General features: G+C 44.9%; 2 protein-coding genes across 2 annotated transcripts; both read left to right on the top strand.

The window, feature by feature from the left end:
* Positions 1-2,605: 2,605 nt before the first annotated feature.
* Positions 2,606-5,565, top strand: FGFBP2 (fibroblast growth factor binding protein 2). The gene is made up of 2 exons (XM_005554516.5): positions 2,606-3,341; positions 5,130-5,565. The coding sequence occupies exon 1, from the start codon at positions 2,650-2,652 to the stop codon at positions 3,319-3,321; it is 672 nt and encodes a 223-aa protein (XP_005554573.3). The 5' UTR covers positions 2,606-2,649; the 3' UTR covers positions 3,322-3,341; positions 5,130-5,565.
* Positions 5,566-27,891: 22,326 nt separating this feature from the next.
* On the top strand, positions 27,892-30,686 carry FGFBP1 (fibroblast growth factor binding protein 1). The gene is made up of 2 exons (XM_005554515.4): positions 27,892-28,008; positions 29,611-30,686. Exon 2 carries the CDS (start codon positions 29,631-29,633, stop codon positions 30,333-30,335), a length of 705 nt encoding a protein of 234 aa, XP_005554572.3. The 5' UTR covers positions 27,892-28,008; positions 29,611-29,630; the 3' UTR covers positions 30,336-30,686.
* The last annotated feature ends 31,579 nt before the right edge of the window (positions 30,687-62,265 follow it).

Below are 62,265 nucleotides of genomic sequence, written 5' to 3'. Positions count from 1 at the left end.
ACTCCAACCTGGGTGACAGAGCAAAACTCCATCTCAAAAAAAAAAAAAAAAAAAAGAGAGAAATCACTGCCTTCAAGAGTATTAAAGCAGGATGAAGTGATAGAGGAACAGAAGAGCTCATTTACATTGTATAGCGAGGGAAGGCCTCTGTGAAGGTGGCAGGGAGAAGTTAGGCATGCAATGTTCGGGAAAAGATATTCAGGCAGTGAGCACGACTAGTGCAAAGGTCTTGAGGCTTGGTTTGTCCCAAAAGCAGAAGGAGGAAGAGCGTGATTAGAGCTCTTATGATAAGTTCCCATTGAAGGGTAAACTCAGCCTCACTAGGGCATTGAAAAGGGCTGGCCATAACCTCAGGGCGGCTGGATGGGTCTAGCAAGCTGTTGCCTGCAACACTGTGGTGGGTGGGAGAAAGGAGGTTGGAGCTGAACACCTGCCTTCCTCTGGCCATGACATGGAGCCTGGCTTGGAGTGCTGTTTACTCCAGGGGCTCCTGAATCGGAAGCACACGAAGGGCAAGGCTCTGTCTCAGAACTGGCCCTGTGGATTGGTACAGGGGCTGTGGACCCCACCCTGAGTCACTTCTCCAGCCTGATTCTCACCACTGCCTCCTTGCCCTTCACATTTCAGCAGTCCATAAACCTGCACTCCAGGAGCACTCCTTTACAGGAAGCATTGCCCTGCCTTAAGAACCTGCCCTTGGCCAGGCACAGTGGCTCGTACCTCTAATCTCAGTACTTGGAGGCTGAAGTGGGCCAATCACTTGAAGTCAGGAGTTCGAGACCAGACTTGCCAACATGGCAAAACCTCATCTCTACTAAAAACACAAAAATTAGCCTGGCATGGTGGTGGGCACCTGTAATCCCAACTACTCAGGTGGCTGAGGCAGGAGAATTGCTTGAACCTGGGAGGTGGAGGTTGAAGTGAGCCAAGATTGCACTACTGCACTCCAGCCTGGGTGACAAAGTAAGACTGTCTCAAAAAAAAAGAAAAAGAACCTACCTTTAGCTGGTTGTGGTGGTTCACATCTCTAATTCCAGTGACTCCAGAGGACAAAGAAACAGAAGGATTGCTTGAGGCTAGGAGTTGGAGATCGGCCTGGACAACAGAGTAAGACCCCATCCCTAAAAATTAAAAATTAAAAATTTAGCTGGGTGTGGCAGCCCAAGCCTGTAGTCCCAGTTACTTGGGAGGCTGAGGCAGGAGGAGTGATTGAGCCCAGGAGTTGGAGGCTACAATGAGCCAGTCAGCTATGATCACACCACTGCAATCCGGTCTAGGTGACAGAATGAGGCTCCGTCTCTTAAAAAAACAACAACTGCCCTTTACCCTTTCTCAACCTGGCAAGTTGACTGACTTGTCTTGAAGGTTTGGCACCACTTGGAAGCTTCCTCTGCTCCCCACCTGGGGTGACGCCCTCTTCTGGCAGGCTCTCACAGCTACATACACAGTGGCTGCCAAAGCTCAGTCGACTTTAGTTCCAGCGCTACTAGGTCTTCTCAGGACTCAGGTTATCCAGGCGGAAGGAAGGCCGTGCCAGGTACCAACTACCCCACGTGGGATCGCCAAGATAAATCCTTCACATTCAAACTAGTCCCGCAACGTCCGTCAACCCTATCCCTAACAGCAAATTGTCACCTTTAGTCCACTCCACAGTGCCCTCTGGAAAGTCATCAAAAGACAGTTATGACCATACCAAAATATGATTCTTGACACAGAACCAAAAGTTATTTTCAATTTATTTTGGGTTTTTTTCTATTTTTAGAACAATAATAATAATGTTTAAAATCATATTTTTCTGGGACATAATAAAAACTGTGTTATTTCAATTGAATTTGAAATAGAATTCATGGTCTAAAATAGACTGAATCCCAGTGTGAACATATATTTGCATGCCTTCCTGGTCATTCAGTTGGTGCAATTGTCAGGCGTGCAATAAGAAGAGAAGTGAGCATTGCAGCGCTGTGGCCTGTGGCCACGGTGATGGTGGGACAGCCCCACAGAGGCCACACCAGGTGACTCTCAGCTCGGTGGGTGGGAGGGGGAGTGTCTCTGTGTCCCTCTAGCACACACATCCTCACACGGCCTCACATAGTCTTTTTTGCATTTGCTAGGCCATCTCAACACCTCGACTCACAAAATTCTGGCATCCTTTGGATTATCTAAACCCATGGTCCCCCAAGATGGGGATTCCAAGGAGCAGGGGGGAGCCTCAAGGCAGCCCAGACTCCCAGCTACAAACCTCTCTTTCCAGAATTCCACTGCCACACCTTGGCATATACCAAATGTTGACAAAGAAGGCTGTTCCCGTACAAGGGCCAATTTTAGAGCAAGCTCCCTGTGGTTGGAAAACTGTAAAACCCTCAACCCCAAAGCTGTGTGTAGTGCTTTATGTGTGACAGGGCCGGGGCAGATCTCTCTGATGCACTCAGGAAAACCATTCCCTTTGCTTGTGGTAGGTGGCCCCTGGTGGCTGCTCTGCCCTTGCCAAGTGTCTAAGGTCTGTGGGCATGTTTCTCATTTGCTGTGAAACACCTTCCCCACCCTTGCAGAGAAAGAGTCTTTTGTGCAGCCCCCTTTAAAGGGTGACTCGTCCCAATTGGGTTCTGTCTCCTGGTGCAGGGTTGCAGGCAAGTTGATTAGAGCATAGCCATGAAGTTCATCCCCTGCCTCCTGCTGGTGACCTTGTCCTGCCTGGGGACTTTGGGTCAGACCCCGAGGCAAAAGCAAGGAAGCACTGGGGAGGAATTCCATTTCCAGACTGGAGGGAGAGATTCCTGCACTATGCACCCCAGCAGCTTGGGGCCAGATGCTGGAGAAGTCTGGCTTCGCGTCGACTGCCACAACACAGACCAGACATACTGGTGTGAGTACAGGGGGCAGCCCAGTATGTGCCAGGCTTTTGTTGCTGACCCCAAACCTTACTGGAACCAAGCCCTGCAGGAGCTGAGGCGCCTTCACCATGCATGCCAGGGGGCCCCGGTGCTGAGGCCATCCGTGTGCAGGAAGGCTGGGCCCCAGGCCCACATGCAGCAGGTGACTTCCAGCCTCAACGGCAACCCAGTGCCCAACCAGCAGCCTGAGGCTGGGACGCCATCTCTGAGGCCCAAGGCCACAGTGAAACTCACAGAAGCAACACAGCTGGGAAAGGACTCGATGGAAGAGCTGGGAAAAGCCAAACCCACCACCCTACCCACAGCCAAAGCTACCGAGCCTGGACCCAGGCCTGGAGGGAATGAGGAAGCAAAGAAGGCGGCCTGGGAACACTGTTGGAAACCCTTCCAGGCCCTGTGTGCCTTTCTCATCAGCTTCTTCCAAGGGTGACAAGTGAAAGACGCCTACAGGTAACACCCTTTCCTTTACTCACATACAGAGACTACGTGAGCGGCACTTAGCACTTTCACAGCTACTGCGACCACATCAGAGTCTCAGCATGTGTTTGGGGGTGGGTTTGAGGCTGTCTGTTGCAGAGCAGAGTAGATGAGGTGGTTCATCAGGGGTGGCACTTACCCTGGGGATGCACAAGAATCACCTACAAGAAGCTCTAAAAATGCTGGTGCCCAGGCCCCTCGCCAGACGGTTCCATCTATGTCTCCAGCATAGCAGAGCAGGAATGGATACTTTTAAAACGCTCCCCCAAGTGATTTGAATGTGCAGCCAAGGTTGAGAATCTCCTTGTGATGGGGCAACCCCACTGTTAAACTTAGGCCTTTGGAATTCTGCCGGGTGATGTTTCCCACTGAACCAAGCCTTTGCTGCGGCTATTTGTGGCCGAGGTGCTATGTCACGGTGGAGGTGTCGCCACACCCCGTCTTGTTTCCTCTCCTGCAGTTGAGTTAGGGTAGGGGGTGGTGTGCACCGAGGAAAGTTTGAGTCAAATAATCTTCAAAGTCTTTCTCACAGCTCTCAAAGCCTTTAACTGTTTTTTGTTCATCACAGAAGAGAAAATCGAATTAATAATAACAGATTTAATCAACTCCAAGTATTGCTTTTAAAAGACCAAACTTTTTCTTGTGGAAATAAAGCTTAGTACTGATCTTTCTCCTTAAATGCAGCAGCTTTCATTAGTTTTATACATCAGCAAGGAGTTCATTGACATGGGATTCTAGTCTTGTTTGTGCACTTTGAGTTTAAAAGGAGAGTTTCTGAGGGTTTTCATATTATCCATGTCAGAAAAATAGGAAGAAAGCAGATTTCCTGATAAGCAGCACTTTGATAACTAATACCACAAAACAAATAAGGCTTGTTCTAGTAGCGCCCGGGCAGCAAGAAATGTCGGGTCGCGCCAAAGTTGTTCTGGTGTCCGCTGCTGTGGGCTGGAGATTTCCTGCTTGTTTAATGTCTCAGATCGGTCCCAGAGGAGAAAATGGACCCCTTAAGCCAAAACAAAAAAATTACTATTGAGGGGAGGTGCTTGTTTTTTTTTTCTTTTAAAAGTTGATTTTTTTGGTCTTTCCACAAATAAGACACACATCATTTGAAAAATTCAAACACAACAGAAAAACACAAAGAATTTTAAAACTTCATCCATAGTCTCACCACACAGAGATAAACAATGTTAACCATTAGAAGAGTACCCATTTAGACATCCATCTATGCATATTTATACAGACAGATGTGCAGCTTACATACAGATGCATACAGGTGCTAAAGCTTGAAACAATATCTTGATCCTGCAGATGAGCCGCATAGGACTACTGTATTAGCTTGCTAGGGCTGCCATAGCAAAATGCCACAGACTGGGTGGTTTAAACAGCAGAAACATATTTTCTCACAATTCTGGAGACTGCAAGTCCGAGATCAAGTGTCAGTAGGATTGGTGTCTTCTGAGGACTCTCCTTGAGTCATAGATGGCAGCCTTCTCACTGTCATTCCTCTGTGTGGATCTGTGTCCTCATCTCTTGTTAGGACACCATTCATACTGGATGAAGTCCCACCCTAACAACCCCCTTTAACCTTAACCACCTCCTTAATGGCCCCTATCTTTAAGTACAAACACTCCCTGGGGTACTGGAAGTTAGGACTTAAGTCTACGGTTTTTAGGTTTGGGGAGGGACACAGTTCACACAATTCAGCCCATAACAACTAATAAAGAATTTTTCATCCTTTCCTTTTTTTTTTTTTTCTTCCAGAGCTGACCTCTCCCTGACAGAGAACCATCTCTTTTTGTATTATGCCGCTTTCAGTCCAACGTTCTCACACAGGAAGAAGGGAGTTTCTAACCGGATGCAACTGGCCAAATTCTTGATCTGCAGCTTCTCTGAAGTTTGGAAAAGAAAGCTTCCTTTCTGGAGTTCACAGAGTTCAGCAATATGATAGGGAACAGGTGCCGATGGGCCCAAGAGTGACAAGCTTACACATCTACTTTTTTCTGTAGAAGTTTTGGTTTGTTGATCTGAGCCTGCTATGAAAGTTTAAATCTGTAAGCATTCATGAATTTCCAGTTTAGCCTTCTGAGCAAGACATGAATTTGTCACATTTCATTGCATGGCAACATGGACTTGGAGTTAGAGGAAGTTCAGTAAATAGCAGCCATGTGTGTGCAAAATAAAGGAATGATTTCAGAAATACGATTTTAATCTTCTTAATGAACGTGATACCTAGATGCTATAGAGATCATGGCTACCCATTAAGTCATGGTGTTTTATTCAGGCTGCCATGATGCATTACACAGACTAGGTGGCTTAAAGCAACAGAAATGTGTTCTCTCACAGCGATGGCGGCAAGAAGTGCCTCAAGATGTCACCAAAGTTAGTTTCTCCTGGAGGGTCTGAGGGAAAATCTGTTCAATGCCTCTCTCTCTGTTTCTTAAAGTTGCAGGAATCCTTGACATTCCTTGGCTTATAGACATATCACTGTAATCCCTGACTCTGTCTTCACATGGAATTTTCCCTTGCGTGTGTGTTCACATTTCCCTCTCCTGATAAGGGCACCAGCCATTGGATTAGGGCCCATCCTAATCAAGAATGACCTTGTCTTAACTCCATTGTGTCTGCAAACACCCTATTCCCAAATAAGATCATATTCACAGATTCCAGATGGACATACATTTTTGGCGGGCACTAGTCAATCCAGCACAGCCACCCTGCAGCAATAGCAGCTAGCCAAAAAGGTAGAGAAGTGAACCTGAAACAGAACAACCCTGTACACTCAGCAATTGAATTAATCAACAGAGTTGGAAAGGAAGGAAGTTGGATTTTACTAGACATACGCAAAAAGTGACTCATTCTGTTCTTAATTTCATATTTGTTTTACTTAAGAACACATTAATAGTCCACTCTGTCTTTTTTTTTTAACGGCTATTTATTTATGTGTTTATTTTTTTTGAGATAGTCTCACTCTGTCACCCAGGCTGGAGTGCAGTGGCGCGATGTAGGCTCACTGCAACCTCTGCCTCCTGGGTTCAAGCGATTCTCCTGCCTCAGCCTCCCAAGTAGCTGGGACTACAGGCATGCACTACCATACATGGCTTATTTTTGTATTTTTAGTAGAGACAAGATTTCACCATACTGGTCAGGCAGGTCTCGAACTCCTGACCTCAGATGATCCACCCGCGTTGGCCTCCCAAAGTGCTGGGATTGCAGTTGTGTGCCACCACGCCCAGCTAATTTTTGTATTTTTAGTAGAGACAAGGCTTCACCATATTGGTCAGGTTGGTCTTGAACTCCTGACCTCAGGAGATCTGCCCACCTCGGCCTCCCAAAGTGCTGGGATTACAGGCGTGAGCCACTGTACCTGGCCCAATAGTCCACTCTTGATGTACTTAAATTATTTCCCCATCTAGCCCAGCAGTGCCTAACCCTAGCTACATAATGGAGTCACCTGGGGCAACTTTTCAAAAACACTGGTGCTTGGATATCAGCCCCAGAGGTTACGGTGTAACTGGCCAGGGATAGGGCCGAGCATGTGCAATTTTACATTTCCCCTGGTGACCCTAATATGCAGCCAAGGTTGAGAAACACTGCCCTTGATTCATTGAATTAGAATCTCTGGGGTGTATCCTAGGTCATCTCCAGGCAATTCTATATGTAACCTGAGTTGAAGACTACTAATATTGCCTCTATACGTAGTTCACACAATTAACAAATATTTATTCATCATCAACTAGGTCCTAGGCACTGTGCAAGACATTGGATAGGGGAGAGATGAACTAATTGACTAGGTTTCACATCTTAGAAGTGCAGTGAAGTAATGGAAACCAAGACAACACATTGACGAGTGTAGGAGATAACACAGAAGGCTGTGGGTGGGGGGCAGTCAGGGTACGTTTGCTGGGGTTGAGTTTCTAAAATATATATACATCAAACATCTACTGTGACATACCAAGTCTATTTCTTATAAGGGCTCTGAGCCTTTTACTTGCCCCCTCATATAACTCTCACCACATCCCTAAGAGGTAAATAGTTTTATTCCCAATTATAAATCAAGGGACTTGAAAGCCTGGAGAGGTGAGTTACACACAGCTTGTAAGAGTCAGGACAGCAGAGAAATCCAGGTCCACCTAATTCTAACGCTCATGGCGTTCAATTTATAAACATCACAGGGTAGGCTGGGATTTGTCACAGACCATTTTTCACCAACATTTTAAACTAAGGTCACCACATAGCTGACCAGTGATTTTAATGACGAAACACAATTCAAATCTGTGCTACCCAAAGGGTGACAGGTGGGCCAGAGGCATCTGCTTCTGCTGGGGACTTTAGAAATGCTCATTCTCAGCCAGGGGTGGTGGCTCATGCCTGTAATCCCAGCACTTTGGGAGGCCGGAGGCAGGCAGATGACCTTAGGCCAAGAGTTTGAGACAAGCCTGGCCAACATGGCGAAACCCTATCTCTACTAAAAAATACAGAAAATACCTGGGTGTGGTGGCAGGCGCCTGTAATCCCAGCTACTCAGGAGGCTGAGGCAGGAGAATCACTTGAACCAGGGAGGCGGAGGTTGCAGTGAGCCAAGATCGCGCCACTGCACTCCAGTCTGGACGACAGAGCAGAACTCCATCTCAAAAAAAAAAAAAAAAAAAAAAAAACCTAATTCTCAGGCCCCACATCAGACAAACTGAACCAGAGTAACTGGGGTGAGGCCCAGAAATGTGTATTTTAACATGTCCATGTGTTCTGTGAACAGTAACATTGGCCAAGCAATATTTCAGTCATCCTAAAAGGAAAGGCTTTATTAAACCTTAAAGCAGATAATTCTGACATATGCTGCAACATGGATGAACCATGAGTACATCATGCTAGATAAAATAAGCCAGTCACAAAAGACAAATACTGCATGATTCCACTGATACGGGGTACCTAGACCGGCCAAAAATCATAGATATACTCAAAGTAGAATGTTGGCTGCCAGAGACTATGGTGAGGTGAGAATGGGAAGTTGGTTTAATGTTTATAGAGTTTTAGTTTCAAAGATTAAAAGAGTTCTTGAAGTGGATAGCAGTGATGGTTGCATAACAAATGTAATTAATGCTACTGAACTGTACACTTAAAATGGCTAAGATGGCATATTTAATGATATATGTATTTTATTTGAATTTTTAAAAAAATTTTAAAAAAGAAAAGGAAATTATTTTCACCAAAAGATACTGAAATAACAGCATATCTGTAAGAAAAATGTGAATACTATTACTTGATACAAAAAATAAACTGAAATTGGTTTATATACCGAAAGGTAAAAGGTGGTTTCTCCCTAGTACCGGGAGTGCTCCTTTCCTTCAACAGTGACATAATCTGTTTGCTCTAATTCAGTAACTGCTATATCCATCTTTATTAATGAAGTACTCACCCACACCCAGGCCTTTCTCATCGATGAGCCACCAGTCATGAGGGCTGGGCACAGTAGTAGAACTGGGCCACTGAAAGAGTTCATTAGGGCCCACAAATTCTAGCAATTAATCATATGATCTTCCATATTCAAGAACCCAAACCAGGTGGTGATAGAAGCAACAGATTGGAGTCACCCTTTTTGTGTTGTCACTGATGGTGTCGCCTAATGATTAAACTAGTGAGGCATCCAAGGCAGTAGGGTCAATTATGTTTTTTAAAAAAGAAAAAGAGCATCGGTTGAGAGATTTCATGGTGAAATCATGGACATAGAGAACCGATCTCCCTGAATCCTGCCTCTTCTGTCCTGATTTTCTCCAAACATCTCCTCCGAAGGGGAAAGCTTCCTCTGAGGAGCACCTGCATGTAATGCTCACACTGTCTGCTAAAGACGTGTAGGACACAGTGGAGATAACATCATCTGTCTAGCAATTTTCTCAGTCACATCTTCCAAAGTCTATCTTACCACTTAAAAATGCCACCAACCTGAGACCAAGGACATGAAATGTGCGTTGAATGTTTTGTCCATTAGCCCACTACTGGGGGCCCCATTGCTGTGAACAGGTGGCATTGTCTAACTACAAGTGAACCAGATACTAAGCAAGGCAGAGAATAGTCTGCAGTGCCACTATGGTGTGGCCAGAATCTGCCAGCTTCACAGAAAGGCAACTCCATGAGGACAGTTGTCAATTACCCCTGCATACCACTGATGGCCACCAGGTGACAGCAGAGGACCAATGTATTGTATTTGCCAGACAAGGGCAGGTCCCACCCCCAGAGCTAAGGATCCCTGTCACCTTTAGACAGAGAGATCAACTGCGGAGAGGGATCACAGTCCCCATAGGCCATTTTACTCTCTGTGGCACTCAGAGGAGGCTTAACTTTTGAGCCTATTGTGTTAGTGGCAGTATTACCATCTCCAGTCCAATAATGAACTGAGACAATGATGCTGGCCACCGGGGCTGGAGGGCCCAGTCACCCACTTTGTTTCATGTTGTCTCACCTCATATGCGTCCTTTCCATGGCATCCACAAGGGTTACAAAAATGTCTCAGGAGGCTGCAGTAGCGGCTATCCATAGCCCCATAGAGGAGTGTCCTTAATATACCAGTTGGTTGTCACCAACCAGGCAGCTTGCTGGCTGTACCCAAGAGTAGGTGAAAAAGGCGTGTCTGGTTCTTCCGAGCACTGAATAAGGCAAAGGCGATGGCTTTCCATGTAGCTCATTGGGCTATGGGCTCTTCCTGCAGTAGCTCTTCCAGAGTTGTCTCTGGGGTTAGATGACGGCTGCCACCAGGTGGACACCAGCACTTTTAGTCTTCAGTAAACCAAGCCCCAGCATCCTCACAGACTTCCTGGGAGTGGTCTCCAGGTAGTCAAAAGCTGCCCCTGTGAGTAATCAAGAGAGGGACAAGAAGACCCTGAAGGTGAGGTCTCAACTTACTTGGGTAAAGAGAATTATCTGTGAGACCAGACTTGCCCTATGAAGTGTTCCGCTTCCATTTAATATGAGAAATCTGTGCATTTCGATTCTGTCCTTAGTACTTGAGGGGAACCAGTGCAGCATGGAAATATCTGGTGCAATGGTAACTAGGAGTCCTCTCTAAGGCCCAGGTGCAGGACAGCAGCTGTGTCTCAAGCAGAAGGTTGCAGGGAGCCATGCCCTTGAAATCAGTGCCCCAAGGGGTGCGATCTGGGCAGAGGCTGCATCCCTTTGCTGCAGGCTCCACACAGTGTGGATAAAGGTAAGATATACCTGTAGTTCCCAAAGGGTCTTGGGGGTTACAGGCCCCAAAGTTAGGGGATGCCAACATGCCTATTAAACTATTTCCATTGCACCTGCTGTGCAAGTCACTCCCCTTCAGCACCCAGCCCCCCAAATATATTTGGTTGATTTGACAGATTTTCTTTGTCAATTTGTACACAGAGCTGACCAAAGTACGTGGGTGATGTACATTTTCATCTGCAAACCCCAAACATTTCCATTAAGTGCTAGGCCTCCTTTCAGAGTAGTGAGGTCTGTAGAGTGGGTACATTTTCCTTTACTGTCTTGGGAGTAGGTCTTTGAGCTTCTGTCCACAGAGCTTCACAGACTTGACGTGGATGTCTTGTCTCTGTATCCTCTTAGGACCAATGAGCCACTCCTGGGCTTTCCTATAAAGCAGAGTCTACTCCAAAGTGGTTGCCAACTGTTCTTTATTGGAGCTTATCAGCAGGACCTCACCAACACAGTGGAACTACATCAGGTTCTGCAAGGAGAAAGGCTCATTCTGCATTTTGGTCCATCTGTTGGTGGCAAATAACAGGATAATTCAGTGCCCCTGTGGCGGGACAAAAAACAGGTTTGGGAGGTTCCGGTCATATTCGAGGGAAACTGATCCTTGATGCTTGGTGCCAAAAAGATTGATAAAAAGCACTAGCTGTGTCCCAGACAGTGTACTGTCAGTTGGACATTTGATTTAACTACAGACACAAAGTTTGCAAGAGCCAGGGCTATAGTGCCAACAACAGATTCAACTGGCAATGATCCACCGTGGATAGAAACATCCACGTCAGACTTCTGTTGAGGCAGAAATAATCTTCTTGTGTGTTAGGTCCCTGACAGGTGGAGCTTTAGTTTTTACAAATAAGGCAAGTATTTGTCCAGTTAATCAAATGGATGGATTTAAACTGTTGGCATTGACCTACATGATCTCCACTATACATTCCTGCACTTACATTCAGCAATTCAAAGGTTGTTTGATTTTGGGGGCATTTTGGACACTAGGACAATTACTGACATTTTTAACAATTATCATTATCAATCACACCTTCTGCAGAAAGAATTTAAGTAATTCCAGATGATGCATAAGTTATAGCATCTAACTATTTTGAATAAAATGGCTAAGAAAAATACGAGCATAAAAAATCCTTTGCTAGGTGATACAGTTTGGCCCTATTCTCATCCAAATCTCAACTTTACTATTATCTTCCAGAATTCTCCTGTGTTGCGGGAGGGACCCAGTGGGAGGTAATTGAATCATGGGGCCCAGTCTTTCCCATGCTATTCTCATGATATTTAATAAGTCTCATGAGATCTGGTGGATTTGTCAGGAGTTTCTGCTTTTGCTTCTTCCTCATTTTCTCTTGCCACCACCATGTAAGAAGTGCCTTTCACCTCCCACCATGATTCTAAGGCCTCCCCAGCCATGTGGAACTGTAAGTTCAATTAAACCTCTTTTTCTTCCCAGTCTCAAGTATGTCTTTATCAGCACTGTGAAAATAGACTAATACAGTAAATTGGTACCAGTAGAGTGGGGCATTGCTGAAAAGATACCCAAAAATGTGGAAGTGACTTTGGAACTGGGTAACAGGAAGAGGTTGGAACAGTTTGGAGGACTCAGAAGACAGGAAAATGTGGGAAAGTTTGTCACTTCCTAGAGACTTGTTGAATGGCTTTGTTCAAAATGCTGATAGCAATATGGAAAATAAATCCAGGCCGAGGTGGTCTCAGATGGAAATGAGAAACTTTTTGGGAACTGGAGCAAAGGTGAGACTTGTTATGTTTTAGCAAAGACACTGGTGACATTTTTCCCCTGCCCTAGAGATTTGTGGAACTTTAAACTTGAGAAAGATGTTTTAGGGAATCAGGTGGAAGAAATTTCTAAGCAGCAAAGCATTCAAGAGGTGACTTGGGTACTGTTAAAGGCATTCAGTTTTAAAAGAGAAGCAGAGCATGAAAGTTTGGAAAGTTTGCAGCCTGACTATATGATAGAAAAGAAAAACCTATTTGCTGGGGAGAAATTCAAGCCAGCTACAGAAATTTGCATAAGTAGCAAGGAGCCTAACGTTAATTCCCAAGGCCATGGGGAACATATCTCCAGGCCATGTCAGAGACCCTCAGGGCAGCCCCTCCCATCACAGGCCCAGAGGTCCAGGAGGAAAAAGGGGTTTAGGGGACCAGGCCCAGGGTCCCCATGCTGTGTGCAGCCTTGGGACTTACTTGGTGACCTGTGTTCCAGCTGCTCCAGCGATGGCTGAAAGGGGCCAATGTAAAGCTCAGGCTGTGGCTTCAGAGGGTGGAAGCATCAAGCCTTGGCAGCTTTGAGCCTCACACGGGGCACCAGCTGCTGGGTCCATCCCACAGACGCTGGCCCAGCAACAGATGAAAGGAGCACTCAGACACAGGCATGCAGTGTAACAGCAGCTAGGGGGCTGCTGGCACTAGGGGCCAAAGAAAAGAGCAGCCTTGATAAGCAGGAGCTGCTTGCTTTTATTTAGTACAGGCATAAAGCCAAAAGCCTGGAGCAAACATAGCCTGTGGGTAATTAACATTTATTGTTCTCCTTTTAGGGAGTGGGTCACATGTGCAGATGATCAAAAGTCGGTTTCTGGTCAAACTGAGTAAACAAGCCTATTTAGATCAATTCCCCTACACTCCCTTGTACCTACTTCTCGCCTTCTGCCTCAGGGTAAGAGAACAGCTGCCTTTATCTTATTCTCCCCGAAGCTTTGCAGAGCCTTCTGACCTTTCAGAAGGTTTGGGCCCTTTCCCTATAATTTCTCCCACCACTTCAACTGATCTCCTACAGTGTTGAGCCTGCAGGTGCACAGAAGTCAAGAACTGAGGTTTGGGAACCTCCACCTAGATTTCCGAAGATGTATGGAAATGCCTGGATGCCCAGGCAAAAGTTTGCTATAAGGGTGGGACCCTCTTGGAGAACTTCTGCTGGAGCAGTGCCGAAGGGAAATGTGGGATTGGAGCCCCCACACATAGTCCCTACTAGGGCACTGCCTAGTGGAGCTGTGAGAAGAGGTCCACTGTCCTACAGACCCCAGAATGGTAGATCCACCAACAGCTTGCACTGTTGTGTGCCTGGAAAAGCTGCAGACACTCAGCGTCAGCCCATGAAAGCAGCCAGGAGGGAGGCTGTACCCTACAAAGCCACATGGATGGAGCTGCCCAAGACCATGGGAACCCACCTCTTGCATCAGTGTGACCTGGATGTGAGACCTGGAGTCAAAGGAGATCATTTTGGAGTTTTAAAATTTGACTGCCCGGCTGCATTTTGGACTTGCATGGGCCCTGTAACCCCTTTCTTTTGGTCAGTTTCTCCCATTGGAACAACTGTATTTACCAAATACCTGTACCTCCATTGTATCTAGTAAGTAACTAACTTGCTTTTGATTTTATAGGCTCGTAGGCAAAAGGGACTTGCCTTGTCTCAGACGATACTTTGTACTGTGGACTTTTGGATTAATGCTGAAATGAATTAAGACTTTGGGGGACTGTTTGGAAGGCATGATTTGTTTTGAAATTCAAGGACGTGAGATTTGGAGGTGGCAGGGGTGGAATAATAAGATTTGGCTGTGTCCCCACTGAAATCTCAACTTTAATTGTATCTCCCAGAATTTCCATGTGTTGTGGGAGGGAGCAAAGGGAAGGTAATTGAATCATGGGGGATGGCCTTTTCCATGCTACTTTCACGGTAGTTAATAAGTCTCACGAGATGTGATGGATTTATCAGGGATTTCAGCTTTTGCTTCTTCCCCATTATCTCTTACTGCCACCATGTAAGAAGTGCCTTTTTCCTCCTGCCATGATTCTGAGGCCTCCCCAGTCATGTGGAACAGTAAGTCCAATTAAACCTCTTTTTCTTCCCAGTCTCAGGTATTTCTTTATTGGCAGCATGAAAACAAACTAATACACCAGGCATAAGAATGACATAATGGACTTTGGGGACTCAGGGGGAAAGGGTGGGAAGGGGGTGAGGGATAAAAGAGTACAAAAGGGTTCAGTGTATACTGCTTGCAAGATGAGTACACCAAAATCTCACAAATCACCACTAAAAAACTTATGTAACCAAATACCACTGGTTTTCCAAAAACCTATGGAAATAAAAAAAACTTAAAAAATCCTTTGTTGTGTTTCTAATTTCTAATATGTAACATAGTTTTGTGCCCCGCAATGATTACAGTTAATAATCAGCACAGAGAAACTCTTAAAGGACATATTTTGCCTCTAGATCAAGCCTAATGCCATTCTGTAGGCAACTGGGAGTTTTTGTATCTGTTCCTTAAACAACATATTTCTTACCTTCCCGTGAAGTCATTATATAGCTATTGACACCCTAGAAATTGGAGCTGGGAAAGTCTTAGAGCTATTAAATGAGAGTGACCTGCTTTATATGAGCACATATTCACCATCCCTCTCTAGCCTTTGAATAACTCACCCTTTGTCTCACACCTCCCTGTAAGTGTCTATTCCCTTTCTTTCTCTCCTTTTCTGTGGTCCTCTCTGCTTCTCGAAGCTAAACCTGATCAGGCTGTGAACTGAAGAGGTACCAAGATTTCCCCTGTGCAGCTTTCTACTGGACTCTTCCTAGAAGTGTGCATCAGTTACTGCCATATTTAGTAACTGAAGTAAATGAAACACTTCAACAAACTTGAGGGAAGTCACTAAGAAGTCAGTTTCCTCATCTTTATTTCAGGTGATAACAATGGCTACTCCTTATGGAGGACTATCAAGATCTGATGGGGCTGGGAGCAGTGGCTCATGCCTGTAATCCCAGGACTTTTGGAGGCCAACACAGGAGGATTGCTTGAGTCCAGGAGTTCAGGACCAGCCTGAGCAAAATAGCAAGATGCTGTCTCTGCAAAAATAAATAAATAAAATGATGTTTTAAAGATCTAATATAGTAATAACACACAGTGAAGGGCTTTGACAATGATATTGTGCTATGCAGATTCTTAGTGTGGTTATAAATCAGGTAGACAGAGACAAAGTTGATGAAACAGGAAGGAAAAACTCTTCATACGTCAGACTGGTCTTCCTGGATAAGGTAGCCACACGCTATCTCAGTGGAGTCACAGGTGCTTCTGAAAACTGGAAACAGGAGTCTTGCAACCAAATCTGGGAAAGACATGAGCCGAAATCAGCCCGATCACTGCTAAATATGAAAATTTACCACAATATTTTGTTAGTGTAAGTTCTAAGCCTAAGACAAATTAAGTTGTTGAATTTATTGAGATAATTGTTTTAAAGGCAGAGTGAAACAGGTTTCTGGCCCCTTTTTTGTTTTCAGATCATTTAAATTGAAAGAAGGGGGACCACATTACTAAATCAAACCTGGCCCGTGGGCTGGCGTCTAATTCTCTGTCCCTCCCTTTGTCACACTCAGATGACACCGTCCCTCTGTAGGGTTTGTCTCTGACATGTTTGAAATGGTGTCCAAGTTCTCAGGATGTGCTGGTTATGGGATGCCTATACTGTTTTTCCTTTCCCAGTCCCACTGTGGAATTTCTTCCACTTGACCATTTGGGAGTGGCAGCCTGTGTTATCTCAGAGTTTTCCAAGTGGTGACCCCAAAGGACTCCAGAGCAGGGGCGGGCTTGGGGTAGGGAGAATAGACGACACTGGTCTAGAAAGGGGAGATGTTGCAGGGATTCATGAGGCCATTAAATTAGCAACACATTGCCAGGCACAGTGGCTATAATCTCAGTGCTTTGGGAGGCCAAAGCGGGAGGATCACCTGAGTCCAGGAGTTCGAGACAAATCTGGACAACAAAACGAGACCCTGTCTCTACAGAAAAAAAAAAAAAAAACAACTTAAAACTTAGCTGGGTGAGGTGGAATGTGCCTGCAGTCCTAACTACTTGGGTGGCTGAGGTGGGAGAATCACTGGAGCCCAGGAATTCAAGACTGCAGTGAGCTATAATTGTACCACTGCATGCTGGCCTAGGTGACAGAGTGAGACCCTGTCTCTAAAAAATATTTTATGTATGTATTTATTGATTTAGAGATGGAGTCTTTCCAGGCTGGAGTGCAGCAGTGCGATCTCAGCTGATGGCAATCTCTGCCTCCCAGGTTTAAGTGATTCTCATGACTCAGCCTCCCGAGTGGGTGGGTCACAGGGGCTCACCACCACCACCAGCAAATTTTTGTATTTTTATTAAAGAGAAGGTTTTGCCATGTTGGCCAGGCCGGTCTCAAACTCCTGGCCTCCAGTGATCTCCCCGCCTCAGCCTCCCAAAGTGCAGGGATTACAGACACGAGCCACCGTACCAGGCCTAAAAATTATTTTAAAAGAAAAAATGGCAATTAGTAACATTTATTGTAAGCAAATGTACAATTCATTTTCAAATGACCGTAGATAGTATTGTGGTAAATAAAATGCAATTGTATTTAAAGGCATTACCAAGTTCCTATGTGCTATTGTGGTATTTTTTTAAAGTTTATTTTTACTTTTTAGATAGAGTCTCCCTTTGCTGCCCAGGCTGGAGTGCAGTGGCACCATCTCAGCTCACTGCAACCTCTGTCTCCTGGGTTCAAGCGATTCTCCTGCCTCAGCCTCCCAAGTAGCTGGGAATACAGGTGCCTGCCACCAGGCCAGGCTAATTTTTGTAGTTTTAGTAGAGACGGGGTTTCACCATGTTCACCAGACTGGTTTCTAACTCCTGACTTCAGGTGATCCACCTGCCTCGGCTTCCCAAAGTGTCGGGATTACAGGCATGAGCCACCGCGCCCAGCCGTGTGGCACTTTTTGATAACATAGGTTATGTTTTGATAACATAACATAGGTTAGGTGAATACATTTTTTTGAATCAATGATCTGTTTTGGAGTCTGGCCCACCAGTCACTAGCTGTCTGGCCTTGAGTGATCTTTTATTTTCTCCTCTCCATAATGTGAATAACAACAGTACCTGTCTCCTAAGCATGATTCAAGGATTATATGAGATTATCCACGCAAATGGCAAGGAGTAATAGCTCAAGTGGTAGCTGCTGTCACTCTCACCATCACATTGTTTCTCAGTCACAGTTTGTGACTGAGTGCTGCGACGAGCAGGTCTGCACAGACTGTAGATGTTGTAAAAGGATCCTCATCCTTGGAAAGATTGGCAGCCCCTGGTCTGGATGAAGCCTAAGGTGAAACCTTGAATGCTCCCCCGCAAAACCTCTTTGTTGACCTTATCCGTAGCTTTCTTCCAGCCCAGGCATTTACATGATAGATTCTCTCCCTTCTGGGAACAGCGCTCTGTTTCTGTGAGAATAGTTACTCCTCCTCTAAACCCAACTGCATGTTTCAGAGGCCTGGGCGGTTCATCATAGAATCCTGCTCTTTGGCCATGGTTGGCAAGTCCAATGGCAGAAATGGAACTCAAGACCAACCCATCATATCTCTCCCTGGGATTGTTCGCACTTCTGTTTGGCTTGGAACTGGAGACACCCGTGTTTCCCACGAAGTAGAGAAAATCAGCCTGAGAAAACAAAGCACAAATGCAAAGAAAAGCTGAGGTGATACAAAACCAAGCATGACGGTGACATTCAGGTTCCTTAATCTATGAGACTGGGTGGTTGTATTAATCACATGCTTTAATTTTTTCAACTCATGCTGTTTTGATACCTTTGGGAGCCTTATAAATTCAGGGAGAGACAGACCCTCCCTGGATTAGCTAATGCCTAAAGATAATACAGCATACTTGGGATCACAATTGCCACATGTAAGCCAACCATTCCCTTTATCTAACCCTCACACACCAAGCCAGTGTTTACCCTTACCCTAAATTTACCCAGAGACAGGACCAGACAGCCAGACCATGTGCCCCAGAGCCTGCTAGAATTATTCAAACCAGCACATCCTAGACCGTGTTCTCCATCCAGCCTCGACTTTCCCTTGGAAATGATGATAAAGGCTCTGGCCTAAGTGTTCCCTTGCTCCCGCTTTCACCACCTGACCCAAACCTCGTGTTTCCCCTGCTGAAGCCCTGTGTGCTGTGGCATGCCCCTTCTCTTTGGAAAGATGAGTACAGTCATGCCTGGGCATTTAAGGAGAATTAGTTCCAGGACCCCCATGGATACTAAAATTTGCAGATGCTCAAGTCCCCTCTATAAAATGGCATAGTATTTGCATATAACCTATGCACATCTTCCTGTATACTTTAAGTCATCTCTAGATGACTTACAATACGTAATACAATATAAGTGCTATGTAAGTCATTGTTACAGTGTATTATTTATTTGTATTATTTTTCATTGTTGTATTTTTTATTTTTATTTTTTAAATAGTTTTGATCTGCAGTTGATTGAATCCACAAATGTGAAACCTGCAGAAAAGGGAGTGGGGGGAGGAGGTAACTGTAATAAATTATTTTTCCAATGGCACCAGCACTGTGTCATCATTCAGTCACCTTCATGAGTTAAAATCCAACAGGTACATTTTGGGACAGTTGAGCAGGCGGCAAGGTGACTCAGTGTTCCATAAGGACCGTGCGTCCCGCTGCTCTTGGCTCGTTAACTGACTATGCCAACCAGCAAGCTCTACCTGGGAGGGCACCGCCCACTGGTAGGGTGCCTGTGCTTTGGCTGCCACTGCTTTGTGCTACCTCTGCTGTGCCCTTTCACGGTTTTCTAGTCTAAATTGTGGCAAGGGAAGGACCACAGATCTTGCTTTGCACAGGTAGTACCATTGGGAGTGAGAGAAGTCCCCAGTGCACACCTTATTGGACCAAGTGACCAGGCAGATGTGAGGTTAAGCAGGCAATTTAGGCTAATTATCACAGCAAAGTCTTCCTGGAGCGAGGAGGAGCAGGGAGTGGCTGCCCCTAGGATGCTTTGAGGGCACCGAGACTGATGCCCTGCCTGCCAAGACCGTAGACAGGGCTCACTGCAGAGCGTGCAGGAGCTGGGCATTCAGGCCCAGGCACAACTCCCTTCTTGTAACAAATCTTCTCTTACTCTAGTGGACAAAGTCCTGGACAAGTGAGGTCCTTCTTGAACAGTCCAATATGGGTTGACATTGACTGTTGGACCCCTGAGCATTGGGACCCTGTAAAGATACTGACCCATTTAATCCCAAATTTGGATGGGCCCATCTCTAATGTTTGGTGGCGAGGTGCAGGGTATCTCCCCATGGAAAACCATGACTCCCAAAAACTTTAAATATTGCTATACGGGCAAATCTCTTTGTTGTTTCTGGCCTTGCTGCTATTGTGATTTGTCCCTCAACCTGGTGGGGTGCAATGGATCACATCCCTGGACACAGAAGGTCAAATTCTTCATGAAAGAGGAAAAGAGGAGAAATAATTCCCATCCTGCTCTCCCTGAGATGCCTGGAGATGTTCTTCAGCCTATGAAAGGTTGCCAACCTCCAGGCCAACGTGCCTGGGCACTCCTGACACCATGATTTCTCAATAGAAGAGCCTCTTCTTAAAACTCAATTGCCCCAAAATGAGAACTCTGCCATTATTGCCCTCCTGAGTGTAGCTCCCATCCTCTCTGAGGTTACTTGGGACACTCTAGAAAGGGAGACCTTTGCCCACAGCAGAGGCCATCAGGACCACCAGGAGCTTGTCAGGTAAGCACTCTTTGTCAAAACAGAAACAAAAACTGGTACTGAAAGGAGACCAAAAAAAAACAAGAAAGAAAGAAAGAAAGAAAGAAAGAAAGAAAGAAAGAAAGAAAGAAAGAAAGAAAGAAAGAAAGAAAGAAAGAAAGAAAGAAAGAGAAAGAAAGAAGGAAAGAAAGAAAGAAAGAGAAAGAGAGAGAGAGAAAGAAAGAAAGAAAGAAAGAAAGAAAGAAAGAAAGAAAGAAAGAAAGAAAGAAAGAAAGAAAGAAAGAAAGAAAGAGAGAAAGAAAGAAAAGAGTTTAGCCATCTAGAAATACAATCTATTATAAAGATTTAGTTTAAAAGGAAGGAAAAGAAGTGGGAAAGGTACTGATTATGCTTTGCATGGGGGCTGTCACAGGGACCCTGGGTCCTTCCCCTCCTGCTCCCCAACTTTTCTCAAAATTACTCATTCTATCCAATCAACAACTGACAAGTATTTCACTCTTACTAATGTGACTAATGTTCTACTTGATGCCTCTTTCAACAGCCTGTCATGTGTAGTTTGCCCCCGACTACAAACAGACGCATAGACCTTCCAGGTTATCCATGGGGTACCTCAACAGAATCATTGCAAGACAAGATCTTAGCGGCTGCCACCTTTCTCCAGGAGCACAAGTGTGACATTACCTTGATGACAACCTCCTCCAAAGGGATTCACTGATGCTCATTAGGGACATAAAAATCCACGTTTTAGTGCCTTTGTTTGTTGTTTGTTTTGATGGTAACATATTTTTCATTTACACATTTTACTTCCAAAGTTAAATCAAAAGTCACTACCATTAGTGCCTTCAGAGAATCTTTCACTGTAGAGGGTTTGCCAACCTCTTCTCTTGCCTCCTGGTGCCCCTGGACCACTTACGATGGCCATAAGTTGGCCATGGTCTTCTGATGCAAGATATTGCTCCTCTCTGTTTCATGCTGTGCATTATTAAATAACAAAGAGCTGGATGCCTGCTGAACACTCCTGAAAATAGGAGCCTTCACAGACCTGAGCCCATGACCCTCTATACTTATTATGTTTTGGGTCATAGGTACAGTACCCACAAGCTCACACAGCTACTGAGGGCATCTTAGACAGGATGGAGCCAATACTGGGTCCTTGGGCATATTCTATCTGTATAGGGGTGTGACTTTGTTCATTCTCCATCCCCTGGCAGGTGTCATTATGTTTCAGGAGATCATAGGTCCCCGAAAACTGGTGTAGTTGAGATACATAATGGCCTCCTCAAACAGGGTCTTTTCAGAGGTGCTTTTCTGGTTTGGTTTTTCTAAATATTGTCACCTCTTCATGTGAAGAAAGGAATGTGGTCATAAGCCAATGTGCCTCATGACTGTCAGCCTTAACACCAAGAAAAGGCAGCTTACCTTCTCCCTTTTTCAGCTTTCCAAGGGAGCAACTGGTGATCTTTGCAGCACACATGGGCTAGAGGCAGAAAATCCAAAAGGGAGACTCTCTAGGTCCTTCTTTTTCTCCAAGATAGGAAGCGAGGTGGCATATGGAAATGTGCACTTGTGTGGGGTTATGTGATATGTGTGCATGTGTGTGGGAATGCATGTGTATATGTGAGTGCTTTCTTAAGTGCACGTATGTGGGGGTACCTTGAAAAATTTTATCCAAAAGACACAGACCTCCTTAAAGGGTGTTTGACTGTTTAAGAATGATTTACGGAAGACCCAAAAAGCAAAGAAGTGATCAAAAACCTTGATTTGTAGGGACAATTGATTATAGAAGAGCTAAAAAAAAAATTACAAAAAGAAAACACTGTATAAGGCTTTGAAACAGCCCTATTACTTGAGGAAAAATACCTGTTATTAAGTGGCTTCATTCAAATGGCTATTTTAGCACTCTTGACTTACTACAAATAGTAGTTTCATATGATTTAATCTAACATAAAAATTGAGTTAGGTTTCAAATGCATTGAGAATCAGAACCAACAATTAAACATCGTTTCTAAAAACATGTTAATATGATTCCACTACTGGGGATATACCCAAATGAAAGTAAATCATTCTAAAAAACAAGCAAACAAACAAACAAACAAACCCCACACACACTCATATGTTCATTGTGGTACTAGTCACAATAGCAAAAACATGGAATCAACCTGGATGCCCATCAATGGTGAATTGAAAAAAGAAAATGTGGTACATATACATCATGGGATACTATCTATGCAGTCCTGAAAAATAATGAATCGTGTCCTTTGCAGTAACATGGATGCAGCTGGAGGCTATTACCCTAAGCAAATTAACACAGGAATAGAAAACCAAATACCACATGTTCTCACTTATAAGAGAAGGAGCTAGGCCAGGCACGGTGGCTCACGACTATAATCCCAGCACTTTGGGAGGCCGAGGCGGGTGGATCATGAGGTCCGGCGTTCGAGAGCAGCCTGGCCACCATGGTGAAATCCCGTCTCTACTAAAAATAAAAAAATTAGCCGGGCATGGTGGCAGGCGCCTGTAATCCCAGCTGCTCGGAATACTGAGGCAGGAAAATTGCTTGAACCCCGGAGGCGGAGGTTGCAGTGAGCCAAGATTGTGCCACTGCACTCTAGCCTGGGTGACAGAGCAAGACTCCGTCTCGGGGGAAAAAAAAAAAAAAGAGAGAAGGAGCCAAATATTAGGTAAGCGTGGACATAAAATTGGCAATAATATGGCTGGAGACTACTAGAGTGGGGAGAAAGGGAGGGTAGCAAGGTTTGAAAAATTACCTATTGGGTACTATGCTCACTACCTGAGTGACAAGATCATTTGTACAGCAAACCTCAGCGACATGCAATTTACCCATGTAACAAATCTACACATGCACCCTCTGAACCTAAAATAAAAGTTAAGGAATGTGTTAATATTATGTGGTTAATAACAACATTCTTTCTAAGGTAAATAAACTTAATAGGTTTTCGCCTTGCAATCATACCCAATACTAGAGAATCCACACTTTGCTGTCTCTTCGTTTTCTAAAGAAATAAAACTTTCGTTGTCCTAAACAGGAATCCTGAAATCTCATGATGAATGAGGACTTAAAATTTGGAATGCAAATATTCTTGAGTAGGTCTAAGATTAATGCCTTTTGCCCAGTGAATTATATTTTACTGATGTTTGTTTAGCCCAATGTCCTTATTTTCTGATAATACATATATTTTAATGCACATTAGTTGCCCAACAAATTAATATTGCTTTAGTGCAGCAGCTCAGCATTTGCCATGTCTGTTTATAAAGTAACCTTTGAAGGAAGGGTTGATTTTTGACAACGTTGGCCTGGCGATAAGTTTGGCATAGTTAAGACTCACCTCAGAACAAAACTGCACCCATTCATATAATCTCTGGTGACTGCATAAACAGGGCCAGGTCTCTAGGTCCAGAAGCTACGTGGTAGGAACAGGCATGAGAGTAAAATCAGCTTTTGAATTTCAAATCCCCAGCTGGTGACCAGACACGCATTCAATTCCCAGCCTTAACCAGTGTGCTTTTAACAACTGTGCTCAGACTTCCTTTCACACTCCCAAAGAAAGCATTCATCATTTAAGTTTTGTGTGATCATGAGAAGAATAACATGATCCCAATCTAACCAGAACATGCCAGGCAATGTCCAAATTAGGGACATTCTCATAACACCTAACCAATTCTTCTGCAAACCGCCAGTCATCAAAAAACACGCAACATCTGAGAACCAGCCATAGCCAAAAAGAACCCAGAAAGTCACGATCACTAAATGCAACACGGTGTCGTGCTGGGTTCCGGGACAGAAAAAGAACAATAGGAGCTGAAAATGTAAGTCTACACCAAACCTGCACATGCATGTTTATAGCAGCTCTATTCATCGTTGTCAAAATTTAGAGGCATCCAAAATGTCCTAGATGAATGAATAAATGAACTTGGGTACATCCAATCCATGGAATTTTAGTAGTAGGTGAATGAATAAAGGGACTTAGATATATCCAATCATTGGAATTTTATCAGCACTTAAAAGAAATGTGCTATCAAGTTATAAAAAACACAGCGAAACCTTAAGTGCATATTACTAAGTAAAAAGTCAATATAAAAAGGTTACATACTGTATGATTCCAACTATATGACATTCTTAAAAAGACAAAACTGTGGAGACAGTAAAACGATCAGCAGTTGTCAGGGGTTGTAGGGGATGGAGTGGTAAGTAGGCAGAACACAGAGAATTTTTAGGGCAGCTAAACTATTCTGTATGATACCATAGTGGTAGGTATTGTCATTATACCTTTCTTAGTTAATTGATATTATGCATGTCATTATACATTTCTCAGAACTCAAAGAATGTACAGCACTTGGAGTGAACCTAATGGAAATGATGGACATTGGGTGATAATGACATGTTAACACAGTTTTATTACTTACAGTAAATGTACTACCCTGGTTCATGATGTTGAGGGTGGGGGAGACTGCCTGCATGTGGCGAGGGGTACATGGAACTTTTGATACTTTCCACTCAATTGTGCTATGAACATAAAACTACTCTAAAAAATAAAGTCTGTCAATAATAACACTAATAAAAAACTAGAACAATAGGTAAATTCTAAGCAAGTCTGAAGAAAATATGGACTTCAATTGACAACAATGTATCAATATTTGTTAATTAGTTGTGACAAATGTACCATAGTAATTAACAGGTAAATAGGGAACCCACGTGAGAAGTGGAATGATAACTATCTTTGCAATTCTCTGTAAACCTAAAATTACTCTAAAACTTTAAAAAAAATTTTAAAGGGGCAGAGAGAGGAGAGTTCCACAATTTATCAATGTATGGGTACATTGCCTCATTTGCGGTGGCCTCCAGATAATTCTTCTCTAATTGTGTTTCAGACACTGTGCTTGGTCCGCCTAAGCCTTGGCTCCACATCCATCCCATGAGGACCTGGGCCAACTTTCCTCCTGGGGTTCTCGTGAAATGGGCCTTTATGTACTCATCCCCAGGAGTTACAGAGCACCTCCGTGCTGGGAGCATGGGGGAGGCGGAAGGGCCTGAAGCTACTGGAAACTGCTATGCACCGCATGGCCAGGGCTCCGTGTCCTCTGCTGTCTCCCCAGAGCCATTGTAAAAGGACATCGTTTCCTAAGTTCATGGAGATGTGAGGAAAGCTTGGGGAAACAGCCTTAGCGCAGTGCCCAGCACACTGTAAGCTCATTGGAGGAAGCGTGTATTTCTTCCTGTGGACGTCCATGAAGGCGTGGAGTAGCATGCAGAGCGTCAGGAGCCTATGACACCAACAGAGAGGGGCTCGCACTGGAGCCTGGCCTTGAAGGATGAGGTGGTATGTGCCAGGCAGAGTGGGTCGGGAAGGGGATCCCAAGTGCAGGGAACAGCAGAGGCAAAGGCAGTCAGTGGGCGTATGCATGGAGTATCTGCAAATGATGGGACAGGGTTTCAGTGTGGCCAGATTGCAGTGTGTGTGTGCGTGTGTGCGTGTGTCTGTCCCTGTGTCCCTGTGTGTCAGTGTCTCTGTGTGTGATTCTGTGTGTGTGTGCCTATGAGCATGTGTGTGCATGTATCTATGTGTCAGTGTGTGTGTCTCTGTGTGTCTACAAGTGTGTGGTGTCTTTGTGTTTGTGTGTGTTTGAGTGTGTCAGTGTGTGTTTGTGTGTGTCTTTGTATGTGTATCAGTGTGTATGTGTATTTATGTGTCTGGGTGTGAGTACCTGGAAAGGAGGTTGGAATGGCAGCATGAGCCAAGGAGGTGACTGCCACCCAGCCTGCTCTGATGCTGTGCCGCTGAGTCTAAAATGGAAAGAGCAAAGCAGACGCTGGGATGAGAGTCACAGGAAGGGGAAGGGCCCCAAGGAGCCAGTGGGGAGTGTGCAGTGTCACCTGGCAAAGCTCGGAGAAGCACTTCCCAGAAAGACCCCGGAGCCCGCATGTTTCCTTGTAAATATGTTTTGTGTTCCAACTGCAATCTGCCTCCAAAGAATCTGCCTGCCTCCCAAGGATCAAGTAGAATTTTCCATTTGGTAGGAGACTCCCATTGTTGAGCAAAGCAGCTTTGCCTTGCCTATGTCCAAATAATCCTCCAAAATACTGCATGAGAGAGCCTGTTCGTGGAGGTCAGGGCCTGAGTGGGGTGTTTGTGAGGATAGTGAGGATGGACACTTGGGTGAGGCAATTTTAGGAGAGAGGCACACAGCTTCAGAAAGGGCTGCTTCTGACACATTCATGCAGAGACTGAGCCTCTGAGTGAATCAGTCAACGTCTATAGCTATGACCATGGAATTCTCAAACAGGTGGATCGTTCATAAAATCCAAACACAGTTACAAGTTTTGGCCTGCATATCGTTGAGCTACAACTTTATTTTTAGAAAATTTTAATTAGGTGTCAACCAATTTCATATAAACACATCTGGATTTCGGGACGTCACTTTAAAAATCAGAAAGTGTGACAATACTGAACCTAATCCCTGCATTTTTTCAGTCAATTGGCGATGAGTGTTGACCTCTACAGAGGCAGAGACTCTCTAGTTTGTCGCAGTCCCCATCACTCCCTATTGCCTTATCTCAAACCCAAAAGTCAGTTGCCAGTTAATATCACACTTAAACAATAGTTTTCTTACGGCTGAATTAAGGAAAGGTGAACAATTTCTTGTTCTGAAACATCTATGAAAGGTGAGGTGATAACATATAATGAGGGCCACATCTTCCCTGTAGAAGTGAGTTTCTTTTTAAATGCTTCATATGTAAATAATAAATGTCTGTTTTCAAAGAATACAACTGAAGACCTTATTCTGAGGCAAAACGATTCTGCTCCACTTTATGTTAACAGCTTAGCCCAGTAAAAATTTAGTACACAGCTCTAAAGGAGATGTTGTTATTGTCAGCACACTGCAAATGGATGATGGCAGAGGCTCAGTGGTTAGGGCATAGCACTCAGCTAAACACATGCTGTGGCCAGGATTCTACCGGGGTCATTCCGGTGTGAGACTGTGCCTGTAGCAGGCAGGGCAGCCTAAGCTCTCCAAATGAGACCTGAAGGTAAATCTTTTCAACAGTAATCTTATATTAAAAATTCCCTCTTTACCAGCCTCTTGGAGCCTCATAGAATCAGGGAATTTCCCTACTTCTAGAATCAGGGAATCCTCTGCTTATGTGGTAACTTCAGATGGAAAAAGGAACTCAGACACTAAGAAAGCTTCGGTAACTTCAGTCACCCATTCAACAAATATTTATTGAGAGTGGCAGGCAGGAAGAGATCAGACCATGGATGTAGAGAATCTCACATTTAATTTTGAGATCTTCCTTTTCCTGCCTCTGTGAACTTGGACAAGCTATTGCATATCTCCAGAACCAATTCCTGGTTTTGTAAAAGAGGAAGAATCATTGCATTCCCTACTAGAGCGGATGTGATGAGGGAAAAGGAGAAATCAGGTAAAATGGGCTCAGTAGTTTGGCAGCTCAGATCATGTCATTATTGTTATTTTACTTCTCCATAGACATCACTGCTGGGGTCCTCTCCCCATCAAGGAGGGTCATTGCAAGGCTGAGTTGTCCTCCTATCCTGGCCACAGGGTGGACAGGGAAGGGCCTAGAGGAAGCGTTTAATGGCATGCAGGTAACCCCCCCTTTTCACTGGATTACATCCAGCACTTTCCCTGCAGGAACTGGCTCCCTTGGAGGGGCGTGACTGGGAGGAGCTGTGAGTAAGGTGCCATAGTGTTATAAAAACCCAGTGAGTGTTGTAAAAACCCAGTCAGCCTGCCTCCTGTTGAATAGTCCACCCTCCTTGCACTCTACCTGAGACAGCTGCAGCCTGCAATTCACTCCCACCTCCTGGGATTGCACTGGATCGGTGTGCTCAGAACAAGGTAAAAGCCTTGCTCCTTTAACAGCTTTATTACCTGCCACCACTTATCACTCCACCAAGGGCCTGGAGTTCCTTGGGCCTGCATTCCATCATGGGCAGGTGGGGGCTGAGCCCCACGTCCATGAGAAATGACTGGGTGTTTTTCTGGCATATCTCATCTCCTCTTCACCATTTATTGCTGTTCTCTGCCCTTTTGTGATTGTCTTTCTCCTCCTTAACCCTAGAAGATGGCCAACTTCTAGGGTAGAAATCAGATCAGGACCATTTCCTGGGCCTGCCTCTTTTTATAAAAATTCTGTGCTTTGTTTTAAATGGAGCACAAATAATACAAATCATCTTATCATTATGTGTTATAACAAACTAAATTGTCATCATTCATAGTTGTTTTTCTTATTCTTTGGCAATGTTTTTAAAGGGCAGAGTAAATGTGAAAAGCAAAAAGGGATCAATCAGGGGTGACAGAAAGGAATAAGGAGATTGATCTGGCTACCCATACCAGCTTTGAACTTGCCCACTATGAGATCCTGAGCAATTTATTTACCTGTCTGAGCCTTAAGAGTCAGAGCTGTCACCCAGGATGACATATTAATAGCTAACTGGAAGGGCTCTTGCGTGGATTTAGCAAGGTGGGAATCAAACCCTAGACCAGTACTTAGCATATAGGAGGTGTCATATAGAAATTGGCTTCTCTTCTCCTGTTAAGCATGGGTTTTTAATTGTACACATGATCAGATCCATGTAGTTCAGTGTGACATTGATGTTCATCCTATTGATTCAATGATTTCTCATGATCCTTGTCTTCGATCTTGTAGTGTGAACTATCTGGTTGAAATTCACCTGTCTCCATCCTGGTTCACTTTGTGCAGGCAAATCAGATGACCACCACACCTTACACCTTTCCTTAAACTCTTACTTCCCCCAAAAAAGCTCCCCCACCCCCACAAACCCAGCCACCCCACCCAAACCCCAGGCATGTTCAACTCTGGGTCAACATCACCTTTCATGACGTTTACCACGTCCTTTCTCATTTTGGGCATCTGTCACGTCTTTTCTCATTTCGGGCATCCATGCCCATATGGAGTCAGGAGATAGAAATCCAGCGCTTTGGAGCTGAAAGAAAGTTTGGAGCAGTAACTTGTTTCAGATCAGAGACAGAGATGATGAGACAGATTCCCTGATCAATGCTATTTAAATTCTGCCAAAGAGTGGCCTCTAAGCTCTTTCAAGTCTGAGACTTTCTCAATCATGGTGATTTCTTCAACACCTAGTCTAGTGCGTGGCATATAGTAGGTGCTCAGTAAATGCTTGTTAAATGAGTGAATGAAAGAGTGAAGAGTGAGCAAATGCAGGAGTTAATGAGTGCGTAAATGATAAATGAGAATTCGTGAGGCTCCAAAGAGTGGTAGTTTTGTGATACTCAAGACTCAAGTCAAGTGGAAATGTAAGTAGACAGGCTGTTTGTCTAGTGACTCCGGAAGCCAGAAGCGTTCTTGGTCTACTCTGAAATCAGGCAGGTACCTGTCAGGGTAGGGGGAGGCCAGTGTGTAGTCCTGCATAGCTGAACTGCTGCCTGCCACTGACTCACCTGCCTTTTGTCAAACAGGTGCCCGCCCAGTTGCAGCCATGAGGATCCGTAGCCTCACCCTGCTCTCCTTCCTCCTACTGGCTGCTCAGGTGCTCCTGGTGGAGGGAGGAAAAAAAGTGAAGAATGGACTTCACAGCAAAGTGGTCTCAGAACAAAAGGACACTCTAGGCAACACCCAGATTAAGCAGAAAAACAGGCCTGGGAACAAAGGCAAGTTTGTCACCAAAGACCAAGCCAACTGCAGATGGGCTGCGACTGAGCAGGAGGAGGGCATCTCTCTCAAGGTTGAGTGCACTCGATTGGACCATGAATTTTCCTGTGTCTTTGCTGGCAATCCAACCTCGTGCCTAAAGCTCAAGGATGAGAGAGTCTATTGGAAACAAATTGCCCGGAATCTGCGCTCGCAGAAAGACATCTGTAGATATTCCAAGACAGCCGTGAAAACCAGAGTGTGCAGAAAGGATTTTCCAGAATCCAGTCTTAAGCTAGTCAGCTCCACTCTATTTGGGAACACAAAGCCCAGGAAGGAGAAAACAGAGATGTCCCCCGGGGAGCACATCAAGGGAAAAGAGACCACCCCCGCTAGCCTAGCAGTGACCGAGACCATGACCACCAAAGCTCCCGAGTGTGTGGAGGACCCAGATACGGCAAACCAGAGGAGGACTGCCCTGGAGTTCTGTGGAGAGACTTGGAGCTCTCTCTGCACATTCTTCCTCAGAATAATACAGGACACGTCATGCTGATGAGGTCAAAAGAGAATGGGTTCCCTTAAGAGATGTCAGGTCATAAGTCCCTCTGTACACCATAAAGCTCTCTACAGTCGCCCCCAAAATATGAACTTTTGTGCTAAGTGAGTGCAACAAAAATATTTAAACAGATTTTGTAATTTTTGCTTTTGTGTTTCGGAATTTGCTTTATTTTTCTTGGAGGTGAGGTTCAGAGGCTGTTTCCTGCAGCGTGTATTTCCATGGCGCACACAGCTATGTGTTTGAGCAGTGAAGAGTGTTTGAGCTGAATGAACCAGAGTGATAATTTCAGCGCAATGAACTTTCTGCTGAATTAATGGTAATAAAACTCTGGGTGTTTTTCAGAAATACATTCCAACATTGCTTGGTTTCTCTGTGTCTGTTCCCAAATAAACTCATAAAGTAGTCCCCATATATCAATGGAAAAACTGTCTAAATAGCAACTTCTAGTTCCCCACCCTGCTCAAGTTATGTCTTCCCAGAATCCTTCTTTATAATTGTATCCATTGGTCTGTGGTGTTTGGTGCTTATTGAAGCATAATAATTAAGATCCCTGTTTTCAGGTGGGATACCTGGTACATGATATGATTAAATCATTTGTCAGGGACTCATAGATGGTAAGAGGGGAGGTAGGATTGGAACCCAGGAGTTCTGACAGCTGAGTCTGCAGGGTTGAGGAACCTCTCCTACTGATGCATGTCAGAGATGCCCATTCCCTCCCCAACCCAAAGGACCCCTGCCTTGCAAAGCTCATTTCTGGAGAAGAAATGAGCTTCATTTCTTCATTCTTCATTCTTGGAGAAGGAAGGCCTAGTTAAGTACAGTGGCCCATGATAAGGGCTGTAAAGGAAGGGGGAGAGGGCTATAAGGAAAACCAGAGAGAGGAGGCAGAAACTGCTGTAAGATCTGGGCTTGAGTGTAACAGGGGAGGTAACAGTGGAGCTGGATTTTGGAAAGAGTATCTGTAGGAATAAAATGGGGCAAAGTGGAGGCACTTTAGGCATTTGATAACATGAATGAAAGTGAATAGATGGGAAGTTCCAGATTCTGGGAGAGGTCAGGTATCTGGGATCAGATGGGATGCAGCGATGAGACTGCCATTATTCATTTATACGTTAATATGAAGGATCTGAAAGTTGTATTTTAAGAGTTTGGGAGAGAGGATGAACTGTCCCCAATGCCTTGTCACAATTCCACAACCAGGGAAAAGAGGAGCAGAAGATGATGAAAGCACTGTTCTTTAGCATGTCTGATGGTGGCAGGGAGGAATGGCAGGTGGGGTGGGAGGAAAGCCTTTTACATTCACCAACCTACTGGGATGCACACTGAGGATGTCAGAGGCCAATCCACAGTGCCACAGTCGCAGAGCGACATTTGGATGTCATCATGATCATCAACAAAACGAACACTTATCTCTTATCTGCTATGATCAAGCACTGTGCTAAGGCTTTCCCATGGATGGTGCATTTATTCATTCACTCACTCATTCAACATATAACTTACAGGGCACTGACTCACGCCAGGTTGTGTTCCAGGCACCAGAGATACAGCCACGGATGTCCAAGAGATGAGTGCTCTGCCCTCCTGGAACAGTGGGAAAAGTGATGATGAGTTCATGATTACACATGAGTTAAAGACTATTAAAGCAAGGGAAGGGGACAAAGTGATCGAGGGTAATGAGCTTTAGATGGGGTGATCAGGAAATGCCCATCAGGAGGTGACTTTTGAGCCTAGACCTAAAAGGAGGAATCAAGCCAGGAAACTCTCCTGAGTAAGAATGTTCCAAACAGAGGGACCAGTCAGAACAAATGCCCTGAAATCATGGTCAATCTATTATTCCATCTTGTTTGCCCCTTCTCTATGCCAGGAACTCTTCCAGACGTGAGAAATAGCAACCAAGGAAAGAGAAAAAATCCCTGTCTTCATGGCACTTCCATTCCCATGACAGGGATCATGATTGGCGTGTCGGAGAAATGTCCAAGAGGGTGGGGTCACTGGTCACTGTAGGATGGGGCCTGGGGCCTGACCTGTGAACCCTACCACCAACTCCAAGAGCACTGAAGCAACATTCCAGACCCTCCCCAAGCTCCTTCAAGTCACACCAGAGAAAGAATATTTTCCCATAAGGTCTACACAGGCTTTAGGCAGCCTGTGGCCCCCCCTCCTCCACATATATAACATAGCCCTGAGATAGAAAAAGACTGATAATCCCCTCCAGCAGTCATTCAACAGTCATCAGGTTTGTTATGGGTTGGCATGAACATTGGAGAACAGACCCAAAGCCTCCTTAAACTCCTCCAGGCCCACAGTTGCTGGTTCGAGTTCACTCCTGGCCTCTGGCCACTGGCAGAACTGGAAGGAGTTTTGCCTCTACCATAGAAGAGTGACCTGGATCTTGGCACAAAGTTTGCTTCTGCTGATAGATAACCAGTCTCAAGGCTAATTATTTAATCTTCTGAGCAGAAATGAGCTCATCTTGACAATGGAATCATGAAACCCACCCACTGTGAAGGGTCCTGAAACACTAACAATATCTCTGAATTTCTTAATACTATGCCAATAGTTAGATAATAGTTGTTCAACACCACTGACCATTTAAAGTCCACAGCAGGAGACTGAATTGTAGAGGGAAGTCAAAAGTCCCAGTGAAAACTCTCTAACTCTGGGAGGTTTTTGGTTTTGTTTGTTTGTTTCTGTAGTACAAGTGGCCAGGAGCCACCCTTATGGATCACCCACTATGTGTCAGTGGTTTTGCTCCATTGTCTCATGAATCCCCCACAACTCCATCCAGTAGAAGTCTCACCCTCATTTTCTTGATGAGGAAAGTGAGGCTGAGAGAAGCTGAGGAACCTGCCTGGGTTATGAAGTTATGAAGTGGCAGAGCCTATAACGAGAATCCCTGGCCTGGAGGCCCCAAGCCCTTTCTGCTCTGAAGTGCATGATTTTCTTCACTTGGTGAGCGAAGAGTGACATTTATGGTCTCTGGATGTGGGCCAAACTTGACAATGAACAAGATCCATCAGTCCATTCCACATATATATCCTCTTCCTTGTCCTTACAGAGAGAAAGTTCTAGAAGTGAACACTTCCACTGCACTCAGCCTCTGATCATAGTCACATGCTGAGGGGACATTTTAAGAACACAGTAAAAAGAAATATGTAAATAGAGGCTCCACAAACTTTACATTGACTTTCTTTTTTACCTTTTATTCTTTCTTTCTTTCTTTTTTTTTTTTTTTTTTGAGATGGAGTTTTGCTCTTGTTGGCACGATCTCGGCTCACTGCCACATCTGCCTCCAAGGTTCAATCGATTCTCTGGCCTCAGCCTCCCGAGTAGCTGGGATTATAGGCACCCACCACCACACCCAGCTAATTTTTGTATTTTTAGTAGAGATAGGGTTTCAACATGTTGGCCAGGCTGGTCTCAAACCCTTGACCTCAGGTGATCCACCCATCTTGGCCTCCCAGAGTGCTGGGATTATAGGCATGAGCCACCATGCCTGGCTACATTGACTTCTATTCACCTTAGTGCTACATATTTTCTCCCTGAGAACTTTCTGGATATGAAGTAGAGAAGCCACCTTTCTCTGTGTGTGTGATCTTTAAGATATGACTTGTTTTGACAGCAAAAGATGGAAATTTTTAGGTAGGTAATATGTGCTGAAGAATAGCATATTTGTATCCCCTAAAGCCACTCGGAAGTGGGAATGTCTCTCTTCCCTTATAAAACCATATCTCAGCAGAAAGAGGGCCTCTTCCCTCCAGCACCCCAGCTCTGTGTGGTAACTCACAGTCATACCAGTGCTGACATGAATTTCTGGAATCCAACATATCTCACCTAGCCTCTTTCCCCAGCCTCTCTCTGAAGTTGTTTTTGGCAGAACCGGCCAAGAATGCCAAAGTGTTTGGGGTTGAAAGCTTTCAAGCAGATATGACGCCAGTCATCCTCTGATGTGTTGGTTTGCTTAATGTGCTGTGTACAATTCTCACCTTGAAATGTCTCACTCAAAAATACTTCATGCAACAATATCCGAGAAAATCTTTATGAGACTCCCTCTGAAGAATGGGAGGAATGGGGAGAAGATTCTAGAAGAAAGCTGGCTTGGGACCTGGAGAACTTGAGGTGGGCTATCCAGGGGGAGTTTTCATAAAGTAGTTGAAAATGTGTGATACGCTTTGGCTGTGTCCCCATCCAAATCACATCTTGAATTGTAGCTCCCCTAATTCTCACATGTCATGAGAGGGACCCAGTGGGAGGTAATTGAATCATGAGGGGCAGGTGTTTCCCATGCTGTTCTCATGATAGTAAGTCTGATGAGATCTGATGGTTTTATAAAGGGTAGTTTCCCTTCACAAGCTCTCTCTTGCCTGCAGCCAAGTAAGACATGACTTTGCTCCTCATTTGCCTTCAGCCATGATTGGGAGGCCTCCCTAGCCATGTGGAACTGTGAGTCCATTAAACCTCTTTCCTTTATAAATTACCCGGCCTCAGGTTTGTCTTTATTAGCAGCATGAGAACAGACTAATACAAAGTGGGTAATAACACAGCAGAAATGAAATCTGTCTTGTCCACCATCGTAGCCCTGGTGCTCAGTGCATGCCCAGCACACAGTGGATCCTCCATAAATATTCGTTGAGTGCATGAAAGAGAAAGAGAGAAATCACTGCAGGGGCAATGATTATGGGCTCCAGAGTAAAAGAAAAGTGACCTGCAACAAGTTATTTCATCTCACACTTGCCATTTCTAAAATGGGTCTGGAATATGTATCCAATAAGAACTAATCACAATTAAAACCTAAATCTTGGTCCTTACACATATGTATTCTCATTAAATATTTGCTATAAGTAAGTGAATGAAAGAACCAGTTAGCTGAGAGAGGAGATAAGAAGGCAATTTTCTAAAAGAAGGTACACCAGACTCAAGATAGGCCATGCCAAGGACCTGCCTGTGAGATGGAGCCTGGCTGTGTGCAGCATGATCATGGGGTTCCTAAAGCCTCTACCCAATGGGCCTTAAGAACCCTGTGCTCATGAACTTCACAGAAGCACTTTGCATGACGAAGGAGGAAGATGGAGACAAAGCCGGCACCTATGAGCAGCCTCTGCGACTTTCTTAACCTGACTTCCAGCTCACTTCCTACAGGCTCCTCCTGCTCAGGTTCCTGGGCATCTGCTTGCCCTGAAGACCCTCCTGTGGGTACAGCAGCCCCTACCTTCGCTGCTCTTAGATCTTGGTGCTCAGGTGAGCCACTGATAAGAATAAGGATGCCACTTGCTGTGGGTGCTGGGTGAGCAGATAATGGATCTGCTTCGCTTCCCACTCTATTCTCAGCACCCACCCAGTGCATGGCAGCTGCTCAATAAACCTCAGAGGTTACCGAAGTGTTTCTCAACCTCGACACTGTTGAAAGTTTGGGCTGATAATTTCCTGGAGTAGGGAAAAGCCCTGTGCATGCCTGGCTGTGGAGTAGCATCCCTGGCCCATAGTACCCAGATGACTGTAGCAACCTTCCCCCTGTTATGACAACCAAAAATATCTCCAGAAGTTGCTAAGTGCCTCCTGGGGACAAAGTTACCCACAGTAGAGAACAACTGAACTACGGTGAAGTTGCAGCACACTCACAATTCACTTAGGCTCCTTCAACAATATGTGTCCTGCTGTGGAGGGGGAAAGAGAGAAGTGTAAAGACATCAATATTATAAGCAATTTAATCCACCCTTGGATGCAGTGAAAATATGCCCAGTATGTGCTTGAGAAAGCAGATGGGAGTTTGCTGCTTTTCTGTCTGTCTCTGGTCTTCCAGTGTTTAAAAATGTGTATTTTATTTTTGCTCTAAATGCAAACCAATGCCTTTATCTGGTACACAGTGAAAGACAGGTTGTTAAGCGTAATTTTGACTAAAATAAATTTTTACAAACATAAGCACTGTCTCCAAAACCTGACTGCCAGGCACAATGGGATTTAGTAGTGGCACATTTGCTACCAAATGCTGTCAGAACTAGCATCCAAAGTAAAGCAACAGCCCCCTGCCGTTGAAAGTGGCCAAGGTGAGTGATGTCATAGGAGAGTCCCATAGTTATCTAGGATCCCTCAAAGCTGAAAGTGCCACCTGCTTCTACACCCACTCCCATTAACATGACTGTGAATTCAGTTCCCGGAATCATCTTTCCCGGACTGAGTATGAAGTTTGCTCTAAGCCAAATACTGGTAACCCCAGGGTAGGCTGGGGTTTTACAACGGCAGGCGTCCAAGGACCCAGATGGACCATCCTGGCATACGTGCCAATGTTGTTGGAAAAGCCCAGAGCCAAGCCCTTGCACTCTGGGAAACCAGGCAGGGCAAGGGTGGGGAGGGGAGTGGTCATGGTTTCAGAGCAGAAGCAGGTGTGGGGGCCAGACAGGACAAAAAAGTCCTAGCCAACATTTATTAGGTGCTTCGTGCATGCTAGAGGCAGGGCTTGCCAGCCTTGATGCAGGTTAGAATCACCTGGGGAGCTTTAGAAACTCCTGATGACCAAGCTGCACCCCAGAGCAGTCCTATCAGAATTGTAGGGGTGGACAGCTCAGGAATTTTTAAAGCACCCCTAGTGATAGCAATGGACAACCAAAGTGGAGGTCCACTCCTCTGGGCACTGTTCAAACTGCTTTCCCTGCATTAGCTCTTTCATTCTCATGACCACCCGATTGTCAAGACTGTCCAGGGAGTGTAAGGAGTTTTGTCAATTTCCAGCGTCACAGAGTTAGTAAGAGCAGAGCCTGGAACCTCCCCAGGCAGCCGTGCTCTCAAGCACTCATATTGAAGCAGAGGAGTCTGCTGTGGAGGCAGCCCCAAGCAGTGGAATGAGCAGGGCCCTGGGTTTGAAATCCATTCTGCCTCCCACTCTCTGGGGAGGCCTCAGGCAGTCATTTCATTTCTCTGATTGTCTTCGCCTTCTTGTCTATGCATTGGGGGAACGTTATCACCACTGCAGAGTGTAGGGAGGATTCAGTAAGATGGTGTTTATGAAGCTCCTGACAACATTTCTGGGGCATAGCCCAGTGCTCAGTTATTTATTCTTATTATTAGACCACATTGCCAAAAAATGGTTCAGCAGGTGCAAAAGCAGATATTGAAAAGGATCATCAAGAGACATTGACATGCTGGGCCGGGTGCGGTGGCTCACGCCTGTAATACCAGCACTTTGGAAGGCTGAGGCGGGCAGATAACCAGAGGTCAGGAGTTTGAGACCAGCCTGTCCGACACAGTGAAATCCTGTCTCTACTAAAAACACACAAAAAATTAGTCAGGCATGGTGGTGGGCACCTGTAATCCCAGCTACTCAGGAGGCTGATGCAGGAGAATCACTTACACCTGGGAGGCAGAGGTTGCAGTGAGCTGAGATTGCACCACTGCACTCCAGCCTGGGCAACAGAGTGAGACTCTGTTTCGAAAAAAAAGAGAGAGAGAGGGACTGACATGCTGAAGGGGCAGGTGTCAGGAGTCAAATGCAAAGGCAAAACGGAGGCAGCGTCCAGGAGGGAGGACCACGTAGTCCAATAGACATAGAACATGCAAGAACGGACAAGGCCAGGATGGCTGGGGGCACGGAAGAGGCCATGCCAGGCAGCACCTCCCCTGTCAACTGCACACCCTCACCCACAGTCTTGATTGTGGCACCTGTGTTTAGCCACTTTGTTGTGTGGAAGATGTTGCGGCCACCCCATCTCCTTTAGTACTCCTTTTTCTCTTCCCTCCCTCTGTCCCCAGCCTATGCCCATTTTCTCCTAAGCCTTGCCTGGAAAAGTTCAGCAGACAACTGACATTTACTAAAAAGAAGCCAAGGTGAGACCCCCTGGCTTCCCTTCCCTACACCTTCAACCAGGGCCCTGCCCCTTTGAAAACAGACATTGAGGCCAGGCGAGGTGGCTCACACCTGTAATCCCAGCACTTTGGGAGGCAGAGCCAGGTGGATCACGAGGTCAGGAGATCGAGACCATCCCGGCTAACACAGTGAAACCCCATCTCTACTAGAAATACAAAAAGTTAGCTGGGCGTGGTGGCGGGCGCCTGTAGTCCCAGCTACTCAGGAGGCTGAAGCAGGAGAATTGCTTGAACTGGGAAGCAGAGGTTGCAGTGAGCCGAGATCACACCACTGCACTCCAGCCTGGGCAATAGACAAGACTCTGTCTCAAAACAAAAAGAAAAAAAAGAAGAAGAAGAAAAAAAGAAAAGACATTGAAAGAAGGAAGGGAGGAAGGAAAAAAGAATGTGCTATTCATTTTTTTTTTTTTTTTTTAGAATTTGAAAGTAATGATTGTACGTAACAACAAACCAACCAGAGAGCACAAACAAGTCAAAGGAAGAAAGAGCACAGGCCGGCCCATTCGAAGGCACCACCCTTCACGCTTGGGCACAAATTCTCCTTAGACACATACATAAATCTTTTAATTGGATGGTAATATCATAAGCTTACATCTTTTCTGTTGCTTAAAATATCACAAATCCAAAAAAAAAAAAAAAATCACAAGCAACGTTGTTGATGGGCTTGTTGCTGCAACATCTTTTTAAGTATGAATCGTGTTTTGTATGTGGATATATTGTAAGTTATGACAGGACCATCCCACTGCTGGAAAATCAGAATGTTGTCAACTGTTTGTTATTATAAACAATGCTGTTACAACCCATCCTTAAAGAGAAATCTCTTTTTAAAAAAAATCATTCTCCAAGGTTCAAGAGTTTGCTTTTGGCAATCGGGGGTTTTGGGAATTTTTTTTTTTTTTTTTTTTTTGAGACAGGGTCTCATTCTGTCACCCAGGCTGGAGTGCAGCTGTGGCACAATCATAGCTCACTGAGGCTTCTAACTCCTGGGCTCAAATGATCCTCCTGCCTCAGCCTCCTGAGTAGCTAGGACTACAGGCTTACACCACCACACCCTGTTAATTTTTTTTTATTTTTTGTAGAGATTGGGTCTTACTGTGTTGCCCAGGGTGGTCTCAAACTCCTGGCCTCAAGTAACCCTACGGCCTAGGCCTCCCAAAGAGCTGGGATTACAGGCATCAGCTACCGTAACCGGCCAGAAAATGACTTTTATTATTGAAAAAGTCAAACATTTATAAGCAAAGAAGACCAGAGTAATGAATGCCAGCGTATCCGTCATCCAGCCCAAACAACTGTCAGCTCATGGCCCATCTTGTTGCATCTATGTGAGATCCCACTCATCCCCACTCCCTGGATTGTTTTGAAACAAATTCCAGACAGCATATCATTTCATTCGTGAGTATTTAACACATATCTCTCAAAGACAAGGCAAGAGTACGCATGTTTAAAACTCTTGGTATAGACTGCCAGACCGCCTGCCAAAAAATTCTGCAACAATTCCCATTCCCACCAACAGTATAAGAATGTGGCCAGGTCTTGGCCAGGTTATACACCACCAGTATAAGAATGTGGCCAGGTCTTGGCCAGGTTATACACCACCAGTATAAGAATGTAGCCAGGTCTTTCTCCTCAGTCTTGTCAGCCCCGGATATATCAGTTCAGTGTCCAGTTAAGAAGAGGTGAGGGAATGAGATGAAACTGAAACAGATAGTTCAACAGAGGTGATTAAAAATGGGAAACCAGGCTGGGCATGGTGGCTCACCCCTGTAATCCCAGCGCTTTGGGAGGCCAAGGTGGGTGGATCACCTGAGGTCAGGTTTTTGAGACCAGCCTGGCCAACATGGTGAAACCCGGTCTCTATTAAAAATACAAACATTAGCTGGGCATGGTGGCACACGCTGGGGAAGCTGAGGCAGGAGAATCTCTTAAACCCGAGAGGCGGAGTTTAAGTAGGCCGAGATCACGCCATTGCACTCCAGCCTGGGTGACAAGAATGGAAGAACTCTATCTCAAAATAAATAAATAAATAAAATAAAAATGGAAAACCAGTTACAAAGATATTGGAAAAGCCAAAAGGGCAGCCTGGGCACAATGGAGCAATCCAACAGCCAGAAACTTCCCACAGGAAGCCCCAGGGTTGGAATGACAAATGGAGGAGGCAGGGTTGCCAAAGCCCAGGGGCCAGGGCACCCAGTTAGAGCCAGGAAACCTTGGCAGGGCTGCTGCTGCAATGGAACCCTGGTGGGAGGAACCACCCCAGGGACCCTGGAGTCACAGTGACTGCTGAAAATGCCACCAGAAACAGAGAGAAGCAATATCTTGGCTTCTTCCCTCCCTCTGCTCCTACTGGCCACACCTAATGAGAAGCAATGAGCAGGGGAGCCTGGGAAATGAGTTTGCATCCACAGCCTCACCCCAACCTCATATAGACCAGTGGGGAGAGTGGGGGGATGGATCTGAGAGCCCGCAGGGCAGTGACAGGCACCCTGAGCATTGCTGCTTTAGTTTAGCTTTTTTAATGAATATGATCTTTTCCGGACCAAAATACTCTTTAAGTCATGAGGGAAGGCATGAGTGTAGACTACAGAGAGAGAAACCACACTACTGGGGAGAATGCAAATGAGGACAACCCATTTTCAGAAGAATCTGTCAATAGCACTCTAAGTTTAAAATCACATTCCAGGCCGGGAGTGGTGGCTCATGCCTGTAATCTCAGCACTTTGGGAAGCTGAGGCGGGTGGATTGCTCTGAGCCCAGGGGTTTAAGACTAGCCTGGGAAACATGGTGAAACCTCATCTCTACAATAAGTACAAAAAATTAGCCAGGCATGGTGGCACACACCTGTAGTCCCATCTACTCAGGAGGGTGAGGCAGGAGGATTGCTTGAGGCCAGGAGTTAGAAGCTGCAGTGAGTTATGATCGTGCTGCCACTGTACTCCAGCCTGGGTGGCTGCACAAGACCCTGTCTCAATAAATAAATAAATAAATAAATAAATAAATAAATACTTTAAATTAATTATTAGTTAATTAGTTAAATTTTAAAAATAAAATCACAGTCATTTCCAGAGATTTATGCTATATATATTTGCACATCACAAAGATATGTGTGTAAAGATGTTCATGATGACATTGCTTTTCTTCTTTTTTTTTTTTTTTTAGTTTTTATTTTATTATTTACAGTACCAAAGATTGGAAGCAATGGATGTACTCACTCATAGGTACTAGCTAAAAAACATGAATGAGTTAGCTGGGATGATTTCTAAGAGAAATCTAAGCTAAATAAATAAAGATTAAAAAACCAGCATGAGTTTCATGTGTCCGCATGTTGATAAATTAATGCATATGTTCAATGTTTCTCAAATGGTATACAATTGCTTCTCAGATCACTGGCAACAAGAATTGCCTTTGGGGAGAGGAAGCAGAAGATTGGGATAGAAGAGAGACCTATGTACCTTCACTGCTTTTAAAGTTTGTTCACTCTGCTTTGTATTAGGCTAATCATACGAAATCACCAATACTCTATCATTTTTGACTCCTCAAACAATTTCATATGGTTCAAACTCCTATTCCTTTATTAATTAAAAAGAAGCTGATTTTCAAAAGACCAGCAGGAAGAGCTGCAATTGGCAGGTATGTGATTGGCAGTGCATTTGGAGTTGGCTGTTCTAATAAGACAAGAATGTGACCCAGTAATATACAATTCCATATTTCCTCAGAATTAAATTAGAAAAGGTAGGATGAGGTCCCACAAGCTCGAATCTTCCAGAAGAATCACCATCCCAGGATGTCATCCTGATTCTCAACACAATATCGGCATTCAAAGTAGCTCAAAACGAAGGCGTGCTGGGAAGGCAGATGGGGGCTGTGTGTGCTTTTTCATCCACTCCAAGTACTGCCGAGGGCCGCGAACAAACCCAAACTAGGAAGCAGACAATCCCTCTGCAACTCTGAGGGTATTGTGCTGTATCTGTTCACAGAGCTGAAGTGCAATTTTGTTCACTTTGAGACATAAAAAGAAACTTAATCAATCTTGACAGACTCTGATGAAAAACTCCCCAAGGCCCTTCACATTCCAGAGCCTGGCAGGGAATTCTGGGCCTCTGAAGACTGACTGGACTTGTTCAGATTCAGCAGGAGCATCTCATGGTGCACATGGGGGCTGCAGCTGCAGAGGTGAAGCACAGCAGGAGGCAAAGTAACACCAGCAAGTGACGAGAGCGTTGGCAGGTACTGAGAGCCATACAGGCTTTATGTCACCACATCCCCCTCAGGAAAGGGCAGCACCTTGCACCATTTTCCAGGTGAGAAATAAGGACAATGAGGAGGTTGAACAACCTGACTAAAGGCATACAGAACCTAGGTCTGTCTTAGTCCGAAGCTCATTCTCCTGATGGTCACCCTGGGTGGGACAAATGCTAAAGACGACAGCTGGTGATGGATGACGGCAGCTAGGAGAGCAGGAGAGGTGGATGCTGGGCAGGTGGAGTTCGCTAGGCACAGGCTGCTTAAGGATGAGATGGGGCAGTGGGCAGTGCATCTCATATCTGCTTTCAACCCTTTAGTAGCTTCTCATCACCTTTGAAATACAATCCACGTTCAGCTCAGAGTACAGGAGGTGTTTGGGGCCCCACGTGCCTGGCCAGTCCGCCTCTGTCCCCCACCTTCATGCCCCTGCTAGACACCATTGCCCAGCAGAGCCCCAGATCCTTCTATTTCCGCAGTGCACTGTGCCCTATCAAGCCCCCTGCCTCTGCCGGGAGTGCCTTTCCCCCTCACTGTCCTCCCGGCTGACCAAGGGAGTCTGTTTCTAAGACTCCTTCCCCCTCCATCCCTGCCTTTCTCATCCCTAGTTGAGCAGGGACTTCTGTATCTCCTGTGCTTCCCTCTATTATAACACCCTTCCTCCCACTCTTCCTCCCTTCTCCCTTTCTCTTTACTTCCTCTTTCCCTTCTTCTTTCCATCTTTTATTCCTTCTTTCTTTCAACACCTTTTCCTTGAGCACCTACTATATGCCAAGTACTAGACTGCATTTGAAGAAGGATGAAAGTTAGGTAAGTAAAGGTCCTTTCTTCCTAGAGATCATTGTCAAGAGCATGAAACACACAGAGACTGAAAGCTCACAGTTGCCAAATGTTTCTATATGTACAACACTGTGTTATACTCAGCGCACATGGTTTCATTCATGAACTACCATGATCCTATGAGGTAGCAACTTCTCATCTTCAGAGGGGAAAACTGAGGCAGGACCAGAGTTTGAACACAGGCAACCAACCCATCATTAAATTTTGTGCTCCTAAGTGCTAAGAGAAAGGAAGGATTTAATAGGAATGTGTCAAATGCAATGAAAGTGGACAGAGACCTAAACCTAGCCTGGGACAGACAGAAGCCTTCTAAGAGGTGACGCTTCAGAGGGACATTAGACCATGTAAGGAGGAATGGGAAGGGGGCTGTAGGCAGAGGGCTAGCCTGGGCAAAGGCTTGGAGGTGAGGAAAAGCAAGGCTCCTGTGGAGAAACCCAAGCAGAAGCAGTGGGGTGCTGCTGGGATGCTATGACTGAGGATAGAATGGGGGAGCACAAAGATGAGAGTCTTAGCAGGAAGTAGGCACAACACACAGGGTGGCTGAGGAGTGTTAATGGGGGCCTGTTAGCAAGGATGCAGGCAGAGTTAAGGGAAACCAACAATGGGTTATGAGACACTTGGGCTAGCAACTACAAGCCCAGGAGCCACCACCTCCCCTAGGCTAAAAGAGGCAAAGAGGGAGACCAGAACTCAAGAAAGAATGGTGGCTGTGGCTTTAACACTAGGGACCCCCTCCTGCTACCACCACACACCACTGGAGCTGGAGCTTCTGGTAGAGAGATCTGCAGCTGAGTTGAAACTGAGGCAGAGAGTAAATATCCCAGCTATTTTTCTCTCCTGCATTCTGATATCCTTCTATGCCTCCCAGTGGCCAAACCCATCCAGAAGGGAGAAGGCTCAGCTGAGGCGGTCCATGGAGGTCAGCCTTCCAGGTTGGAGAGGGTAGAGAAAGGTGGTGAGTGAGTCCAGAAAGGCAGGTGGAGAATACCCAGCACATGTGGTTAAAGAGTTGATATTTTATCCCACCCGTGTCCAGGCTCCTTTGAGGGGTTTTAGGTATGGAGGCAACATGTTCAGATACGGATTTTAATAAAGACCTCTCTGGCAGCAATTCAGTAGACAGAGCCGTGGGCCACGAGGGATGAGCCTGGGAGACCAACTGGACCAGGGAAACAAGGGCCAAGGTGGGAGATGGTAAGGCTGAAAAGGGTGTGAGATGGAAGGAGACAGAACTTACCCAGGTGAGAGATGAGAAGGAGCTGAAAAGGAAGTAACAGAAAGCACATAAATAAGATTAAAATTCGATTTTTTGAAAAACTGAGAGGTCACAGTGAAGACAGAAGCCAGACTTCATATTTGGATAATCAACTGAATTTTAGTGCCAACAACTGAGATTAAAAATAAAAATACAGGGCCGAGCATGGTAGCTTACACCTGTAATTCCAGCACTTTGGGAAGCCAAGGAAGGCAGATCTCTTCAGCTCACAAGTTTGAGAGCAGCCTGGGCAACATGGCAAAACTGTGTCTCTACAAAAATTAAATTAAAAAAAATATATATATATATATACACACACACAAAAAAAAAATTAGCCGGGGCTGGTGGCACGTGCTGGTAGTCCCAGCTACTTGCAAAGCTGAGGTGGAAGGATGGCTTGAGCCTGGGAGGCAGAGGTTGCAGTGAGTCAAGATTGTGTCACTGCACTCCAGCCTGGGCAACAGAGCCAGAGTGTGTCTCAAAAGAAATAAATAAAAATAAAAGTAAAATTTAAAAAATAAAATAAAAACACAAAAGTAGCAAAAAACAGCTTTAGAGAATGGTGACTGATGAGTTTGGTTTGGTAAAGTCGAGTTTAAGTTGTTTGTAGGACATCCAAGTGTAAATGTCTAGCAGACATTCAATTTGAGTTCAAATATTGAATGTTCTCTGTCTGGAGATTTGGATATTAAAGCCACCAGTAGGCTGGGTGCGGTGGCTCACTCCTGTAATCCCACCACTTTAGGAGGCTGAGGCAGGGGCATCACCTGAGGTCAGGAGTTCGAGACTAGCCTGGCCAACATGATGAAACTCCATCTCTACTAAAAATACACAACATTAGCTGGGTGAGGTGGTGCATGCCTGTAATCCCAGCTGCTCGGGAGGCTAAGGCAGTAGAATCGCTTGAACCCGGAAGGCGGAGGTTACAGTAAGCCAAGATTGCACCATTGGACTCCAGCCTGGGTGACAAGAGTGAAACTGTCTCAAAAATAAATAAATAAAGCCATCAGTAGGTAAATTCTAGTTAAAACCCTGAGAGTAAATGAGATGTCCCAGGGAGAAGGAGTATCTAGAAAAGTGGACAGGTTGTTTGGGGAGCACCAGCACTGAGAAGTGAAAGGAAGAATCTGCAAAGCTATAGACAAGGAATGAAAGATCTGAGAAGACAAGAAGAAAGAAGCTTCCTGGGAGCAGAGGCTGGAGTGACCAGTAGCGTTAAATATGGTAGTAAATACGGGACAAAGAGTATCTGCTGCTTAGGACTGTGAAAGGAAAATATCTTGGGCTTCCAAAAACACTAAGCTAAAAGGAAAATTCAAGCTGGAAACTGCTCCGCTCAAACCTGTCTCCTGTTTTATTCAAACTCATCCCTCTGCTCACTGAGATAGATGCATATTCTGATGGCCTCCTTTGTAAAGGTTTATTAGAACCTCAAAAGAAGGCAACCATTTGTCTCTCACCTACCTATGACCTAGAAGCCTCCTCCTGCTTCGAGTTGTCCCTGTCTTTCTGGACGGAACCAATGTACTTCTTACATATACTGATTGATGTCTCAAATCTCCCGAAAACCTATAAAACCAAGCTGTGCCCTGACCACCTTGGATACATGTCATCAGGACTTTCTGAGGCTGTGACATGGGTATGCATCCTCAAAGTTGCCAAATGAACTTTCTAAATTAACTGAGACCTGTCTCAAATTTTGGGGGTTCACAGAACTTAGGAGGTTGTAGGTGACTTTAGAAAGAGCAGTTATGACTCTCTTGGTGGATGGATAGCCGGGAAGACTCTCTTGGTGGATGGGTTACTGCGGGTTGAGGTGTGAAGTGAAGGTAAGGTAGGCATTGAGGATGTAGATTACTCTGTTTAGAAGTCTGGATGAGGAAGGAGAAAGGTAGGATGATGCCTAGGAGGGACAGCCAGGCCAGTGGATGAGTTTCATGGTATTAGGGAAAGGTAGAGAGGGAGAAGCTGATGATGATGCAGAAGGCGGAAGATTGTTTTTTTTTTTTTTTTGAGACGGAGTCTCGCTCTGTCACCCAGGCTGGAGTGCAGTGGCGCGATCTCAGCTCACTGCAAGCTCCGCCTCCCGGGTTCACGCCATTCTCCTGCCTCAGCCTCCCGAGTAGCTGGGACTACAGGCGCCCACAACCGCGCCCGGCTAATTTTTTGTATTTTTAGTAGAGACAGGGTTTCACCGTGGTCTCGATCTCCTGACCTTGTGATCCGCCCGCCTCGGCCTCCCAAAGTGCTGGGATTACAGGCGTGAGCCACCGCGCCCGGCCGGAAGATTGTTAATGAAGCCCAGACCTGGAGGGGTCAAGAGAGCACAGATTCAGGCACTCTCTGTGCTCCTATTGCCTGATCACTTGTCCATACTTGTCCGTCCTCTACATCCCTCTACTAGTCAGGGAGCTCCATATCTGCTGTGCTGAGAGCGTTGCTGGCATACGGCCATGGCATACTTGCTGAGTGAATGGATAAGTGATGGTTGAGTGGATAGTCAGGGATATAAACCCAGACAGAAGCAAAGTGTCTTTGGCAAAGCTTCTTAGCTTGCACAAGATGGCCAAGGTCTAAAACATGACATCTCCAGCCAGATAATTGTCTGTACTAAGGAAATCATCAAGATTTACCTTACAGATGCACACCCAATAAGCAAAACCTGCAAACACAGCATGCTGAATGAAGACCTCTATGGTGAGGGTGGTTGGATTAGAATCAGTGACACTGGAAACTGACAATCTTCATGTTTAAATCAATTGGGCACTTGAATAGGACTGATTTTTATTAGCTCATTTAATTTGGCTTCAAAGGTTGCTATAGTTGTGCTATCTTGCTTTTTATCTGGGGCAGGGGATGGAGTTAGAGACTATCTTGAGACTTCTTCAAGTTTTCAGTTTACTTTTCTTCCCAGAGTGACTAAGGGTTTAGCCACTTGCAAAGAAAGCGGAGGAAGGGGTTTTTGCTTTACTTGATCAAGGTCTCTGAGAACTAGAGTCTCCATACTCATCCCTCCTATCTGGCAACAGGAATATTTGGGTCTGCGGTAGGCTGTATCAACAGGGAAGTCAATGCATGGCAGCTGAGTGAGAAGCTGCTGGAAGCAAAACAGGGAAAATAGTAACTTCCGGAAGGGAGTAAGGGTAAATGAGGAAAGCAAAGAATTGATATTTCTTTTACCAACCAAGTTACCAGTAACTTGAAGGAGCAAAATGCACTCACACCTTGGGTCCCAGCCTCATGTTTCCCATGAGTTTGGTCAAACGTCCATGAGCCTTATTTGTGAAATGGGAACATGTTACCAGTGTAAGGTATCCGATGGAAGGTACCAGGCGGTGAATGCGTACAGGTCTGCAACAACCTCAATTCTTGCCTCTTCAGGAGAAAGAATTTGACAGACAGGCCTAAGGCAGAAAAGGAGACCAAGGCAAGTTTCAGAGCAGGAGTAAAAGTTTGTTTAAACGCTTTAGAACAGGAAAGAAAGCAAAGGAAAGTAAACTTGGAAGAGACCCAAGTGGGCACGGAGGTCAAGTGCGACGTTTAACCTGGATCCTAGGACTTTATAGGCTGGCCCTTTTCCCATGATTCTTCCCTTGCGGAGGGCTGCCCGCATCTGCCGAGCCTTCCTTACCTGTGGGAGGTGAGCATGCGCAACGTGTTTAGGAAGTGGTGCACACGCCCATCTTCGCTTTTCCAGCGGAGTGCCCCGGGACAGTTAGACTCTGCCATTTTGTCTTTTTTTTTTTTTTTTTTTTTTTTTTTTTTTTTTTTTGAGACGGAGTGTCGCTCTGTCGCCCAGGCTGGAGTGCAGTAGCGTGAACTTCCCGGCTTCAAGCCATTCTTCCGCTTCAGTCCCCCACCACAACCCCCACCCCCGCACCTGCATTCAATTAACACTTTGGGGCAAAAGGTGTGGACCATCAGGAAATGATCTTTCTCTAGTGCTGACTGCCAGTTTATAACTTTTAGAGAGAGAATGTGATCATCTGTGATCATTGCCAAACCATCACCCAACATTCCTAGTGGGTGGTGGGAGAGCCCGCTCCTGCCCGACTTATGCCTAACTGCGGGTAAAAAAGTTATTCAATTAAAATTCAATTACCCTCTGTAATGCGCCACACACTGCTCCAGGTACTTGGAGAATATCAGTGAGAGATAATTCCCCTTCTTCAGGATGTTTTGAGGAATAAATGAGATAGTGCATGTAGAATTACCTGATGATGAGCTGTAAAAGGTGCTGAATTGGAGGTAACTGCCATGATGATGGTGGTTCTCATACATAGAAAACAACGATATGAGGATGGTAGTGGACTAATGGTTGATGAACTCAGTTGTCATCTGGGCTGTGAGCTCTGTGAAGCAAGCTGGGGACCATTTTGGGGTCCTGGAAGGAAGGGGCCCCAGGTAGGGCAGGGCCCCAGGTGGGGAAGAACAATGAGCAATTGTTCTTTGAGAGATGGCTAATCACAAACAACTGAAATTAGCACCCTCCAGCTGCTGCCTCTTTACAGACAGCCCCTTCTCTGCTGTTACTGCCTGTTGCCCCCTTGCGATATATTTTCATACTTTCTCCAATAAATCTGCCTTTCTTTACCTATGACTGTCTTGGTAAATTTTTTTTACCACCTGCGAAGTCAGCCCCAACCGGCTGCACCCACGACAGCCATGTCTGCCTTATGTGTCTCTCTGAATTCCTGGCACACTCCATGGTGTAAAAATATGTGGTCATCAGTAAGAAATCATTCTCAACCAATCATTGACAATTAAGTTATGTATCCCTTTAAAGTTCACATTCTTAAGCTATAAATACACAGTGTCCTAGGGCCCTTCTGACAACTAGAGAAGTTCCAAGGTACTGGGTGCAATGTCTGGTCCATAGAGGTGACTGGAAAACCCAACCAGTTCCTACTGGTCACTTCCTTTTGTAGACTCAGCCCATTCATTTACCCACCTAGTGTTCACAAGAGGGAGCCTCCAGAGCTCCTCCAGTGGTCCCCAACTTGTACAGGAGAGAGATTAGGCACAGTGATGGGAAGGGGTAAGTGCCCAGAGCCACTCACCCAAGGAGAGACAGAGCTGGGCCTGGGCCAAGCTAAGGGAGATACGCAGGAGGCTGGTCAATGCCCTCAAGGAATATCTAGTGTAATGTGGGAGATAAGCCACTCACAAGTGAAACACTTAAATCCACTGTGGCTGATTAAGTGTCGAGTGCTGGCAGAGTCCCAAGTGGGAAAAGAAGAACAGGAATAAGGGAGGAGGTTGCATGGAAGAGCTGAAATCTCAGCTGGGTTTTGAGTGAGATAAGAGGAGGAGACAGGGAGGGATTTATAACCAGAGAGAACAGCATGAGCAAGGGCTCAGAGGTGAGAGTGGGTGTGGCCAATCCAGGGGACAAAGAGGAGAGCCAGACTGTGGGAAAGAACCAAGGTTGCCTGATCAGGGCTTTCTATCCTAGTTCATTTCACCCCTCCCAGAAACATGTGAGACAGATTTTGTTGTTGTTACCATTTTATAGACAGGAAAACCAGGACTCCTTGGGGATGACAAAGCTAGAATTTGATCCAGGTCTAACAACAAAACTGTTGTGCTTCTCACTCGGCCTAGGTATCTTCCTGCACAGTGCAAAAGGGGCTTCACTGGTGACGAGATGTCCCACTGGAACTTGGGAGATCCTGGTTCTACTTCTGAATAGATGAGAACCTGGGCAAGTGATTTAGCCACTCTCACCCTTCTTCCCTCCTCTGTAATATGGGACATTAATAATTCCTATTATGCAAAGGGAACAGCAGTTCCTGCTACAGTTGACCCTTGAATAATGCAGGGGTTAGCGGAACAAACAAACCCCAGTGCAGTCAAACTTTTGACTTTCCCAAAACTTAATAACCTACTGTTGACCAGAAGCTTTACCAATAGTCAATTAACACATTTTGTATGTCATATGTATTATACACTGTATTCTCAAAATAAAGTCAGCGAGAGAAAAGAAAATGTTATAAGAAAATCATAAGGAAGAGCAAATACATTTACAGTACTGTACTGTATTTATTGATTCTGTAAGTTTACAAGACGAACAATCTAAAATGGCAGCAACTGCAGCTGCAAACCTCAATTGACGGTCCATATCTAGCAATTCGACGTTTTCTTGTATGTCAACCTGTGACTTTGCTTCCTGGGAGCCCTTCTAGCATCACTAAATGGCACTCTTTGTATGGGGTCCCATGGTGTTATTCAAGATTTAGGGTATTACACTTAACACGATGAAAAATACTTGAAAACCACACGAGATCACTATTTACTGCAATAAGCAAATTGCTGGAGAAATGAGCTGCTCATGTGGAGTTGATCAGTGTCACAACGCATTTTAAGTGGATACTCACAACACTTGAGTTCACTGTAATAGCAGCCAACGGTGGCTACAAAATTATTACAGTAGTTCATATAGTATGTGCTGCAGCTAATTTTATGCAGTTATGATCTAATACTGCATCTTTACATTTATATACATTTCTCTTGACTGTGAATGGCACCATGTATGGTCTGTAAGTGTTTGTGTAAGTTTTGATAAATTTTAAATTTTTATTATAGGTTCGTGTATATTTTCTGCTAATAAATGATAAAATAGACTAGTATCTACATATATTTTATACATTCACAACACATTTAACTTTTTCTAAGTTTTCTATATTTTTGGGATACATGGTTCATCTGCAAGTTTTTTCAAATTGTCACAAATCTCCAAAAAATATATTTATTGAAAAAAAATCCACATGTAAGTGGACCTGGATGGTTCAAACCCGTGTAGTTCAAGGGCCAACTGTATATGCCCATCTCAGATCAGTCCTGTTTCAGATCAGCCTTGTCGCAGATTAGCCCTGTCTCAGATCAGCCTGGTGGGAAAGGGGTGTTCTTCTGTGGGGTTCTCACACCAGAACCTGGGCAGATGGAATGCTGTGGTCACTTTACCTGTGGGAAAGAAGGAGCATGGTAAATCAGCATGACTTCTGAAGCTTCCACCCAGTGACATGCCCATTTTAACTTCTTTGGGCAATGCCAAGCCAGTGGCTATGCTCAACCTTACGGGGGTTGACGAGTCCCAATTACTGTGTATCTGGATGGGAGAAAACTGAAAATATTAATGATCACATGTATTATTCTGAATGTTTTGCAAGAGCTTTTTACATACCTGAGTTCTTTTCATCTTTAGAACTCCCTGTGAAATTTCAAATCTCAGGATGAAGAAATTAGATGTGATTCTAAGCAACTGGGGAGCTCTTTAAGGTTTCTGAGGAGGGAAAGATAGAAGTGCTGAAGTTCAATAAGTCAATGAAAGCTATAATCAAAGTGGTGTTGAAGATCAATGATAATGGTGAAAGAATGCAGAATGCATTTGCAATAGGAGAATCTGAAAACATGGGAGCTGTGGAAAAGATAATGGAATTGAGGCAGGAGAATAAGGAATTAGGGGAACCAAGGGTTAAGGCATAAGCAAAAGAACAGCAGGTGCAGCCAGTTCTAGGCAAAACTGGGCAGCATACAGGCCCCATCCTTATTCCTGTGATAATGAGACAGAAGCTTCCACTTCAGCCTCTGATTGGTCACAGGCCAATCCGTCATAGGGTGTAGCCAACTGGAGGCCTCTAAAAGGCACTTAGGGGTGCTACCAAATTTTTTTAGCTTAATAAAAACCCTAAAGAACATTGTAATCATGGCTCTTAAGCCTCTTGCTAGAGCCTCCTCCCGCTCTGTGGAGTGTATGTTTGCTTCAATAAATCTGCGCTTTCCTTGCTTCTTTCAGTGCTTCATTCTTTTGTTGGTTTGTTTGTGCATTTTGTCCAATTCTTTGTTCAATGTGCCAAGAACCTGGATGACTCACAGTGAAGACTTTCCATCCGGTAACAGAATGATCCAGGTACAACCTCGACTTAGGATGCTAGTGATGGAAAGAAATGGCACATTCTGCAGAGACAATTTTATGCAATAAACACTAATTTTGAGTACCCACTTTCTGCCAAGCACTGTTTGGAGATAGATAAGAACAACCTTACTGCCAAGGCACCGCCAGTTCTTGTGGATGAGACAAATGTGAATTCAACGTGTCTCACCTCCCATGGGCAGCCTCTGTCCCCATTCTGTGCCCACCTCAGAGAAAGACCCAACATTGAGCTGCATCCCCAACAACATCCCGTTAATGAGTGGTCTATATTTTCCTGGAGACGTGGAGAGACTGAGAATGCTATATGGCACACTGCACAGCAAAATGCATTACCAGTTCCTGTCCTTTCACTGTGGATAGCTCAGAACAACTCAGAAATGACTCAAACTAACCAACCGAAAACCTGCTTACCCCACCTTGACCATTTCTTCCTGCAGAAACCAAAGGCTCCTGCCGCATTTTCCTCCCGCTCCCCCTGCCTCGTGGTGCTTCTCCCATGTGGCCCTGAGCGGTGTAGCACACCCCTCTTCTTGGTGCTTGCCCACCCTGAGTGGTGTGGCATGCTCTCTCCTGCAGGGAACTGTGAGTAACAAACTATTTTTTCAGTGGCAGCCATCTCCTGGTCTGTTGGCCTCACCATACCCAAAGGATACAATAAAATCTACATTTTAAAACACCCGCTTTGTGCAGAGGGCCCGAAACAGTGTATGCAATATCTGAATGCTGCTTAGTTTTGCCTTGGATGGGGGGGGGGGGGTCTCTGACTTGTCTCAATCTTTTCATATCCTGAAACTTCACTGGGATTAACAGAATTAAGGTAAGATCTGCGGCAGAGAGGTGAGTCATTGACAATTTGACAGGTCCCAAAACAGAATTAACATTGGTACAGGTTTCCCATGTGCTGTGGTTTTGTGGTGAAGTTTGTCAGTATCCTAAGCCTATGAACACTTTTTCCACAAAATCCCACAGCCTTCTTAAAGTGAGATATCTATTATACAAGATCAGGAGCATAAACACATAACCTATGAAATTTGGGCCCTTTTAAGAATTGTATTTGAAAATGGATTACACGTCTCTATGTGACGTTCATTCAAAAGGGACATGTATATCCATAGACAGGCAACCAAAAGAAGATTTACAGTCATTGTGAAGGCCCAACATACACAATCATCTTTCAGCAGAACGTATGAACTTTAGTGTCCAAGTAACTATTTCAATGTTTTAAAAGACATTTATCATATTTCTTTCTAGCTTTTTGGAAAGTAGTAGCGATACTCATTTTTATTAGTATAATTAACAGTCAGATGCCTTGACTGATTCTTTACTATCATTGACAGATGAGGCAAAGAAGGATTAGAGAAACTAAGCATCCCAAGAATTTATGGCTAGAGAATAATGGAGCTGCGATTTGAAGGCAGATCTCTATGGCCTGATTTCTCAACCTCATGTCTATGCCAAACAGCTAACATTATCAGGTTAGTAACTTGTGGATGACTGGCGTGCTACTGAGTTTCACCTAAAGCAAGGCTCATTTGGAATGCTGTTGGAATGAAGTGGAATGCCATTAAAACTGATAGAATGGTACAGAGTCAAGCTCCAGCTGGTAGTTTCTATGACACACTTCCTGATGCAACAAAACACCATATCATTGCTCATTTAGGGAGAGTGTACCCATAGGTTATTTCCCTGCAGGTTTCCCAGTCCGCGAGTGTTTTATTCAGCTTTTTGTTGGTTTGTTTGTATTTACCCAAATGTCATGAATATCAGCTTTCCACCAGAGTTGCCTGATTAAGAGCTTGTCTGTTATCTAGTACCAGCCGTGTTGCAGTTTTGAAGTCTAGTGACCTGGAGCCATGTGTGTCTTTGCCTCAGAAATATCTTCCACAAAGTACTCTTGAGAGATTAATTTGAGACACTGTTCCGCACTCCACCATGGCAAATTTGGTGCAGTATTCACATAACTCTAAGTCCTCCTTGGTTTCTAGTATAATGAGCCTTGGTTATGAAACCAGGAGTGTGGGTTCTATTCTCAGCCTTTCTGCAAGCAAGATGTCACCAAGAGCAAGTCATTTAATTTTTATGTACCTTAATTTCAGTCAGCTCACTTAGAAATCATTCACTGAGGTCCTGCTAAACTCCAGGCCCCAGGTTAGGTCACACATCAGAGGTGTTAAGAATGCAGATTTTGAAGCCAGACAGACATGGGGTTCACATTCCAGCCCATGACCTCATGAATACTGTGAACGTGGGCCAGCCACATCCCTTCTCTAACCCTCTGTTGATGAAATTAGTGTTGTTGAATGGATTAGAGAGGGAATGGTACAAAGAAAATGCTGAATGTTCCGATTTCCTTCTCCTGCTTCCTCTTACAAAGGCTCTGGTGAGGCCATTGCTATACTTAAATACATTTGCTCAATAGCACAGAATTTAAAGAATGGAATTCCTGATAGAGTGACCCATTTGTCCCTGTTTGCCCAGGACTGGAGGTCAGAATGTCCACAGCACAGGACTTTCAGCGCTAAAACTGGTTAAGTCCTGTGCAAGCCAGTATAAAGTGATCACCCTAACTTCTGGGTTACTGAAAATGCTCAAGCTGTAAAAATCCCACAAGGCACGGTCACAAAGGGGTTAACTTGCTAAATCTCTTTCCCTGTGAGAGGAAGCAGTTAGCCTGCTTTTCAGCTTATTTATCTCACAGATGTCTCAGGATCCTTTGAAACTATAGGTTCCTTGACTTATTAGGGTACGGAACTGCACAATTATAACTTTTATTCCTTGCCGAGTGTTGGTTTAATTTATTCGAAGTTGTCCTAGTTTCCAATTCCTCCTTGTCCTTCCTGTGAAGCCTAAACAACACCCGACAGTCTCTAGGGAAAGAAGCAAAGATACACTCAATGTTTTGTTCACTCGATGTGTCATCTCTAACACATACAAAATTGTGTTCGCACCCCTGGTGGCTTGTGGCCAATGAGAGTTTGTGGTAAAAGCATCTTCACTGAGGACCAGAGCTCCTTGGGAACTTGAGCTTAGACAGAGCACATCCTTCCTCAGGAGAGGTCGAGTGATCCAGCCCCTGAAACTGCTCTTCTGCTCCTCTCCTTGGCTTGTGGATGGCCATCTTTTCCTGGGTCCTCCCATGTCGTCCTTCTGTATTTATCAGTGTCCCAATCTCCCCTTCTTAGAAAGTCGTCAGTCATATTGGATTAAGGCCCATCCTAATGCCCTCATTTTAACAAATTAATTATTCAAAGACCCCATCTCCGAATCCAGTTACATCCCAATGATTTCAGGATGGGAAATACTGGGAAGCACAATTCATAGTTTAACAATTCCAGCAGAGCAAAAGATACAACACGAAAACGGAAGCAGTTTTCCTCTTTCCCATGGCTCTCCACACAGGGAACCACTGCTAACAGTTTCTTAGAATTCTTCCCCTGTCCGCTCCCCACTTAATTTATATGCACAGACTAGCATAGACACTCCCCTGTCCCCCACCATGAAAATCATGTAGGGAAATGGGATTGTAATTTTTACAAAGTTTTGCATCTTGCTTTGTCCACTTAGCAATATATCTTGGTTATCTTTCTACATCGACATACAAATCTGTCTCACTCTGGATGAGCTGCAGAGCCTTCAAGCGCAGAGAAGTACCTACTTGATTTAATTTGGCCCCTGCGGATGAAAACTTGGATTGCTTTCTATATTTTTATTATCACATATAAGGGTACAGTGAACATCATTGCATGTTTATCTGGGCAGACTTTTAAGAGTAAATCCATGGAATAAGCTCCTCTTGGGTGGACTGCTGGATCAAGGGATGGTGTAGCCTTCATTTTGCGGGTTTGTGTCAAATCTCCACCTTGTTTATGTTCCTACCAAGAGTGGATGAGGGAGCTCATTTCCTGAGAGTAATATCCATATTGTGTATAATAAATTCCCCACCTAATCTGATGGGTGTTAATTCATATAAAATCATCATTGCACACTCTTTGGGATACCTTCGTGCCTTCTGTCCCTCCAGGTGTTTGGGCAGTCACTTCCTTCTGGGTCCCCAGCTGCTCTTCTGCCTTTTTTATAGCTGCCACAGTTCCCTGCATGCATTGATTTAGTTGTGAGTTCCTGAAGGGCATAGAAATGTCTGCTTTACCTCCATATGCCTAATGCCTGGATCTTAGTAAAGTGTTCCTTAAAGTTTAGTGAATTGCAGATTGACTATTCGGGTCCCTTGTTAATCTTACAATCCTGTGAGTCTGTGTTGGAGATGGTGTTTTATTCACCTGTATTTCCCTAAGCCTCAACACAGCACCTGACACAGATGAGGTGTTTAAGAAAAGGTTCCAGAATGGAGCATGTTCTCAGATGATGAACTGACTCTGCTTGTTTTGTCCCCTCTGCTGAGGGGCAGGGGCACTGAAGTTGCAGAGAAGGCAGTTAAGATGTGAAAGCATGGTCCAATGGCAGGGGCACTTTTTGCTCTGCAGAAGCTGTACCCAGAGGGTCTTCAGACCAGACACCTGAGGAGCAGAGGACCTTATACTGAAGGAGACATGCAAGCCAAGTCCCAACGCATCTTGGGATAGGTCTGAACCTACCAGTCAGAGGTGGTGATACAGTCCATATGGCCTGTCAACTGAAGAATGTCAAGGTTCATAAATCTGGAAAGGAGAACTTTATTTCTCATAAACAATTGCCACCTGCAGGATGGCCATTCTGACAGACTAGGAAGCACAGTCTGGCCAAAAGCCAACAACAAACACCTTGAAGGAGAGGCAGGGGAACAGGAATTTATGCTGAGCATGGTAGCTGAATATATATATTTTATAAGCTATAGGAGGAGTCATGAATATTTACAAAAGGAGAAATATGCACAATTGAACTTCATGCCACTTCTGGAGTCCCATGCATAAAACAAATGGCAGTGTTAGCATGATCTGAGGGTGGAGTTTTGGGCCATCTGATGTCAAAACATGAAGCAGAGGACACAAAAACCCTTAAAGGACATTCTCCGCAGACTGGCTGCAACCACTCCATGGTCAGTAGTCTCTTATTAAGCAAAAAAGGAGGAACAGCATCAGGCAGTTAGTTGACAGTAATGGTGAGGTCTTTTGAAAGGGCTGGTTTCTCTTTAGCCCTTAGGGAAGAAAGGCTCATGGTGGCTTATGAGGAAGGAGGCATAAGGAGGTGTGTTCAACCTCCTATCCTGTCATACCTGAGGACTCAGTTTTCAAGGTTGGGGTCTCCTTGCCCAGGAGATGGTTCATTCAGTCAGGTGTGGGGCTTAGAATTTAATTTTTCTTTCTTAGGCTTCATTGTGACAGGCAGGTCTCCTTGACTGGGACCTCTGGGTGGGAGGTGGTACCTCTTTGACATCTCAGTGTCCATCAAAGTAGAGATGCCTCCCCTCACTTGGCAAGCCAGGACTTTGATTTTTTTTTTTCATTGTAAAACTTTAGAAACTCACTTTAGGAGGCTGAGCCAGGTAGAATGCTTGAGTCCAGAAGTCTGAGACCAGCCTTGGCAGCATGGCAAAATCCTATATCTACAAAAATCACAAAAAATTAGCCGGGTGTGATGGCCCATGCCTGTAGTTCCAGCTACTTGGGTGGCTAAGACAGAAGGATCACCTGAGGTCGCGTTGAGGCTACAGTGAGGGAAGATCGTGCCACTGTGTTCCAGCCTAGGTGACACAGTGACCCCCTCTCTAAAAAAAAAATTATAAACTTCAGAAATTTCAGGGTACCTAAGCAGACATCTAGCGTGCCTTTCTTGCCCATCAAATACATTGCTAAGTAACATTCAACTCTTACCTGCACTGCTTTGAGCCGTCCTCTGAGAGTGGTGTTCTCGGAAGTTTGGAAAAGTCCTGGGCCCCGAGCTATCAGGAAGTCATATTTTGTGTATGGTCCATGACCAAGCTCTGTGGGATCAACCAGGTGACTATTTCATGTGGTGACAATCAGGAAGAAAGTGGATTGTCCTGTTATTTCTTTCCCCAGGCAGAACATGTCTGTCCATAGTATAACACAATCACTATTCTCTTATTTCACTTAAGACATTGAGGGTCCCTGCCCAAATCTCATGTTGAAATGTAATCCCCAGTGTTGGAGGTGGGGCCGGTGGGAGGTGATTAGATCATGGGGCGGATTTCTTATGAATGATTTAGCACCACCCTCTTGGTATTGTCCTCGAGATAGTGAGTGAGCTCTCATGAGATCTGGTTGTTTAAAAATGTGTCACCTCCTCCTTCATTCTTTTGCTCCTGCTCTGGTTTTGTGACATGCCTGCTCACTCTTGACCTTCTGTCATCACTGTAAGTTTCCTGCGGTCTCCCCAGAAACCACACAGATGCCAGCATCATGCTTCCTGTACAGCCTGAGGAACCGTGAGTCAATTAAACATCTTTTCTTTATAAATTACCCAGTCTCAAGTATTTCTTTATAGCCATAGGAGAACAGACTAATACACTTCATAAGAAAGCAAGCCAGCACTCTCCAAACAGGTTTTGAGCAAGAGCTTACGACGTGTCAATGTGCACTTTCCTCTTCCTAGGTATAGGGTAATGGGTATCTTCTGGGGACATCCAGACCTTTACATAGCTTTGCTTAAGGACAGTAGGCTGGGGTGTCAGCTCATTGATTAGAGAGGCTGTATAATTGAACTCCTCATTTCCATTAGTCCCCCTGGGCTTCTCTGTTGGCCTGCCCTGAGCAGCCTACAACACCCCAAATTCTAGTGGAGGAAAGAGAAGACTGAAGCAGTGTGTTAGTTTCCCATGGCTGATGTAACAAATTAACTCAAACATAATGGCTTAAAACAAGACAAATGTATTATCTTACAGTTCTGGAGGTCAGAAGGCCAACAAGGTCTCACGGGGCTAAAATCAAGGTGTTGGCAAGGTGCATTCCATTCTGGAGGCTCTAGGGAATAATCCACTAATTCGCCTGATTCATCTTCTAGAGGGCATTCACGTTAATTGGCTTGTGGTTCCTTCCTGAATCACCAAAGCCAGCATCATTGCATCTCTCTGACCACCCTTCCTTCCATAGTCACATTTCCCTCCAACCACAGCTGAGAAAGGGTCTCCTTTCTTTCAGTGATAAACATGACTATTACCAGGCCCACCTGGATAACCCAGGATGCTCACTCCATTTTAAGATTCTTAATGTTGACATATCTACTAATTCCCTTTTGCTGTATAAGGTAACATATTGACAGGTTCCAGAAATTCAGATTGGAGGCAGGAGCATTTTTCTGCCTACCATAGGCAGGGACTCTCTTGCCCTGGTATATTGTCAGTCTCATCTATGCACATTGGTAGTGATGAGTGTCTTTGGGTATACAAGCTCATAGGTATTCACAATTTTCTGATTTTATTGTAGTTGGGAAGATATTGAATTGAAATAAAAAGAAAATATTTTTCAAATGGCTCCATTTTATTTGGTTTAGGGAGTTACCTATTTTACTGTGTGATGTCCAGGACACTTACAATCTTTATTTAGATGAGTGAGCACAAAGCAGTAATGTTTGGCAGAATATGAATTGGAAATGAAAATCAAACAGTCCAAGACTTGGTCTGGGGACTTCCCAAAAGTCTCAGACCCTTTCAGGGGTGTCTAAAGTCAAAACTATTGTCCTAATATACTAAGATATTATTTGCCTCTTTCATTCTCTCTCCCTCCAGAGTCACTAGTGGAGTTTTCCAGAAGCTACAGTGGTATCATGACAGATTGGATGCAGAAGCAGAAAAAGCCAACTGGCTTTCATTAAAGCAGACACTAAAGAGATTTGCAAAAATGTGAAGCAATGTCGCTATTCTAGCTATGTTTGGTTTTGGAAAATATAGTTATTTTTTCACAGAACTGTTTCTGTGAACATGTCATGGGTTTACTATTGTTTTAAAATAATTGTTTTTTATTTTCTCAGTTTTAATTTCTAATACAGTAACTATTAACAGCCATAACTCACAGAAGCAGAAGCTTTTTGGAGTTCTTAATAATTTTTGAGACCATAAAGGGGTCCTGAGGCCAAAATTTTTGAGACCTCTGAGGCAGGCAGTCAAGAGGCAGGGTCACCTGCTATATCCAGAACAATCTGGAGGGGACTGGGCTGGCCTGGCCTGGTTGGAGCTACAGGCAGGAAGAGCCTACACTTCCTAGGGTGCCCGGAGAACAGTCCAGAGGCAGTGGGCAGTTTGGAACCCTTTCTAAATTTCTGATTCCGTGATTCAGTGATATTAGAAATTCAAGGCCAAGCGCCGTGGCTCATGCCTCTAATCCCAGCACATTAGAAGGCCCAGGCAGGAGGATTGCTTGAGCTCAGGAGTTCAAGATCAGCCTGGGCAACATAGTGAGACTTCATCTCTACAAATAATTAAACAATTAGCCGGGTGTGGTGGCACGCACCTATAGACCAAGCTCCTCAGGAGGCTGAGGTGGGAGGATCACTGGAATCCAGGTGATAGAGGCTGCAGTGAGCTATAATGGCACCCCTGTGTTCCAGCCTGGGCAACAGAGTGATCCTTGTCTCAAAACATTAAATAAAATAATGAAATAAAATAAAAATAAATAAGAAATTAAAGACAAGCAGGTTTGAAGGGCAGGATTGGAAGTGTGGTTTTCAGGCAGGTGGAGGTTGACTCCTTGTCACTACCTATAATGCAAAATATTAGTTTTAAGTCCCCAAGAAAATCTGGGATAAATAAGAAGATGCAACTTACATTCCTTTAAAAAAAAAAAAAAAAAAAGAGAGTGGTTCAGTCCTTTTCAAGGCAAGGGGCTGAGGCTGGGAAGCCTGACTTTGCCACTTGCCGACTGCAGCAAGAGGACAGTTCTTATCTCTCTGCGCCTCCCTTCTCCTTACCTATAAAGTAGGAATTTAAAGCAGCCTCTACTCTCGGGCTTGCTGTGAGCGTGCAAAGAGCCAGAGCATATAAGCACGCCACACAGCGCCCGGTACTTAGCAGATGGGTCAATACATGGCCCTTTGCACGGAGGGGAAGGGGAAGCTCCTTTGAAGATGGCCATCTCTGCGTCAGGAAACCTTTCTCATTCTTTCTAAATTCACTTTCTCACCCCACCCACCTGGCAGACTGAGTCACCCACTTGGCAGCCAGCGGTTGGGGCTTGGTTGCTCGCACGCTTGCCTAATCACACCTGGAGAAAAAGGGAACTCGTGCAGGGGCAGGACGCACCCCGCAGAGCGGTGGAGCCCCAGGCCAGAGGCCAGCCCCGCCCGGGCCCGCCCGCCGCCTGATGTCGCCCCATACGCGCGGAGCCAATCAGTGAGGCCGCAGCCCTAGGCAGGCACCCGGCTTGCACTTGCCCCAGCGAGCTGGCAGACTTGGGGCGCGCTCCCCGGCCCCCCCTCCTCCCCTGCTCCAACCCGCTCCAAGCATTCACCCCCAGCCTTGTCCTCACTCGCCCATTCCATTCCTTTTGAGGGCCCCTCCCCTTAAAGGACGGGTACCTCAACGCCTAAGTGGGGATGGGAGAGGGAAAGAACGTTTTTTTTTATTTTTGTTTTGTTTTTTTAAAACAAACAAACAAAAAACAAGAATTGGGGTTAGACTAGCTTTTTAAAATTTTATTTATTTTCCCTAAGACCTAAACTGGCTTGTTCCTCGTCACTGGCAAAGGTCGTCATACGGAATAGGAAATGAGGACTGGGCAAGAGCAGCTGGTTCGATGTGAAGACAGTGGAAGGGGTGTGTCATGGCCAAGGTCCCAAAGGTGTGGCTGCCAGGCCACCCCCATCCAATTACACCATGAGTGCCCTTAAAGCAAGAAGCTTCATCTGACTCG

The sequence above is a fragment of the Macaca fascicularis genome, chromosome 5, assembly GCF_037993035.2.
Source record: "Macaca fascicularis isolate 582-1 chromosome 5, T2T-MFA8v1.1".
Lineage (NCBI taxonomy): Eukaryota > Metazoa > Chordata > Mammalia > Primates > Cercopithecidae > Macaca > Macaca fascicularis.
This window is presented reverse-complemented; position numbering and strand designations above follow the sequence as displayed.

What these genes read in the sequence shown, in the direction of transcription:
- FGFBP1 (XM_005554515.4), top strand. Translation starts at nt 29,631, where the DNA reads ATGAGGATCCGTAGCCTCACCCTGCTCTCCTTCCTCCTACTGGCTGCT.
- FGFBP2 (XM_005554516.5), top strand. Translation starts at nt 2,650, where the DNA reads ATGAAGTTCATCCCCTGCCTCCTGCTGGTGACCTTGTCCTGCCTGGGG.